At 39.9% G+C, this 72,089-nt stretch overlaps 3 protein-coding genes across 3 annotated transcripts; 1 reads left to right on the forward strand and 2 right to left on the reverse strand.

Moving 5' to 3' along the window:
• The first annotated feature begins 987 nt into the window (after positions 1 to 987).
• On the forward strand, positions 988 to 20,224 carry mfsd4aa (major facilitator superfamily domain containing 4Aa). Its single transcript, XM_022219933.2, has 10 exons — positions 988 to 1,286; positions 11,259 to 11,457; positions 12,112 to 12,360; positions 13,092 to 13,221; positions 13,300 to 13,415; positions 14,440 to 14,613; positions 17,504 to 17,651; positions 17,993 to 18,063; positions 18,274 to 18,394; positions 19,970 to 20,224. Exons 1-10 carry the CDS (start codon positions 1,054 to 1,056, stop codon positions 20,020 to 20,022), a joined length of 1,494 nt encoding a protein of 497 aa, XP_022075625.2. The 5' UTR covers positions 988 to 1,053; the 3' UTR covers positions 20,023 to 20,224.
• A 41-nt stretch (positions 20,225 to 20,265) lies between these two features.
• On the reverse strand, positions 20,266 to 43,269 carry elk4 (ETS transcription factor ELK4). The gene is made up of 6 exons (XM_022219934.2): positions 43,044 to 43,269; positions 34,682 to 34,896; positions 31,292 to 32,065; positions 30,211 to 30,450; positions 25,641 to 25,760; positions 20,266 to 25,536 (listed from the first exon to the last, which is right to left on the reverse strand). Exons 2-6 carry the CDS (start codon positions 34,886 to 34,888, stop codon positions 25,438 to 25,440), a joined length of 1,440 nt encoding a protein of 479 aa, XP_022075626.1. The 5' UTR covers positions 34,889 to 34,896; positions 43,044 to 43,269; the 3' UTR covers positions 20,266 to 25,437.
• An 8,071-nt stretch (positions 43,270 to 51,340) lies between these two features.
• On the reverse strand, positions 51,341 to 62,047 carry si:ch211-117k10.3 (Krueppel-like factor 15). The gene is made up of 3 exons (XM_022219935.2): positions 61,894 to 62,047; positions 56,441 to 57,603; positions 51,341 to 53,816 (listed from the first exon to the last, which is right to left on the reverse strand). Exons 2-3 carry the CDS (start codon positions 57,535 to 57,537, stop codon positions 53,648 to 53,650), a joined length of 1,266 nt encoding a protein of 421 aa, XP_022075627.1. The 5' UTR covers positions 57,538 to 57,603; positions 61,894 to 62,047; the 3' UTR covers positions 51,341 to 53,647.
• Positions 62,048 to 72,089: the final 10,042 nt, after the last annotated feature.

Raw genomic sequence — 72,089 nt, forward strand, 5'->3', positions numbered from 1 at the left:
ACCTTTTGTCGTTTCTGTCCATCCATCCATCCATTCTCTATACACCGCTGTATCCTCACTAGGGTCGCGGGGGGTGCTGGAGCCTATCCCAGCTGACTCAGGTGAAGGCAGGGGACACCCTGGACAGGTCGCCAGTCTGTCACAGGGCTACATATACAGACAAACAATCAAACTCACATTCACACCTACGGGCAATTTAGAATAATCAATTAACCTCAGCATGTTTTTGGACTGTGGGAGAAAGCCGGAGTAAACGGAGAAAACCCACACATGCACAGGGAGAACATGCAAACTCCATGCAGAAAGATCCCATTTGAACCGGGGATCTTCTTGCTGCAAGGCAATAGTGCTAACCACTACCTCACTGTGCAGCCCTCATTTCTGTCTCTTACTGATTTTATTTTTTGTTATTCTAAATATAAAATGAAAATAAAATCATTTTTAAAATTTCGTATATCCCCTTTTGATCATGAAAAGGAAAAACGCCTTCTATTTCAATTTAAATTTTGCATTTTAAAACGAAAATCAAATAACCACTCGTTTTTTGTTTTTCAATACCTGTTTCAGAACGGAAAATCCAATTGCCAAAATATACACGGACTGTAAAAAACTGTAGCTACATGTGGACAATGTAAACCTCTTTTACTAACTTTAAATAATCAATGTTGACAAACTAGCAGTTAATAATTTAATAAGATGTGCAGGACCTTATTTTCGGCTTTGTATAGCTTAAGGACTTAGTTTGTTTTTATATAACAGATAAAAAGTCTCCTCTAATCTATTCTCTAAATGTACATTATTAATCTAAATGCTTCATCACAATGCCAGAGGAGGATACAGGCAGCTTATGTTCTCTCAGCTGTGAGAGAAAAACTAAAAGAGGGCGGTACAGTCAGACATCAGCCAATCAGCTTCCAGCCAGTCAATAAGATAACTGGCTCTAAAGTGGAGCAGTCAGGCTCAGGGACTTTTGGACACTATTTACTTTCTGTGCTCAGCTGAGGGTGACAGAAATGAGCAGCTGGCAGCTGTGAGGCCTCTCAGGACTTAGACATGAAACTGCTGGATGAGCGGATCTGGTCACTGTTTCAGCGCCACTGGCAGCAGACTCTCACCTACTGGAGTGTGTTCTTCAGCTTCGGCCTGTGCATCGCCTTCCTGGGACCCACCATCCTGGACTTGAGGTGTCAGACCCAGTCCACTCTGCAGCAGATCACCTGGGTCTTCTTCTCCCAGCAGTTCTTCCTGCTGGTGGGCAGCAGCTTGGGAGGCCTCTTCAAGAAAACGTGAGTGTGGTTAGTGACAATTATTGTTGCGCTGTGTTAATGTAGCTGACAGGGTGTGGGAGGTGTGTTGTCATATCTTAAGGTATTTACATAATGTTCCTGCAATATTTACATAAAGACTAACTGCAGCTGTAGTAATGGGAACTTTATAGTTACAGCAGTCTACTGTATGTATATATACACCACGGAATATTACTAAACATCATTATTCAATCTAATATCCTGACTTTCTAGTGCATTGGGTATATTGTTTGATCAGTTTGATACTTTATCATTTTACCAAATTAAATATGTTTATATATTACAGCTTGGAAACATGTGGAACAGCAGAGGTTACTTAATTTATTCTGTGCAGCTTCAAACATGTCACATTCACATTCTGTGAAGATTTAGAAAAAATAGTGAAAGCAATGCCCCTTAAATCTGAAATAATTATAATGGGTGATTACAACATGGATTGGTTCGACATAAAGAAAAAGAAAAAATTAAAAAATGTGATGATTAAATACGATTTTACACAAGTAGTAAAAGGAGCAACAAGAATCGCTAAGACAAGTAAAACACAAATTGATTTAATTTTCACAAATAAAGAGGAGCGCATTCAAAATCATACAACTTCCTAACAGGATTGTCTGACCATAACATGACTCTTATAGTAAGAAAATTATCCAAGAAACGCTTTGCTAAATTTGAGAAATCTAAAGTTAGCGCAATAATTATTCCCAAAAAGGATATCCCAAAATTAGATAATGAGTTACAAAAAATAAATTGGGAAAGCCTAGTGTGGGACGATGTGGATAGTAGCTGCAGGCAAATTATGAATAAAACAGAAAGTGTTGTAGGTAGGTTTCTAAAGAAGTGCAAAAATGGTAAACAGAAAATACTACCCTGGATTAGTGAATCTGTTAAAAAATTAATGAAACAAAGAGACCAAGCCTTAAAAAAGGCAATCAAAAGTAAACTCTATACTGACAGGATTATATACAAAAGTCTCAGAAATCGTGTGCTTAAAGACATGAGAGTCGCCAAAAGTAATTTTTATGTCTCCACAATCACGCAGGCTCGAGGAAATCCATCCATGATGTGGAGAACAATAAATAATATTGTCAAACCAAAAGGAAAGCAAGTGAATATGTATGAACTTAAAATTGGAGATGAGCTTGTAAATAATAGTACACAGATAGCACAGGTATTTAATAATTATTTTGTTTCATCCGTTGAGGAATTGGCTAACTCCCATGACTTGAGGGTAGACTATCAGCAATTAAAAAATGAAAATAGTAATAGGTTTTTACTTGAAGAAGTAACTGAATCAGAGGTGCTGAGAGTGATAGAAACAATTAATAATAGCCATGCTAAAGATCTTTTTAATATTGAGGCTTCACTTCTTAAGAGGAATAAAGAAATATTGGTAAAACCCCTAACTCATTTGGTTAATCTTTCCTTTAAAAAAGGAGAATTTCCAAATGACTGGAAACGATCAAGGGTTATACCCATATTTAAATCTGGAAAAGCAAATGAAGTTTCTAACTATAGACCAATTAGCATTTTGCCGATCTTCTCTAAAGTGTTGGAGAAGATCGTAGCAAACCAATTAATGTCCTTTTTACAGTGCAACAACACACTGCATCCTCTGCAGTTTGGATTCCGGCCTCGACATTCAACCGAAACTGCCAATTGCTATTTTATTGAACAACTTCAATTAGCAATTGACAAAAGAGAAGCAGTCGGAGCAGTCTTTTTGGATTTAAAAAAGGCCTTCGATCTGTTAAATCACAATGTACTTCTACAGAAATTATCTAGGTTAAACTTTGATGAAATAACATTGCAATGGTTTAAATCATATTTGCAGCAAAGACAACAATGTGTAATAATAAATAATGAAAAATCATCTTATTTAGCTCTAAATACAGGAGTCTCACAGGGATCTATACTTGGTCCACTTCTCTTCTCACTGTATATAAATGATTTACCAAATATCTGTCCCGGTGCTGGTTTCCAGATGTATGCAGACGATGCAGTTGTTTATGTGAGCAGTAAAAATGTTGAAGCCATAACTGCCCAGCTGCAGAGTCATTTAGATGCTGTGTCAGTTTGGTTTCAAAATTCAGGGCTCACCTTAAATGTCAATAAAACAGTGTCAGTTTGCTTTTCCTCAAGATGTCGTCCATATGAGGAACTGCACCTGACAATTAATGGTCAAGTCATTGAACAAGTAAAGGAAGTAAAATATCTGGGTCTGATTTTAGACTCCCATTTAACATTTGAAAGTCATATTAAAAAGATAATAAGAACAGCCAAGGCAAATCTGTACACCTTTCAACACATAAGGGACTGTTTATCATTTCAAGCAGCAAATGTGTTTATGCATGCTATGATTTTTTCCCATCTCAGTTATTGTATAACCTCCTGGTCACAGGCAACGATCACAGCAATTAGTCCAGTAAGAATGATCTGTAATAGAGCCTTGAAAATACTGGCTAGAAAATCTGTTAGAACCCACCATTGTGAAGTTTTGCAGAGGTTGCACTTTCTTAGTATTGAAAATTTTATAAACTTCTGTAATTTAAAACTAATGTATAAATGTCTGTACAATCAAGCCCCTGAGGTTCTTGGACAGTTCATTGTTCCACTTAGAGCAACAGGCTCAAGAACACGCGGAGCCTTTAATGGGAATGTGAAAGAGCCTAGGAGAGACACTGTGTTTGGAAGATCTGCTTTTTCTGTTAAGGTTGCTAAACTGTGGAACTCTCTGTCACGCGAACTGAAACAAGACCTAGATCTAGGGGCTTTTAAAAATGAACTGAAGCGGGTTTTAAAAGGGGATCAGGTCTGCAACCATTTTTAGATTGATCAAAATGTATTTGTTTTTGTATTAATGTTGTTGTTGTTGTTTTGTTTGTTTTTCTCTTTCTCTCTTCTGTAAAAGCCCTTCTAGGGACGGACTTTGCAAATTAGCTCTGGCTATAAATGTCATAGTGTTATACATGTTTATTGTATACACTGGTCCCTATTAAATAAACAATAAATAAATAAATAAATTCACAAAGCCCACTCTGGACTGATACCACTAAGAATTTTAACATTCTACACCAGGGGTGTCAAACTCATTTTGGTCCAGGGGCCACATACGACCAAATTTGATCTCAAAGGGGCCAGACCAGTAAACTTATAGCATAATTACCGAGAAGTAACAATAAGTCTAAGTTTTTCCAGTGTTTTAGTGCAAAGGAGAACAAGTATATTAGAAAAATCTTTATACGTAATGAACTGTCCTTTTAAAAATTATATTAGAAACAACCAGAGATTAAAGTTAGTGCAATTTCAACAACACTATGACTCAGTTTAACATTTATTTGTGTGCATTGTGCATTACAACTGATCACAGTGATTGTACAATGACACAACATATTTAGTCACAGGTAACTTAAAAACGTAGTCCTGGAATTTAAAAAAAAATATCAAGCTTATCAAGACAGAAATTTTTTGAAGTCTGTTTTCCACATCTGGAAAGTAATTGTGAACACCTAAATTAACTTTGCACACCTTTAAATCTTAAGTAGCAGCTATTTTATACAGACAGTTAAGAAAGTAAAGTTGTCACCTGCCTTGTTTATGTATAAAATGTATATATAAAATATACATAAAAAACTACATACATAACATGGATTCATCCATTAGAAATAATTTTCCACTGAACCAAACACTTCTGTAGTGAATCTGAAGACCAACACTGAATTTCACAGTATTTACTGCAGCAAGTTTTCGTTTAGCAGATGTTTTTTTTCCTAGGGCAACAATGTTTAAAGCAGCATTTTACAGGATTTATTCTTGCTTCGTATTTGCTCCTGAAATTTGACATCTTTTAGCCTGCAAAAGTGCATCAGTATCAGGCATCATGTCCTGAGCAGCAGCCAGCTTCAGCATGTCAGTTAAGTGCTTATGTGTGAGCTTTGTGTGCAGTTTTATTAATTCTTCATTACTGAGAAAACTTGCTCACAAAGATAGGTCGTCCCAAACGTGCACAACATTTTTGCAGCCAGTGCTGTTAATTTAGGGTAGCCTGGAAGGAGATGCTGATCAAATGTTTCCAAGCCCACAGAGGCAAATCTGTCCTTCAGTTCTACATCACACTGCAAATCCATTATTTCAAGTTGCATGTCAGAGGGCACATCAGAAGCTTCGACTGTGAATGGTGAGCGGAAAACTGCCAATTCTGTCTCAAGTTCGCTAAAGACCTGAAATCGTTTCTCAAACTCTCACAGCAATCCCGTAATCTTGTCTTTGTACTGGCTCATGTCAGCATTGACGCTGGCTGCGCATACAGTGCCTATCATAAGTATTCACCCCCTTTGATGGTTTACCCTTTTATTGCTTTCATAGATCAATCATGGTCAATAAAATTTGGCTCTCAACACAAAAAAATTATTGGAAAAAACTCTTTAATGTCAAAATGAAAACAGATTTCTATAAAGTAATGTTAATGAAAGAAAATTATATAAATGAAAATAATTGTTTGCATAATTATTCACTCCCTTGTTAATTTAATGGTCTAATTCAATAGAGGTCCATCAAATTGTTACCAATAGTCTCACAATTAGTGAAATGAAGATCACCTGAGTGGTGTGGGTGTGTTTCAAGTGACTGAGTTGTAAAACAGAGAGTGGTTGATCAGTATTCCTGGCTACCATTACACCATGAAGACAAAAAAATTCCAAGGCACTGAACATCCCCGGAGTTCAGTGAAATCAATTATCAAGAAATGGAAGGAATATGGCACTTGGGTGAATCTGCCTAGATCAGGCCGCCCTCGTAAACTGAGTGACCGTGCAAGTAGGAGACTAGTGAGAGAAGCCACCAAGACCCCTACAACTACTCTGAAGGAGTTACAAGCTTCAGCTGCTGAGATGGGAGAGACTGTGCATGTAGCAACTGCTGCCCGGGTTCTTCACCGGTCAAAGCTTTATGGGAGAGTGGCAATGAGAAAGCCACTGTTGAAGAAAAGTCATATTAGATCTCGACTAGAGTTTGCCAAAAAGCACGTGGAAGACTCCATGGTCAAGTGGAAGAAGATTCTTTGGTCTGATGAGACCAAAATTGAGCTTTTTGGCCATCAGACAAGACGCCATGTTTGGTGGAAACCAAACACTGCACATCACCAAAAACACACCATTCCCACTGTGAAGCATGGTGGTGGCAGCATCATGCTGTGGGGATGTTTCTCAGCAACTGGACCTGGAAGGCTTGTAAAGATAGAGGGCAGAATGAATGCTGCAAAATACACTGAAATCCTGGGGGACAATCTTTTTCAGTCTGCAAGAGAACTACGTCTTGGGAGAAGATTTATTTTCCAGCAAGACAATGATCCTAAACATACTGCAAAAGCTACACAGGAATGGTTAAAAAAGAACCAGGTAAATGTTCTGGAGTGGCCGAGTCAAATCCCAGACCTCAATCCTATAGAGAATTTGTGGCTTGACTTGAAAAGGGCTGTTCATGCCCGATACCCGCGCAACCTGACAGAGCTTGAGCAGTTTTGCAAAGAAGAATGGAGCAAAATTGCAGTGGGCAGATGTGCAAGACTGACTGAGACCTATCCACACAGACTCACTGCTGTGATTGCAGCCAAAGGTGCATCTACTAAATACTGACTTGAAGGGGGAGACTAATTATGCAAACAATTATTTTCATTTATATAATTTTCTTTCATTAACATTACTTTATAGAAATCTGTTTTCACTTTGACATTAAAGAGTTTTTTCCAATAAATGTTTTTTGTTAGGTGGATTGCAACAAACTGCAGACCCATTAGTGTCGTCGAGGACACAGGCTTTACTAAAGTTTTACAAGTTGCCTCTCAAGACTCATTGTACAGTGCTCCGTCAAGAAGCACAATAATGACAAAAATTCGTGGGCTCTATGAAACTGAAAAAGAAAAAAAGCACGAGCTTAACCTTTTCTCGCTGCGTCAAAGGCCTGTGGGCTGCCTGAAGTTAGCCCAAATGATCAGTAAATCACGGGGGCGGGACATGACACCTGTCAATCACTTACAAGAACAAAATGAATGAAAGCCACTGCTGTGTTAACTCGGTGCTATTGGTCAAAAGTCAGTGGCCTGTGGGCTGCCTGAAGTTAGCCCAAATGATCAGTAAATCATGGAGGGGGGACATGACACCTGTCAATCACTTACAAGAACGAAATGAATGAAAGCGGACTGTATCTGCTGGGGCTGTAAAAAATAAGCCCATTTAGAGATATTCTATGTTTTTCTTTTGACTGATTGGTTGCTACCTTTGTTTTCACCTAAACTTAAAACAATCTGTTGTAAGTTATTTGAAAAATAATTATTGTTCTGTAAAGTTGGTACAGTGTCTTAATTAGCAAAACTTCAGTGTGAACTAGATTAGAGTAAAATCTTGACCCTCCAGTAAAACGTGCTTATGCGATCACATGAATTCCCGCATTAATCACCAAATTGCCGCTGAGGAGAGTCAATTATTTCCCAAAAGGCCGCATAATCCCCGCAAAACAGCGCATAATTCCCGCAAGAATCTCACATTTCCATGAAAAAAAAGAGAAATATGCGGGTCCCGCTTGATTTCACAATTTCTGCATAAAATGAAAAAACTATAACCAATATAAATGGAGTTGTGAGTGAGTTTTTATGTGACGCCCGGCCTGACATCATCAGTTCGTGCATTCACACACACAGTAGAAGCACGAGCTGATGCAGAGCGCGGCGCTCAAAGACAAAAAACAACAATGGCGAATGCTCAAAGATCACATTTACCTACTAATATTTCAGCCAGAGACCAGTGTTATGAGAGTGTGTGGCTCCGTTATGAGACAGCGAAAGAGAGAACAGCGTGTGTGTGTGTGTGTGTGTGTGTGTGTGTGTGTGTGTGTGTGTGTGTGTGTGTGTGTACTTGTACTTGCTACATTGTGAGTACCATTTTCTGCATTTAACTATCAAAGTGAGGACATTTTTACAAAGTGAGGACATTTTGGCCGGTCCTCACTTTGAAACAGCCATGTTTGAGGGTGAAGACTTGTTTTTAGAGAACAGGTATGAATTGAGGTTTGGTTAGCCTAGTAACAGGATGTAGGAGAAGAATCACCTTTTTTTCCCAGTTCTTACATATTTCGCATCTTTTTGCATATTTCGCAACTTTTCACATACTTTGCAACTTTCCGCAATTTCCCCGCATAAAATGCCATAAAAACCCCGCATATTTATTCACATAATCAAGGATTTTTGCCCGCGTTTTTCTGGAGGGTGTAAAAATCTACAGGAGATCTATACAGTAGCTGCTATTGTTGACATTGAGGACATGTAACATCTCTGGCAACTTCACAACAATTTTTTAGACCAAAACATAAAATGAAATAAAATATTTATATACAAATAAATAGTATACTGTATTCTCTGCCCAAACTTTGCACATGGCAGCATAAATACAGCTTCATAAAAATATTTAGGTCATGTATTTAGTCAATGAAATGTAACTAAGGAGTTACATTATAAAAGAAAGATGGAATTTTTGTTCAGGATTTGACAGAAATTTTGTTTGTTATTGAGTAGTGCTGGAGGAATCTGAACATTTGATGTCAGTATTAATTATTATGTGACTGATCAAAAATATGGATTTAAAATAAGAATTTACTGACCACAGCGACACCTTTGACGGTTGGACTGAATTCTAAATTTGGCAGGTAAATCAACAGCATTCAAACAACGATGGATTGTTTCAGGTCTGTGTCGGAAATAACTGAACATACATGAGTGTAAAGTGGTTCCTGCAACAGCAAAATAACCCTATTTTGAGACAAAGTCAAATTTTTCCTATATTCCTCTGGGCCTGATATGTGATATGTGGCTCCAAACCTTTCCAGCTTGGTCCTATCACTCTGTAAAACAAACTCAGAGAACTCTTCGGGGCAACATTTTCCACATTTTCTTTCTATGCTCAAGAGAACTTCAAAGTGTTTTTGGTCAAGATTCTTCCGATAGGCTGCTCTGATCCTTTGGCTCATTTTCCTTTCCTTTGCTTTTTCTCAAATTTAGGTCTTTCCTGAACACTCTTGTGTGTCTTTGAACATGAAGAGCCTCAGATTTATGCCTGTATCCCATCTGAAACTAATTCAGTGTCATTTTCAAACACTTCAATGTGTTTTTCAATAGTTTGCCTCACGTACCACTAAGTGATAAAAAAACAACAACACAACACTACATACAGGTTAAATCAATCTCCAATAAATGCCATTGATACAGATTCAGGATGACTAAAAGACATCTGATGTGTAAGCTGTTCTAATCTCAGCAAGGCTGAACCATTTTGATTGTATTTACAGTTGGGTTTCACCCTCTGCTGACTATTGACAGGTGGCCAATCAGCTGAATGTTTTTCTACAGGTCCTTGGTGAATGTATCTTCATAGTTTATTAAGTATTAACTGGGACAAGGTTAAAACCACAGTGGAAAGTTGGCAGCAAATAAACGAATACAAGGTGACGGCAGCGTGGAAGTGTAATGAGGCTGTACGGCTGGAGGGCTGTGATAAAACTAATGGGTAAATAAAAGTTAGTGGAACACAGGAGCATCAAGGTGACTTTACTGAAACAAGAACAAGCTGGAAATCCCCCATTCTAGCTGACCTGGGTGTAGTTACAGAATTGTTGTAGTATTTAGCCTAATCATTGGCAACTATGGCTTCTCTAGGAATAGGGTGAGTGCAGGATAGCAGATGGAGAACAGGCAAAGAATATGTTAAAGAACAATAAACACTTTGGAGATTGGTGAGGCCAGCGACTGGAGATTAGAGACGTGTAGCTCTAGATCCAGAGATACCTACAGAGAGAACAAAACACTACAAAGAGAGAAAACATCAAGTTAGTGACAAGCAATGATGGTGTATAATTATGGAAGACAGAAAGACAAGAGTAGGGGAGAGGAGCCCAGTGCATCACGGGAGCCCACTGGCAGTCCAAATCTATAGTAGCATAGCTAAGGGACAGTTCAGGTGATCCTGGACAGCTCTAACTATAGGTTTTATCAGATAGGTAAGTTTTAAACCTAATCTTAAAAATAGAGAAGGTGTCTGCCTCCCAAACCCAAACTGGGAGCTGATTCCACACCAGAGGAGCTGATAATTGAAGGCTCTGCTTCCTATTCTACTTCTGGAAACTCCTGGAACCACAAGTGAAGCTGCAGTCTGAGAGCAAATGGGTCTGTTAGGATGATGTCTTACAATGAGGTCTTTTAGATACAATGGAGCTTAGTAGAGTGAAGCTAATATGGGAGAAATATGGTCTCTCTTATTGGTTCCTGTCAGAACTCTGACTGCAGCATTTTGTATCAGCTGGACGTCCTAAAGAGAATCATTGGGACATCCCCACAATAACAAATTACAATAGTCCAGCCTAGAAGTTACAGATACATGGACTAGAATTTCAGCATCACTTTGAGACAAGACGTTCTTTATTTTTATATTATTATGTAGCTGAAAGAAGGCCGTCTTAGAGACTTGTTTTATATGTGTGTTAAAGGACATACCTGGAACATAAATCACTTCAAAGTTTCCTTACTATAGAAGCAAGATAAAGCCAACTATTTGGGTAAATAGTATGTTTCTGAGGTGTTTAGGTCCTAAAACAACATTTTCAGTTTTGTCTAAATTTAGAAGAAGAAATTACAAGCTATCCAGATCTTTATGTCATTAAGACATGCCTGGAGTTTGACTAAATAATTAGTGTCATCTGGCTTCACAGATAAATATAACTTGGTGTCATCTGCATAACAATGGAATTTATGCAGTGATTCCTATTAGTATTGCCTAATGGGAGCATGCACAAAGTAAATTGTATCGGTCCTAACACAGAACCCTGCAGAACTCCATAACTAGGTGGAAGATTGCTTCAGTCTAAATATTCTGCATAATACTGATGTTGTTGCATTATTTCTGTCTTCTCCAGCCTCTTGTCCTCCCTGTCAGCCCTCTTCTCCTGCACGCTCCTCATCTCACTTGTGTTTTCCATCATACCGCTATGTCACAATGTGGTACTGCTGTCCGTTGCCATGGCGCTGGCTGGCATAGCCATGGGGGTGATCGACACTGTCGCCAACCTGCAGCTGGTGAAGCTGTACCAGAAGGACTCAGCTGTCTTCCTGCAGGTCAGAGAGATGTGACTGTTTGTGTGTGCTGTGTGTGACAAAACTTGTCAAACCTGTTGTAATAACATAGTGTAACAGTTTCAACATTTTCATTTGAACAGTGGGTCCTTTGTCCTTGGTAATGACGTTTATAAGATGATTATTTGTCATTTTGATTTACTGTATTGTCTGGTTTAATCTGGTGTCCTTTGCCTTTGTCTTGTGTCCAAACACGTCAGGATTTGCTTCAATATTAAGATCATGTTTGTCAAACGAGCGTGTGCTTTTGTTGGAAAGTACTGCAGTGATTAAAGCAGCTTTAAACTAAGTAAGAAGCTTTGTGAAGCAAGGGGGAGCTGCACATTTAAGCAATAATTCTCTGTAGGTTTGTCTTTATGAGTGATATAGTTGCATACATATCTGATTTGTCTTGCCTCTAAGATATTTTGGATCTTTTATCCCATAATAGATAACATGAATAAAGATATTCATTCTAGAATTACAGCGTTTCCCTTTTGTATAAGACAAATAACTAAATTATTAGAATTATTTGCTAAAATACACGTAAAAATCATACACTCAAGTTTGCACTTCTACCCAGCCCAATGATCTTTAACCTTTGTAAGGCCCTCAGGCCACCAGACTCCATAATCTACATCCATTGTCTGCCCCCAGGCTTTGCATTTCTTCATAGGTCTGGGAGCTCTGGTCAGCCCCCTGGTTGCTGATCCTTTCCTGTCAGATGATAACTGTGTCCTGGGAGCCAACTGGACGGCCAACTCATCCTCGGACCTGCAGCATCTCCGCAGCACTCTAGCCGGACATGGAGCTGCACTGCACAACATCTCCCAGTATCCCCTGAACACCGAGGGTGTCATCGTCACCTATGTGTCGTACGCATTCTGGATCATGGCTCTCATCAATGTGAGTCCATGTCTTTCCTAAATGTGCCATATTTGTTGATAACACTACAGTCTAGTGCCCTAAAAGCCAAAGCACAGTATTTATACTTTGCTTTCACAGCTTATACAGTTTTAGCTGAGTGTCTTTGCAATGCAGCTCATTTTTTCCACCTGTTTCATTGTAATTCCTGCTTTGTGGCTTTGTACGGCAGTAGAATAGTAATTTTTATATAGTCAAACAAATGTAACCTTTAAATTGTAGCACTTAAAAAGGCAAAGTGTGTAATTAAATGTGGCATTAATGCATAATGTGTAATTAGCTGGTGATGCTGAGGGCTTCTAGGACCTGCAGGCCAACAAGAAAAAAGCAAGACTTAGCAACAGTGATTCACCTTATTCAAGTAAATCTTTCTAGAAAAATAATTCTGCAAAAACGTTGATTAAGCTCATGTAATTTGTGTATCTAATGGCTGGAATTTCCATGCAGTGTTGAACGATTTTACATGAGAAATGAAGTTAAATGTCATAATGACATGCAGTTTACCCTTCTCAGAAGTGTTTGCATTTCTTCAGACAGCTACCAGTTGTCTCCACTTAGATAAAGCAATAAACTTCCAGAGCAGGATCTGTTTGACCTGATAAGACAGCCTGGACTCCACTTTTATGACATGAGGTTTCACAAACTGAATCAGCTGACAGGAAGTGTTGCCTGCTCGCTTGGCGGACAATAGTCTCTTTATGTGTGCTTGGCAGCTCCCTGTTCCAGCAGCAGTGCTGGCATTGATGTATCATGAGAGGTTGCTGCCTTGTTCCAACAACAGTCCACGCCTGCTCAACAAGGAGTCTCTGTCCAGTTCGAGCTCTGCTGAGGACGGTGACCAAGGTATTGCATGTTTCTGCTCGCTCATGACCTCTCTGTCGGAATGAAATGACAGAGCTTTGAGTTTCCTTGTCTCTGCAGAACACGGGAATGTGTTTAGCTGCTGTCACCCTTCCAAACTCCGGGGTCGCCCTGCTACTTTCTTCATCCTCCACACTCTGGGCGGAGCTATCCTCTTCATCACTGATGGAATTATAGTGAGCTTCCCACCCAACTTTACACTCACACACGCTATAGTACATGCCAAGGAGTCTCAAGAGGGGTAGGGGCCACTGTCAGCAATTTAATTACTGAAAATCCCATTATGACTGACTGAAAGCTGCATCAAAAATACCACTCATTCTCAGAGCCAAAAGTTGAGTCAAAACTAATTCAAATTTGCACCTTTTGCAAGATTTCACTGTGACTTTTTCTTCCTGAGCATGGGTGATGTCTATAAATAAAAATGCGTAATTCTCCTTAGAAATCATAGAAAAAAAATCTTGGACTCCCTTAAGAATCAACACATTTTCATGTTTTCCTCCATATCAGAGGATTCCAGTGATAGCTTTGTGTAAATTAATGTGCAATTCCACCTCAGTTCACCAAGTTTTAGAAAAAGTTCATGCCTGATCATTTTCAATTTTTCAGATTTTCTTGAACAAGTTGTGATTGTTAAATGAATTAAAACACATCTTGATAAAGAAATCTCTACCAAGTAAACAGACAAGTCATAAACATGGATGAAGTGGCTTATGGTTAGCCTAGCCATGCTAGATCCCATGTTTCTGACGGCACAAGGGTCTAGGGAAGCTTGACAGGGAGGGAGGCGGGCTAAAAGGTTGTCTATCAAATCCCTCTGCAGCAATTGGGTAGGTGTACAACCAATCAACGCAACGAATAGGCTGACGTAGTTCCGAGAGCATCGGCGGATTGTGGCTAAGTCCCATTAGCTTCCCAACCAGCGGAGCCGCAGAGCCAACTGGTCACTTGGTGATCTGAGGCAGAAAGAAACAAACAAGAACTGCACAAGCTGGTTCGACATGTGTATATTGCTACCAGCTTGTCAAAATGTAGGCAAATATAGGCTACAAAAAACGTTTGCCACAATACAATTCACTGAAGATATTTGCAACATTACTGTGTACTTAAGTTTTTGAAACCAGCAAAGCATTATCAAAAGTGATTATCAAACATCTAGGTCTCTGCTCTTGCTAAACGTCTGGGTTTCTCGTCCTGCAGGGCTCCTACGCTGGCTTCGTCTACACCTACGCCGTGTCGCCGCCTCTGCTGATGGGCCATAAGACGGCCGGTTGTCTGAATAGTGTTTTCTGGGCCTCCATCACAGTAGGAAGACTGGCTTCCATGTACCTCTCCTACAGATACACACCGCCCAGGCTGCTCACCTTCAGTCTGGTATGAATCCATATTTAAAAAGAAAAATCCACCCTAAAGAGAACACAGTAGTTGGCATCAAGAGTCGAGCTCAACAGGTGAACGTCAGGCTTTGTGTGTCGCACTGAGTAGCATTTTCTAGTGGAAGTAATAAAAGCTAATGCAAACCATTCAAACCAAATATTTGAACTGGGTGTGGATGCAAATGATGAGATTAGGTGGCACCACTAAGAGGAGGCTCATTGTCTAAGTACACAAACTTACATCTTTCAGCTAAATGCTGCCATGCTTACCATTTATTTAAGGCACTTTTAGAACCCATATTAGAGCACTGACATTTAACTGCTTTTCTGTTGTATGGACTCCATCTGTCTCTGTTACACACTCATTCAAATCACACAACAGGTAACTTGGAGATATGTAAACCCTGGCCTGGCTACTAAAGCTACAATCAATGTTTAGCTCAGTTTCACATTTTAATTACTCTCATTCACACCTACTTCACACCATTATCAGTCAGCTGTGGGTAGCTCTGTTTTATACATCTGTTACAATAGCTCATCTGGAAGCACAATAAATTAAAGATCTAAAGTTTCCTGCTTCAGTCCTGGGTTTCAACACTTGGATAATACTGTCTGGTGTGAATCTTAAGCAAGGCTTTCCAAAGCTGCATTTAGCTTTGCACTGTCTAGTAAGAGTTACCTTCTAAATCTGGCATTGCAACATCCCCTCCATGGTTCTTTTATAGATTATTAAGCTTTATATGCTAATCTGTTTTGTGTTTGTTGGCCACCATAAATTATATTGAAATTGTGATATGTCTTTTGAAAATGTTCCAGTTTCTTGCCCCTCTTGGCCTCTGTAGTCACGGCCCTTCAGTACAAGACACTGTAGCTCAGTTGGGAGAGCATTAATTAAGTAATTAAAGGACCAAGTTTTAATCCTGGCATTTGAGCATCTTGGGAAACAGGCTGGGATCACAAGGCCTTGGTAGCTTGTGGTTCAGTGCTGCTGTCTCAATAGCAAGCAGTTCCAAAGCCGATTGCGTTTTGTCTGTGCAATGGCAGTAGGAGCTTCATTTGAACTCAACTGGACTACTCTTTTAGGCTTTTGAAGATATTTCACCTTCATCCAAGAGGCTTCTTCAGTTCTAACTGATTAATGGGGGGTATCAGAATATATAGTCACTCCAGGTCACACGGCTAATGGCCCAATAACGTCACAGGACTCGCATGCCACTAGGTGTGATTGTTGTAAAATCAGGTGGTCCACCAACAAGGACAGCAATCATGGTGATGGGGCATACCAGTTTACACAATAAAGGATGTGAATCTGCCCAGTCAGGAGTGAAACGACATGATGGAAAAACTTTCTGGGGAGAGACCTAATCACTGCATTATAGGTGTTTGATAAATGGTGTCACAAACCCCTCCTCTATTTAAAGTAGGGCTGGTCCAAATAGCAATTTCTGGGGTCCAGATATTCAGGCCCAATTAAGGGCAAATATCCGAATATTTGTCTCGGCGGCCACCAAACTAGGGGTGGAGGGGGAAGTCTGACAGCACTAGCATAGCATTAGCATGGATATCTCCATCTTCAGCTTTTGTCTTCTGTTTAGGTTAGGCGAAGTGAAGCGTGACGTTTGGGTTAATAGGTTCGCGTGATGCAGCAGGAGGTGGAGGGCGGATCCGAGTATTTGAATCTCAAAATACCACCACAACTACCGAATATTCGGATATTCAGGCCCAGCCCCAATTTCAAGATGGCTGCTCCAAATTGACATAGATGGCTTCCTTCACTACTCTCTCCAACTATCTCTTCTCTGTACAAAATGTGGACACTGCTGTCCTCAAAGGAATGTCCTCTATCCTTCAGATGCAGGTGGACTGCTGAGCCTTGTCCTGAGGAGCTGGGTCTCCTGTGTTGAGCCTTGTGAAGCAGTTCTTTAGTCTCCTCTATGTTCAAGTCTGTGAACTCTTCGCTGCATTGGACCACATACACAACATTGCTCCACTTGTGTGTTGGTGTTTTATCCTTGGGGCGAACCAGTGTTTTTCGTAGAGTGTTGCTGGGTCTGAAATGCACCGGGATGTTCTGTTTGGAGAAAATTCTCCTGAGCTTCTCAGATGCTCCAGCTAGGTATGGAATAACAATGTTGTTCCTCCTGTTTTCTTCACCGTTTGTTGTGGTATTGTGCTTCCTAGATCTTTTTGTGGATTTAATGAAGGCCCAGTTGGGGTAGCAACAGATCCTCACTGCTTTCCTGATGTGAGAATGCTCCTTCCCCTTTCCCTCTGTGTTGGAAGGAACATTCTCAGCCCGGTGCTTTAGGTTCTGATGACCCCCAGTTTATGTTTCACTGGATGGTGGGAATCAAACGGTAATTTGATCAGTAAAAATCAATGGTAGTGTCATTTAGACAGCCCATTCTGTAATATGTCTCACAATCATCCTGTTATAGGGTATAAAAAAAAAACACTGACTTATTTGTCTTAAACCAAACAACTGTCTTGGCTGAGCAGAGCATGAAGCTTTGGCGATCTCTCAAAATTGGTGGAATCTGCATGCAGGGAGATGAGCACTGTGATTAAAATGGACAAACCATTGAAAAAAAAAAACCTAGCAGGACAGGCAAACTGGAGCCAAAACCTTTCAGTGTTGCAGGTTGCTGACCCAGAGGAAGCTGCTTCCCATAATGGATAGGATATTCAAACAAGCAACATGTAGATAGCAGAAGGAGAAGAAAAAGTGGTCGAATGGCAGGATTACACCTGCAGTCTACATCCGATCACTCAGACTAGTCGCACAAAGGTCGAACTTGTATTCTACTGCTGTTACTTTTGGGTTAACAAAATAAATGGATGCTTTTGTTCAAGTTCAGTTTTGTGCTCTGTGTGTGCTTTTCTCTCAGGTGGGGGTCATAGTGGTCCAGTGTCTGCTGTTGATTTTCTACACCAGCTCTGTGTTCCTGTTCATCAGTACCTGTGTTTTGGGTCTGTGCATCAGCAGCGTGTTTCCCTCCATGCTGGCCTTCACAGAGGACATATTAGAATATAAAGGTAAAGTAACACACACATTCCTACATTTGGAAGGCAAATACTGCACATGGAGGTTTAAAAAAATGACTTACATACATTTATAAATAAAATAAATGTTAAATAAAAAGCAAAAAGGTGAAATTGAAATGAATAAACAAAAGTGCATCATTAATCCACGAGTAAAATCAATATTAATCAGAGAAATAAACAAAATATATGTATTTCTACATTTTGTCTTTGTCTGTTTTGAGCTTTACAGTACAGTTAATTTATTGTGTTTGAAATATGCATATATATTTCTGTTTGAATTTTAGCATTTATCTAGTTGTAGATTATTTTTGTCCGTCTGTTGTGTGTTTAAGGTTGTGCGACAACAGTGCTGGTGACCAGTGCCAGCACAGGAGAGATGCTGCTGCAGCTGCTTGTCGGATCAGTAAGTAAATGTTTACTGGAGCTTCCTGAGTTACCTTTTAATCACATTCATGATTCACTTAAACACAGTGCTTCCACATTCAGTGTTTTACATTGGTTTTTCAGGCTTATTTCTACACATTTCTTACATCTTTTGAAATAATTGTATTTGCCTCACAGGATGGTATAACTTGCTGTCTCATTATTGTGGATTGTGTGTCCGTCTGTGCAGGTGATTCACAGTCAGGGCAGTTACTCCTTCCTGCTGTGTTGCACAATAGCATCATTCATTGGCTTCTGCCTGTTCCTGCTGCTCCTGTACGTCCAGCGCATCCACGGAAACCATCAGACAGGTGAGCACCAGTGTTTCAAATAGCAAAACACTTTGTGTCAAATAACGGAAAAAAAGAAGCAAACAAGTACCTCTGGTCCAGACTGTCTTCATGCTTCCTTTTGAGTCTCTGCATTAATGTTGTCTACATGCACAAGCAGTAGATAGACAGTAGAAGGGGTGGCCTCCCCTTCTCTGCCACTACTTCCTGATTTAGTCCATCTTAAGGTTATTGCTGCTCAAGTGTCTGCACATGCATGTGCGGACAGTCGGTCATCACAAACCATTGCAAAGCATGGTGGTGGCAGCATCAGGATGTAGGTATGCTTCTCTGCAGCAGACCCTAGAAGAACTGTGAAGGTGGGCAAAATAATTGCAGCAAAGTATAGAAAAATAATGAAGGACAACCTGATGCAGTTTGCAAGAAGTCAGACTATCTGAAGGTTGTTGCTGCTCAGGTGTTTGTAGATTCATGTGTGCTCTGGTCAGCAGAGAACTACTGCCTCTAACTGATCGATCCACAGAGGCCTTTAAACCCCTCCAAGTATAGCTGTCTCAGTCACAGTTTCAAAGGGAAGCGAGTTCTGTGTGTTTAAGCTGTCTGTGGTACCATCTGCAATTTTTGGGTCAGATGAACATGCACTGCTTCAGCAAAGCCCTGGACACCCATTGGTGTGTTTGGGAAATGCTAGGCAGATACCCCATCAGGGTTCAGTAGTTTCAAGGGTCATTAAAATGCAGTTCAGTTTGGAAAAACTAGATGCAGTCAACAAAAAGGAAAGGGTCTCCCAAGAAGGGCTCTTTGGTGTGATTAGACCAAAATCATCACAGATACACCATGAAGCATGGTGGTGGCAGCATCATGAAGTATGGAGGCTTCTCAGCAGCAGGTCCCGAAAGAATTGTAAAGAGAAAGGGCAAAGTACATAAAATCATGGTAGACAGCCTGATGCGGTCTGCAAAAGCACTGCAACTTGGGAGATTTGTTGTCCAGTAAGACAATGAGCCAAAGCAAACGGCCAAAGATACACAGAAACAGTTTGAAGACAACCAGGTGATTGTTCTAGATTGGCCAAGCAAATGTGCATCCCGCAAAAAACAACAAACAACTTAGCGTGTACTCTTGTAGGCAACTTAAAGCTAATCAAATCCAATCAGATCACCTCTTTGACCACATTTCCAAAGGACACCAGTTGCAAAAAAAATGCAAAAAGTCAGTGAAACTGTATGGATTTTCATCTTTGCTCCCTGGCTGCAGCATTTCTCAGGCCACACTGACATGCTAACAATTGCTCTTTGTAGCTCAGAGCATCTGAACGCAGAAATAGTGTGGAGCACATTTGGGGCTTGAATGTGACATTTTAGTTATCTTGATTTTCCAGGAAGTCTCTGCACACGGGCAGCAGGACAACATTTAAACTGTCTTTTTAAAATAGCAGAACAATAGCTGTTAACAAATATGTTGTAAATATAAGATGTCAAATGTGAAGAAAAAAGCTACAGAACACAAGCTCTGTAAATGTTTTACTTACAGTTGAATGTCAGTCTTCTGGATGCCAATTCTCTTGTGTTCGTCTCCTCACTCTTTACCTCTCAGATTCTTCAAAAAACATGGACATGACAGAAAACCCCAAGACAGGAGGTTCATGATATTTACACCCCCAAGAGACCCGAGTACCACAGCAAAGGGACAACAAAAAACTTGTCTCCTTGTGTGAAGGTTTCTTGTGTACTGTGGAAATCACACACACGGACATTTACGACCCGCTTGCAAGCCTGATGATCAACAAGCAGCTCAATGGACGACCAGTAATTCATTTCTTTTGCACAATTAAACTCTGCTGTAGCTGTGTTTGCAGTTGATTTCTTGAAAGACATGAAAGATACATAAAGTAAGATGTAGTTAGAGATCTTTTATTATTGGTCTCATCTAGTTTTTTTGTAATAAACACTTCCTCTACACCTCTCGCACATCAATACGCCACTTAAGACAAGCAGCTTGTAAACATTTGAAAAAGCATCAACAAATCGAGAACTGGACAGAACAAAACAAGAACAGTGTCATTTCTTGTAAAACCAGATTGTACATTTTAAGGTAAGGTGGAGGAAAAACATCATCAGAAGATACAAACGAAGAAATACTTAAATGATGAGTCCAAGGGGACGTAATGGAGGAAACTTTAAATGGGCTTTGGGGGTCTTTTCCAGCTATTTTATAGTTTGCTAAATAAAGTTACTGCAAAAAATGCAGTATAAGCTACCAATTACATTGGGTTTCTACTATATCTTCTCACAAATATATATTATGTGATAGTGCCTAATTACAAATTACTGTAAATTATTTGATAAACACAGTAAAAGATTAGATTTTACTCTGTTATGCTTTAGAAAATATAAGTGCATAACTGTATCCTCTCTTTGGGAAAATATACATTTTTCAGTAAGCAAACAACACTTCATCAAAGAGCAAATCCGAGTCGTAGAAAAGTGACAGAATCCAATACTACAGGAACCCCAAAAATTGAAGTGCAAACGTTTCATTACAACATCTGCATTTACAATATCAACACTATATCAAAACATTTAACATAGAAAACATAGATTTCATTTCTCCCAGTAAGGCCTTGATTCCCCCCCACCCGACCCACCCCCAACAAAAAAAATGCTAAACAGGTTTTCTATATATATATATTTAGATACTTTCTGAGTAAATCTGTTATCACAAACATTTAAGAAGCAGGTGGGAAAGAGACACCAAATTTAAACCTGGCCTGATTTTTACATGCTGTGCTCATCAACACATGTTGCTGTCTGTATGTACAGTAATGCATCCAGAAAAAAAAAACAACAACGCTGCGACGTATTTGAACTGCTAAAATATCCCTGTGAAGTTTTACTTCATACTTCTGGGTTTTGGTCTACACAAAGATATGACATAAAAACAAAAAACGGAGCGCTGTCACACATATGTATATAACCTTTTCAATGATAGAACTCCATCCACATCTAGGAGAGAACCTTGGGCTTGGCTGGGGTAAGGCACCGTATATCTCTGTGACGGACTGCAGGCTGAGGGGGCAGATGTCTGGTAGCGGAGTAAAAATGAGCGTCCCTCCCCTACAGAATTCGCTGGTCATCCATCCCTGGGTTAGAAAGTGACACTTTGGCAAACACTTGGGTGTGTTCTATCCAAGCATCGTGTAAACAAGTGCGATGTACAATTTCCACGTTTGATAGCATAGAAAGGTGGGATCTACGTCTGGAGTCTGCGTCTCAGACTTATGGCTTTAAAATTACTTACAAAGCGAATGTGAAACTCATCTGTCAGAGAGGTCTGAGGAGATGGGAAAGTGTCACCAAATATTTGTCTTCTGCAGGATGTAAACTTAATGTACACCGACGAGCCAAGACATTCGGACCACAGATGAAATTAGAAATGCTGATTATCTCGTAACAATGACACGTGTCAAGATGTGGGATATGTTAGTAAGTGAACAGCTGGTTCTCCAAATCAACAAATGGGATGTAGGAGAAATGGGCAGCTAGATAACTTTAGTAAGGGCCAAATTATTCAGTCGGATTATTCATCTGTTAAACACAAAGGCATGTGGGGTGTCTTCTACCAGCAGCGACGACCAACCAACCACAAACTGGTTAACGTCTTGGTGCCTGAGCTGTATCAGCTGCAAGTGAAACTTCAACAGCCTATTAGACGGGCGGTCATAATGTTTTTAGCTCAAATCAGAGGGTTAAGTCAAGGAGAAGCTAAAGGTTACAATGACAAGAGTCTAGTTAATGACATTTGAGGATTAAATCTGAGTTGAGTGAACAGCACTGCACTACAAGCAACAAGTCACTAAAGCCAAGACAATCACAAAAGTTGTGCGATATTTGATTTATCTGGAAAAAATCCATCTGTGTCTGCTTCCATTTAGACTTTAAGTAATACAGGAGGTCCTCGGTGTACGACGTCCTTGACCCGTGTCGTTTCGCCGTTATGTCGTAATAGATTAGGGGCCGGTCCTCGGTTTAACGTATGGCGTTTCATCATTATGTTGGAATTGGTTCAATGGAACTAGTTGGCGAGTGGAGGAATACGTCGTCACACGGTAAGCAGAGCGGATGTACTGTAGTACAGCAGTACTGTATGTACAGTACTCACGCAATGCTATAAGACGGTTTTGTTTACATTTGATGCCACATTGCATTATGCTATATTCACCAACTTCATTATGGCTCCCAATTATAAGTCAGACTTAACAATTCATATTTTCGCCAGTATATTCCTACCGAGTCGTGTTTCACTGTGAGATAATGACTGTTTGTCGTTACTGTAGTTGTACAAGTAAATCGATTGATATCGTGATGCAAGTAATGGCTTTGTTTACCATTTCACCGGAGTTCCAACTTATGGCGAAAATCGACTAACGTCACACTGTAGGAACTCCGACATAAATCAAGGACCCCCTGTAGTTTTACATGTATTTGCTTTCTTGCCAAAATTTATGTCATGTCTGTAAAATGAGATTTTAGCTGGAGCCAGTGAAAAGTCAGACTGAAAACAGAAGGAAGCAGCTGGACTGGATCCGTCACAGAGCAACAAAAATAAAATTTATAGCATGTGGAGCCATCACTTTTTTTCCTGCGTATTAGTAACACCTCTACACACTTGTAATAACATTTTACTTCCATGTTTTTTCAGTTCTTTGAAGGTTATTTTTTCCTCTTTTCCATTCAGGGCATCATGCCTCTGTCATACTGCACAAAGAACATTTCTAAGGTCTCTCGAGGTCGAGCCATTGCTGTGCCATTTACATGGACGTCGCTTTGCAGTGAAAAATTAGCCGAGTAGAAATGAAGCCTTCGTTTAGCCAGACCTGTCGTACATACTGACTGCTACACTATCTCCCTGCTATAAGGGGGGAAAAAAAAAACCACACCATTTTAAAATGGATAATCCACTTCAAAAAACTAGCAGCCTGCCTTACTACACAACCCAAATTATCAGCAAAAACTGGAAATTTCCAGTGTGGTAGGTTTCTCTTTGGAGGTGGCTGTTCTTTCTTATCGTGAAGAAAACACACTGATGGTAAAATGAAGGACAAAGCTGACTGAAAGGAGCGGTGGCTTATGCCTGCATCCTACATCTGTTGAGTCACACAAGTAAAGATGTGACAGAAGCCAAGAAAAGACAGAACCTGCTTGAGGTTCAAAAGATTCCTCGGAGACACGTAGAAAATGTCTGACACATGAGTCTGTCATAAATGGTAAACTTGCTTTTCATTTGGATTGAACACAACAGATACTGCGTGCTAAACATTAAGTTTATGAGGTGCTAGTAGGTGAATGAATTTTAAACCAGAATAGCTGTTTATCTCTGTTTCCAGTCTTAGCGCCAAGTTAATTATCTTCTAGCTCCAGTTTTATACTCCTATCAGTCACAACGTTGTATCAACGTGCCAGATATCGTGCAGGTCTTCCTCGTGCCACCAAAACAAAACCGACCTGTTAGGATGTTGGGACACGTGACGTTTGGGAGTGTTTTGTAGGGAGGCCTCTGTGAACCTGGCTTGTAATCCTGTAGAGGCTCCATCATTTTGGGATCTGGGGAGTTTGGAGGTTAACACCATAGACTCTCTATCATGTTCCTTGAGCAGTTCCTGAGCAGTTTTCACAGTGTGGCATTGTCCTGCTGGAGACCACTGCTGTCTGGGAGTGTCATTGCTATGTGAAAGGTGGAACAATGTTTAGGTGGGTACTACGTGTCAAAGCAACACCCGCATGAACCCCAGTATAGAAGGTTTCCCAGCAGAACATTGCATTGTAACAAGATTATTGATGTTCACCTGTCAGTGGTTTTAATGCTGTGACTGATCGGCGTATGTCCAATCTTGTCCAATGGCAACAAAACATACGAGTATTTTGAAAACTATTCCTTTGATGCTGATTGTTTCGTTGAAGTATTTCTTTGAAGCACTTTAAAGAAATGTCTCCAGAATGATGCCTTAAATGTGGTTGCTTTCAACATTGCAGTATTAGGTTATAAATGGCAAAATGAAGGTAATCAGGGCAGGATTCATGCACTGTGGCTTACAGAGTCAATGCACAGAAGCAGTTATGGCTTTGCTTTCTTTCATTCCCACGTGAAAGTTTACCAACAGGAGGCACACGTGGCCACACTGGCTTTCAGTGCTATTCTACTGAATCTACTGTACATTAGAAGAGATATACAGAGGGACGATTTCAAGGTTCAGCTCAGATTATGGCAACATTATTATGATAAGACAAGTTAAGGTAAAAGTCTCGTTGGATATGGCCAGCATTTCACAGCAGCTGAGGCAAGGCTTGGCATTTAAGTTCAGGTTGAGAACTGGCTAAAACATAAAAGAGCTGCAGGTAAACATGCAGGTTATCAGGTTAAAGCACTACCTTTAAAACAAGAGCAAAAGGTAAGATTGGAGCACAAAATGAAAAAAGAATCACAGTCAACTGAGGAGAAAACAGGTCAGGAACGGATAGCATAAAACCTGTCTTGTTTGGCAATCACGCTGCTGCACAAGATAAGAAGGAAATTCTATAAAAAGCACTGATTCAGATATCTGTAATCCCCCTGATCTGTGTGTTCGAGTATGAAGCAGCTTGTGGCTGCTGAGGGTCCAACCGGCAAGCAACGCACTGTTGCCATGGAAATTCGTCCCTCCTGTGTTGTGACTCAGGGTCCCAAAAAAAGCCAGACAAAAAGAATCAGAGAGTGCATTAGCATGACGGTGGTGGTGATGATGATGATGATGATGAGTGAGTACAGAAAAGCATCCTGAGGGTGTGAATGCCAGGAAATAAACCAAACGTGTTACCCTCATTCATCAAACCTGGACTGCCAACATTTGTCCACACCCTCCCTCCCTCCACACACCTGACTGTAGTGTGAGTTTCTGTGGCAGCGGACTTCAAAGCACCAACGTGAGAGAAAGAACTCCCACATCATTGTCCTCAGTGTGGGAGCAGGAGATGCAGAAGAAGTGAAGGGTTGCCTGGCTTTCTGAGGGTGGGAGGAGGGGGCTGAGTCTATGTTTTCTGAGGGTCTGGTGAAATTGGGCCCGGTGTGTTGGTCCCATCCATGCTGTGTACTGGGATCTGGAACTGAGGGGTGAGAACTGACGGGAACTGGAAACAGAACATAAGGGAGTGGGACAGTGAGCTTTAATTACATTTACAGTTAAACACAGAGAGATTTAGTGATACTAGATGAGCTACTCTTGGGTACTGACTTGGAAAAGGTGGCCTCCCTGGCGTCGTGTTGCTGGACTGAGCGGAGCGACTGGACTGAGCGTGCTCCAGAAGTGAATGTTGGACAGCAGCGGACTTGGAGTCAACAGAAGAGTTGGAGTCTGTCGAGGTAGACAAACAAGGACCAATGGATAAATCTGACTAGTCCAAAGTGGTGTTTACGTAATAACACATAGCTGTACAGAAACACAAATGACATACTGACCTGGGATAGAAATCATTGTTCAATCTCAATTTACAAGTCCAACATAGATGGGAGAATCTACAGTATATTTTGCCAACTTAAATGACAATTGGCGTACGTTTGTCCTTCTGTCAATCTGTCTGTGAGCAACATTACTTAAAAATGGACTAACGGATTTGGATGAAATTTTCAGGGAAGGTCAGAAATGACAAAAGGACCAAATGTTTAGATTTTGGCAGCGATGTAGCTTATAGTTTAAATCAATGGATTTGTTAAAGATTTCTATATTATTGTGAGACAGCAGCATAGCATCATTGTAACTATGACAAGTGAACATTACGTCAGCTACCTGCAGATGATCACATGATCCTACTACGACTGCTTATTGGGACTTATCCATAGGAAATCATGCAACAATTGAACAGCCTTGGAGAGTACTGTGTTCTCTGAGTGCTTTTCTTGTTGATTTTTATGGCTGATGTGTCTCTTTATGCTAAATTTGAACTCTGCACCCCTGTTGTACAAATTCAGGGAAACCAGAAACAGTGCATATCAGTTTTGTGTCTTTAAGTTACACAGAAATAAGCTGTGTGGTACAACCATTTTGCTCCCTGCATCAGTAATGTTAATCTCATCTCATCGTCAGGGGCTGTTCTAGAAAGCAGGTTAAACAAACTCTGACTTCGACTCTAAACTCTGAAAAACTTTCTTCAAACAACTCTGAATATGTTCACTCTGAGCCAAGCTTGCATGATTACTAGAACAAACCACCATCAATAAGCTCTGATGTTACAACTGACCTGGCAACCAAGAAAAGGCCAGGCCTCAAGGATTCAACACTTATAATAATGTGTGCTGCATCCCACATGGCTTGCTCTGGGGTTCAGGCATATGGGTTCTGTAAAGCATCTTGAGACAATTTGACTTGTAGTTGGCGCTAAATAAATAAAATTGATTTGAACTGAATGACCTATATAGTGCAACGGCTGAGAGATATTAGTTGCAGTATACTGTGAAGCATAGTGTGTTACTGTAAGACACAAGTCTTTGTATAAATGCTGTGGAAATTCAGAATATAACTGAAACTATCATCATTAACTTTAATCAACATTTGTCTCCTGCAATCTTGTAGAATTTCTCTTTGGCGGTCCTGAGACGTTTGTGGTCAGCAGGTGTTGGAGGTGCAAGAGCCACTTTCTTGAATTTTCTACAAACAGCTGCTTTCCTAATATATTCCGTTTTGTCAACTTTAGCGTAAAGGGAGAAACCTGGTGGCACGAACTTGGCAGAATAGGACAGCATGTTCTTGTTGTGTAGTGACCATGAAAGTGAACCCAGAGAATGCTCTTCAAAAAAGTAGGAAATAATCCAAAGGAAACCTTGGATTTGTTGAGATTCTCTGTACAATTTTGTCAGTCATTCGCCTTACTTTGAGAAGCACCTTGAGATGATCTACGCTATGAATTAACACCATACAGATAAAGAATTTCTTTCACCTCCTTTCACATTTAAATAACCTGTTTTCTGGAATACACCCATATGTGTGAACTACTAGAAACTAGCAGCAGATTAACCCGTGGACCCTTATGAGGACGACTACAAGTAAAAGTCAGACAAATATAACCGAACCAAAGCCTGCAGCTACAAACTAAATCTAATGGATGACCAGGATGGAAACAGAGACAGAAAGTCAACAGAAGCTCCTAAAACCCACTGAACAACTGGTGGCTTTAATCAGTTTTGTAGCCCTGCTGTTTCATCTCCTTAAAAACAGCAATACAGGCAGGATCAAACAGCTTTCCATACAACCAGAAGAAGCTGTTTAAACAAGAAAAAGGTCATTTTATGTTCTGGACATCTTGTTTGGTGCAACCTGTTCAGCATGAAGATACATTAAACAAACTCGTGTGCGTGGATACACAGCGTAAAAGGGACGATTAGGTCAGTCAGCAAGTTTTCCATGATGGAGCAGTGAGCTAAACAGTTGCTCTAGGCAGTTAAATTGTGTTTATTTTCAAACAAACACGATGGCTGACTACTTCAGAAGCTTGTTTAATACATGTTGGGCCTTTAAATAAACAACGTGTTACCTAGCACAGCTAAGTGGCTTATAAAGAAAACTATTAATACAACTGATTGCTCTTAATAACGGCCATAAAAATACATAAATGAACAGATGATAGGGTGGGTAGTGGAAAAACACACAGACACTTTATCATCCATGAGACACAGACAGGCTGCTTCTAAACCTGTCTGTGCTTTAGTTTGCTTCCAGTGTTGACAGATACAATGTATGAAGTAGTCTTTGACAAAACCTGAGACTGGCATGGATAGAGCTAATGTTGCAAGCAGCTGTAAGAACAACTAATAATTAAAAAAACAGTAACATGAAGCTGGGTTATAGTGGAAGTTTTACAGTCTCAAGGTTCAACAAAAACACATGAAGAATTTTAAGTACTAATTTTCAAAAAACTTGGTTCAATACATTTTCTGTTTTCTCAATCAAGAAAACAGAAAGAGGAACTCCATGATATGGGAGCTGACTGAGCTCCTAACCACACTTGAAATGACCTGCTGAATGAAGCACAGAATAAAAACAGCATTGTCTGAACCAGCAGATCTAATAGACTCTGATTTCTATCCTGTCATGTGATCTGCATCACCGGGAACAATTAACCACAAAAACAAGGCCAAGGAAATATTTAGTACACGTTGCTGCACTAGTGCTGCCACCTGCTGGTCAGAATCAGTGCATGCTGGAGGATTTGTTGTTTTTTTGTTTTTGTACAAGGCAAATTTAGGGTTCTGTCCAGCTAAGAGGTCTTCTGATTTCGTTAAAGCAATAAGGGGAAATAAAAATGTACAACTTAGCTCTTTTACACTGGACAGGAAATGAATGAAGGAAGGAGATAAATCTGGCCTGCATGTGTACTGAGAAAAAAAACTCACAAAGGCAGCCTGGGGAAGAACAGTGAGAGCAGTGACAGTTAAAGAAAGGGCAGAAATTTGGAATTTTAATGCAATTTCTGGACATCGTGTTGAACACACAAAATTAGACAACAGATTTTCTTCCAAGAACTGGCTGGATACACTGGAATTTCCTGGACAATAATAATATTATGTGGGTTGAATTTAGCTAGATCTAATTAGTGAGACTGAAGTGCTGGGTGCGTTTTCATTTAATTTAGTGCATTTTTGTAGTGAGAGTGGAGAGATATCTGGGTCATCCCCCTGACTTCTGACAGGTTGAGTGTTTACTGTCCCTGTCTGGTGCCCAACTCCTTTCTAAATATTAGATTTACCTACACTACAGAAATGGAGTATAACGCGGAGCGTTGTGCTCCCAAATTCAGATTTTTCATCATTTCTGCAACTACGTCCACTTTTTCATTTACATCCGTTACAAGACATGGATGTTTGAAACATGTGGTACTAAAGGATGAGTGGATGCATGTTCATGCTGCTCTGCCCTGTGGCAGTTTCAGTTTACTTCATTGATAAAAAGACATTTTTTCCTATCACTGATTTACAAAGTTATTAATTTAGTTACATATTATCTACTTCTTGATATTTACTTGAAAAACACATTATGGATTATGCAATTACTGCCATTAATTTGATAGTATCTAACAATTTACAGACACTACCTTAACTCTAGTTTCATATCAACAAACAGCGCTGAGCTTTGCACCACCAACACAATGATAAACCTGAAACAAACACACCTACTACTGGTAAATTACTAGTATAATAAAGCAACACAACTACTTAAAGTGAAATAACCTTGCAACTATACTCAGCACACACTCATCTTCCCTCCAGCTCTCTGCAGTTTATGAGGCGTGACTCGATCTATGACACACTGATTGTAAAATGGATCTATTTCTTGGAAGCCTGGAGCATATTTTACAACAATAGCAGCACTTTAAAGTATTATTATGCAACTTTATCTATGCAAGCTTACCAATGACACATCAAAACAATCTGTTACAAGCTCACTGTTAGCTCATATACAGTAGCTGTGGGTTTTCACGAACTGCTGACACTTCACACTGATTGCAACGCCTCTCTCCTAGCGTCTCTAACCCACATTGTGAGAGGAGTTATGACAGGAACAACGGATGCCAAAGAATCTAGAGAAGAAGTAGATAAGCCAATTAAGAAAGATAGTGTCGGCAGTGTGTGGTTAGATGCTATAAATAAACGAGGGGGAGATATCCTGATAAATGTATCTGCTTATTGCAAACGAAGAGATTAGCTTTCCTGTTGTTTCTTAAAGACAAACCAACCTGGTCTAGACCAGAGAGACAGCTGGCAGAACAAGACGTAATAACAGAGGGCTAACAAAGATAAGGCCAGACTCTTACCTGTAGCATTGCTGGTGTGAGAGAGGCGGTAGGTAGCGAGGGGCTGCAGAGGTTCATGGGGGAGAAGTCAGAGGCGGTGACCAGCAGAGTTGGAGGGCTGATCTGCAGGACTTTGGGTGGCTTGCGTGTCTTCCCCATACTCTGCGTGCTGACTGTTGTGCTGCTGCTCACTGAAGATGAACTGGTTTCTGCATCCACCAGACTGGTTTCATCTCCTGACAAACCGATGGCACTGTCCACCTGGTGGACGCAAACGGTTGTCTTTTTTTTTTACATGAGACAAACTCTGGAATATTTGGTTCAATAAAGCCGGTAAGTCACAGTGCAAAAAGATATGTGTGTGCTTTTAGGTTTGAAAACATCAGGGAAAAAACAGCAATCCATAGTGAATTAGATTAATAATATAGAATATTTAGCATACACAATAATTATGCAATGGCAGTGCTACAGTCCAACGTAAAGTGTATCAAATCAGAACAAACACAGCTTTTAGAACTGAATTCAATAAAGACAACTCAGTGTATTTGTTGTTCATCATGAGTCAAATCAAAAGTGTGCTGGAAACACTGCTTGAAAAATATAATAATGTGTGCAGTAAATGTGTCCGTGGGGGTTCTAAAGAGGAATCAAAGTATAAGGTTTAAACAGGAAACAGTAAGATATGAAATGTAAAGACACGTAGCGAGTCGGAGATAAGATAAACTTCATTTTACTCGTTTTCAGACATTATTTTAGGTTTTGGAATTGGCTTGATTGTTTTTTTGTGTTTTGTTTTTCATTTTGCATGTTTTGTTTTGGTTTTTCTCTTTATGATACTATGTCTGAAATGAACCAAATAAAAAACAGAAATGAATAAAAATACAATTGTAAAGGGTGGTGCTACAAAATAAACAGCCTATTTTAGCAATTATTTATACATAAAAACGTATATATATATATATATATATATATATATATATATATATATAACAAGTCACAAAAAAGTATTACCAATTCTCTGCATTTCTGCAAAGTTTTATCATTACACCCAAAGTTAATCTTAAACTAGTAATGTGTGAGGTGTGTTTGTATGTATACTAGCCTTGTCCTGTGCCTGAGTGTCTGTGGACTCCAGTGCTGGAACATCTGTGGGCTGAGAAGACCTGGACTCGATGTCGCTGTCGATCACCAGCTCCTGGGAGGAGTCGAGCACTATGCTGGGAGACGGACTGGCTGAGGTCAGGGCTGGTGTGAACGTTGGTTCTGATGGGCGGATGTGTTCGAATGAGTAAACAGAATGGGGCGGCAGCGAGGAGTGTGTGCTGATGTCCTCAACCATCTGGGGTGGATTCTGGAGTAGATCCAACTGGTTGGGCATCAGGGTCGTCTCTATGGCAACCTGAGGAGGCGGTGCAAGTGCTGGTTTCGGAGGGGTGTTTCCAAACTTGATGACTGACGGCAAAGCGGTTGGTTGTTGCTGCTGAGAAACTGTCTCCAGGCTCTGTGAGGTGGCAGTGACGCCCCGCTTGTCAGCCATCTTCTCGGCTGGATTCTCTATTTTGATGGACTTAAAGAGCTGGCGTCCATTTTGCAGAGAGTTGAGGGTAAAGGAGGTGTACAAGCCAGAGTGGATGTAGTCGTTGCGGTTCGACTGCTTGGTGCTGGAGCCCAGAGCTGCTGTAGTACCCCCCACCTTGGCTCTATCACCTGAATCACCCTCCTGTCCACTGCTGTCTTCCCTTCTCAACAGGGGAGGAACGCCCCCGGCGCCAACGTCTCCGCTCTCTGCTCGGGTGCCAACATCTCCTTTCAGGATGTCGGGATAGGACACAAAACGATACACAAACTTCTGCCCGTTCACCTTCTTTATGATGTTCTAAAAAGAAAAACAGAAAAAGGCAAACATCACATTCATGTTGGCAGAAAACACACAGTGAGAGCAGAAACAAGACGGCCTGGTGTAGTATCCTCTACCAAAGACAGAGTAATACAAGAGCCGACCACAGAAAAGCCTTGTGCGTGGGACAGCTCTGTCCTTCCTGTCTGTACTAAACTAGTAGCCACAAATGCTACAGCCAAACATACCATCGCAGCCCTGCCCTGAACACCCACACGGTCAGGCTGTGACTCTACCAAACCACAAGCAGAGTGGGAGACTGACAGCACTCTGCTTCTCTTCAGCAGTGGACTTCAAAGACACCCTTCACTCAAAAATGTCACTTGCTTGTAGTAGACTTATTTGAAAATTTGGCCTTCATTGATCAGAATGATGTTTGGTACTTGAAAAAAGAAAGATTATTGTACTTATTAAAAACCTGAGTTTGAGACATGCATATGTGCAAAACAATTTTGTGACATCACAACGAATTTGAAGTAAATGGTGGTACCAGCTGCAACACACACAGGATGCATACACTGACAGTAGTGACAATGAAGAAGCAGACATTAAACTCCTACAGATAAATATAATAGTATACTGATGCAATCCGGACAGTTTAATGAGGGAGTAGAACTAGCTGATTTTACATCTTTATGGGTTGGATGTATCTGAGCTATTGTCTTCCACTGTCTTGCAATGTGTACACTTTGGTGAAAGTCTGGAGAAAATGATTTGGTCTGGGTTTCTAGCTGCTGCTTCAAAACACTTAAGCATCATGTATTTGGTTTATTATTGACAGTTATACACTTTTACATCTTTTAAAAAGTTTGGGGTGACCCAGGCAATTTCATGTTTTCCATGAAAACCCTCACATTTATCCATGTGCTAACATAATTGTACAGGGGTTTTCTAATTGGGGCGGCTGTGGATCAGGTGGTAGAGCGGGTCGTCCAATGATCAAAGGGTCGGCGGTTCGATTCCCACTCTGACCTAGTCATGTGCTGTTGTGTCCTTGGAGAAGACACTTTACCCGCCTTGCCTCCAGTGCTGCTCTGTGTGTGAATGCTGGTGGTGGTCGGAGGGGCCGTAGGCGCGGATTGGCAGCCACGCTTCCGTCAGTCTGCCCCAGGGCAGCTGTGGCTACAAATGTAGCTTACCACCACCTGTGTGAGTGAATGAATAATGGATCCATTGTGAAGCGCTTTGAGTGCCTTGAAAAGCGCCATATAAATCTAATCCACTATTATTATTAATCATCAGTGAGCCTTTCACCACCATTAGCTAACACAATGTAGTATTAGAACACAGGAGTGATGGTTGCTGTTCCTCTGTACCTCTATGGAGATATTCCATTAAAAATCAGCTGTTTCCAGCTGGAATAATCATTTACCACATTAACAATGTCTACACTGGATTCCGGATTAATTTAATGTCATCTTCATTGAAAAAAATGTTTTTCTTTTAAAAATAAGGACATTACTAAGTGGCTCCAAACTTTTGAACGGTAGTGTATGGCAGATTTTGCACATATAAAATGATGTAATTTGATCAAATTCATATTAACCTTTATGGCAACCCTGGAGGAGTGGAAATATATACATTTTATGAAGACTGTAGTGACATTATTGTCATTATGATTATTATTATTTTATCTTCATCCAAGAGGGACGGAAACTAGCTATTTAAGTATTTTTTTGGATGTATAACTTTACTTCCTTTTGCATTTTTTGACAAATCATATAAATCAAAAAGCACAACCTGAACTAGAACTACTGCATCAGTTGTTTTAAGCCCCTTTTAGACAGCGAACATGGCTTCATCAATCCTTTATTATTTGCAGGATTCTAGTTTAGTCTTGCAAATCTTCCTGGTTGAATTCATAGCTATAGGGATTTCATTAAAGTCTCGGTGCAAATACGTGCAGCTATCGCTTTTTGGAAACACACATGGATCCTACTGCAGTCTGATTTTGCAGGTATTCAAAGAACTCAGAGGAAATACTTCTAAACATCTGGAAGAAACAAACTTCAGCTCCTCGTAATGTTTTGTGGGGTAAAATTCTGATCATATTCATTATTGGTGAGTATCGTTAATCTTTTACCAGTTAGTATCTGTTCTTAATTGCAGTTAAGTTTTGCATTTATGTACACTTCCTTTTGTATCCTGATAGGTGCGGAATTGAGGAGAGCGCATATCTGAAAAAGCTTTAGGGTGACACTAGAACATTGTAGAAATAATCAGGACCATTTGAGATGATACAGATGTAGATTTTTTTTCCAAAAACAGACAATTTCAGGTGAAAATCTTTGATGTTTATCATAACATCTCAAATGCAACGTACTACCGTCTTTCGCCGCTTGTCTTTTATGTCAGTTACAGCCAATAGAAACATATCGGTCAAATAAATAAATCACTATTAATCAAAATTTGGAACTGAAGGCCACAACAAAATAAAATAGACAACGTAGAGCACAAGCAGTAGTTGTGCAGCTGGATGGACCATTATTGGACTTGTTACATTACACAGGACCTGAAGACCAAAAGACTGAGCTTGAAATACAGGACAGCTTCTTCGCTGTATATCCTATAATAGATAAAGAAATGGGTATTTACCTTGTCGTAGTAGTATCTGAGTGCCCTACTGAGCTTGTCATAGTTCATGTTGGGCTTGTTTTTGCGGGCTCCCCACAGCCGGGCCACCTCCTCCGCCTGCAATAGTTTGAACTCCCCTTCCTCATTGGTCCAGCAGATGAGCTGGTCATTATTAGAATCCAACAGGAGCTGAAGAAGGAACTGCCACAGGGTGACAGAGTTGTCCATGTCTCTCACTGGAAAAAAACAAAGGAGAAGAGAAAAATCATTATCAATCACTAAAGTGCTGCTCAAAGCTATATTGGCCTTAGACACACCACTGAATGCTGGTTCAGTGAGTTCAGCTTATTCACAGTTATTTGGATAAAATCTTTCCTCCTTCGATCAGTCAAACAAAGACATGCCAGCATTTAGTGTGTGCATGAATAGCAGCAAACACATGGGAAAACAAACGCTTTATACACCAATCAGCCACAACATTAAAACCACACTGACAAGTGAAGCGAATTCATTATCTCATTACAATGGCACCTGTCAGTGGGTGGGATATATGAGGCAGCAAGTAAACTGGCAGTTCTTGAAGTTGATGTGCTGGAAGCAGGAAAAATGGGCAGAGTCAGAATCTGAGTGACTCTGACAAGCATCAAGCTGTGATGACGTGACAACTGCATCTCCAGAACAGCAGGTCTTGTGGGGTGTTTTTGGGTATGCAGCCGTTAGTACCTAATAAAAGTGGTCAAAGGAAGAACGGTTGGAGTATCAGTGATTGGTTTATGGGCACACAAGACTCTGCTGACGCATGTGGTCTGAACAAACAGAAGAATTACAGTAGCAAACTGCTGAAAACGTCATGGTTTGAAATATGTCAGAACACACAAAGCATCGTAGCTTGCAACGTATAGGGCAACGTCAGCAAAGAGCAATGGAAGACGGTGGTCTAGTCTGATGAATTACATTTTCTTTTACATCATGTGCTGGCATTTACCTGGAGATGAAAAAAGCAGTCTTTCTTTCTCACAAATACATTTCAGCACTGGGAAATTCTGTTTATGCATATCCCATCTGGAATCAGAGTGTAGGGTACGCCATGATAAGGAGCAGGTAGGGTTAGGGGCCTCGCTCAAGGGTGCAACAATGACAGTGTGGTAGAACTGAGGTTTGAACCTTCTGATCAGTAGACCAGATATGGCAGTAGAATGCATCATGGTAAAAAGAATAGCATGGCAATGTTATCTCCTTATTGTAATGGCCTTCTTTTAGCAGGTTAATGCTGGTTGTCACACTGCAGAAAATGTTCAGGTTGAAGTTTTGACTTGGCCTCCAATTTCCCCAAATCTGAGTTCAATCAAGAATCTGTGGGACATGTGAAATAAACTAGTTCAATCCATGGAGGTCCCGCCTCACAACTGCTTGAAATCAAAGGATCTGCTGCTAGCATATTGATGTCTGATACTGCAGCACAGCACTGTATGTAAGTGTGTTGGATACCTAAAAGTATGGACAGAAATCTGGCGTAATTGACGTATTTTATTATGTTTAACAGCCAAGGAATAAGAGGTGATTTTACAGGGCCAGGTGCACCGTCTGCTACAGGCGCTTTTCCTTCATGTGGTTCTTACATTCCAGCCTGGTTATTCCAACACATACCCTGTGAAATAAATTCAACAGTGGTTTCTTCAACAGCTGGGTTAAGTCACACACCTTCAATGCCACTCTCTTTATGGAAATTTCTGGCACCCAGAATGAAAAGTCCATTTACATTTACTCATCTTCTTGCTGTGTATGGAAAATCTGGAGGTCTGAATGCACATTTTTGGGACCGTCTAGGTTGCTAGTTGGTAAATAGACTCCCATTACTTGTTAGGACCATGATCCACTAATATTGACATATATCTATATGGGATGTCTTGTTGTTCACTTTAAGCCAATTACTCAGAAATATTAGGATTACACATATAAATATCCAGTTTTTATCAGGTGCAGAACACATTAAATGTGATCCAGCACTGTGATGTGGCTACTGACTAGGCCAAACATCTTGCTCACATCTGGGTTCCCTGCTGGGACCGATATGTCTCGTGCTGTCTTTATCTTAGATGCATGGTGTGAAACATCATCAAGCAAACCACAGTTACGTGCAGCTGTAAATATGCTTTCATTGCAGTAAGGCAACAGATTAACCAGTCGGGTAAACTGCGGTTTGTAGACAATAATGAAGCAAGAAATATAATCAGCCTAACTGTAACACATGCTTTTGTTCTGTTGTATTGCTTTCTGAGCTAGGGTGCAACTTTCATTTGAGAATTTCTTTGTGACTGTCTGACATAATATCATAATATGCTCCGATTACACCCCATAAACATCGGTACTACACCCACACAGGTGGTTTTACTTTAGCTAATTTAGACTTCCTGTCAGGGCTGTGTGGGCGTGTACATAAAGTTTGTGACTGACTTACATATTTGTGAGCACCAGGTAGAGTGGGACGACTTTTCAGTTGCTTTAGTTACATGATGCTTTGGAGCCTCACCAAAGGCTCTTTTAATTGTTAACTGATGGACCCCAATAACAATTTGCATTGGAACTGATTGACCAAGAACACAGGCAACCGGTGCATCCTACTTTAAACTGACTAAATCAACCTATTTTTTAGCATTAAGTAAGCCAGTCTCGGGCATTCATTCCTTTCCATTAACCTGAGCATATTGGCTTCAAGTCTGAGTGAGCACTGGGGTCAGATTTCTGCAAAAGTCATGACAACAGCCTTACTAAATAAGAATATTTCAACATCACTTTAAACACATCTAAACGGATAAGCACCTACTTGTAATGCATTTCGGCTTGTGTGGAGCAACTTGAAGAATGCTTTTTCCACATTGAAGCACCAATATTGGTTCAAAAACACCAGAGATTTTCCTGCCAAATCACCAAACATATTACTGATCACTGACATGCACACTGTGGTTCCACATAGTCTCAGTCTAATTATTAAATAGCCACACAAAATACATTTTGGAATGACCAAGACTTTAATCTGTCATGTTTCACAAATTCATGCCACCTGCTTTGGATGGTGCAGTAAAGCTCCATCCCATTTTTAAATCTATAACACGGAAGCAAATATCAAACTGAAACATTATATTACAAAACGATATTCCTAATAAAGTCAGAATGTCTATAACAAAAACGGTGCAACTAGATGTGTTCTTCAAAATTTTCAGCACTAGTCTGAACTAAAAGGTTTCACGAAATTTGGTTGGCATAATACTGCTTTTAGACAAAGGCTCTTCCAAGGAAAAACTCCAGAGCTGCAGTGACAAGAATCCAAGCAGTTGTGTGTTCACATGGACAGACATGATACTACAAGCAGCTGACAGTGACAGTAACCGATCTGATAAATGACGTGATCCATTAATCCAAAGCTGTGATTCTAACTTTGAAAAAAAGACAACAGGAGCTGAAGTTTAGTTTGTTACTTCCAGCTATTTACAGGAGTTTTCCCCCTGAGTTTATAAAACACCTGCAGCATCAGACAGCAGCAGGGTCCATATTAGCATCTCCAAAGTGAGCAAAAACTTCACTACTTACATCCAATTCTAAACTACCTCCGACGTTCAGACGGGATCACTCAGGATATATTGGTCACAGAGTCATAGTTTATACACTGCAGTTAAATCATTTGTTATGCAGCGGCGATCCTCAGGTGAGTCCTGAGCTTGGGATATTTGTATTGGACTGCTTGTAAAAGTCTGATTCATTATCTAATGTCATAAATGGTTTTCTGTCACGTCAAGTTTTTCTACTACTAAGAAGCAGGATATTTGTAAAAGAATCAATATTGTGTGATTGGATGTTTCCCACAATTGATAGAAAATGTGACCTGAATCATTGACGCAACTACAGGTAGATGGGTAACAATAAATAAATAAAAACGTGCAATTTTCAGTGTTCAAAAGATCATAAATAAACTAGGCTATCAGTAGTTTGGACAGTTTGGGAAGCTTGATATCAGATTTAGTCACTTGATGTACTGTCCAATCTGGCATGTCCGGCAAGTATCTCAAGCATGCTGTAACTCTCTCCATCACTGTGGTGAGTCTGTCCAAATGAAGCCACAAACAAAATACAACGTAAAGGTGACCCATGTATGAATGCTGTTACTTTAATAGATCGATGAAGGCAGCAGAGTTATACACTCCATGTCTAAGAAGGGCTTTATAATCATTCCTTTGTGTCACCTCTGCTGGGTGCAACTCTTAAGGGTCACATAATCATAGGGTGTGAACAGAAAAATGAGCAGTTGATCCTCTGTGCAGACAAAAGGTTTCTCTGCAGATAGAAAGCAGACGATAGATGGTTGGGTTCATGCTGTGAGGGACACGCAGAGCAAGCCCAAAAAGTGAGGACAGGGGAGGAATAATTGTACATGCTGTGTGTGGCTGCTGCACAGGACTATGGCCACCCGTCGTCCTCAGAACAGCCTCAGTGTTCCTCGTCCTGCTGTCTCTCTACACGCCGCAGACTATTCTACTCGTCTGAGACATGAAAGAGAAGGAAACGCACTTCCCAGAAAGGTTGAGTGGTTTTAAAAATCTGATGGTCGAGGAGGCCTCGGCCTAAATCTGATAAATTCTGCTTTTCAAGATACCTCTGTTTAACCGTCTTTTCCAGTGTAGAAATATTACAATGGAATCTCATACCTTCATGCTACGCGGTGCTATGCCAAAATTCTACTGCATCTGCTGCACTGAGAAATTTCTAGTCTAAACTCCAGTGCTTCCATTTTTTTAACTGCCTATTAAGATAAACAGACCTGCAAACAAGTTTTTGGGCTTTTGGCTTTAGGTGTAGCTTTACGTCAGCTGAATACATTTTAAGTTAAAAAAAAAAAAAACAAAGAATTTTTGCAGATTATTGTGTTTATTCTGAAAGAAAACTATATTTTTGTATGCAGTTTATCCATGTTTTATAAAAAATGTTTCAAAATAATAATAATAATAACTTTCATTTATATAGAATTTTCAAGTCAAAGTGCTTTACTGGGCAATAGGTAAATTACAATAAAATGATAACTGATAAAAACAATGGCTGAGAAGACACAACAACAGTAAAACTGACAGAAATGACATCTAAGAAGGCACAGTACCTCACAAGTTATGATTCATATATAGCAGAGAACAAGTGGGTCTTTAGCTTAGCTTTGAAAACCTCTACTGAGCAAGCTTGCCTAATGTCAGACGGAAGAGCGTTCCATAAAGACGATGCATGGGAATAAAAAGCCTGCACACCAACTGTCTGCATGAACACTTTTCATGCAGTATTTAACCTGTTTGTATGATTTTAGTTTCTCAAAAATCTGTGAGGTACTTGTTGCATATGAAATTTTAAGTAGTTAGGCATTCCAGGCAAACCTGTAGTGTTTCAGAATTCTGGGAAACTGTCATAATATTACTAAAAGTACAAAAACAATGGTTTTTTCCCCCCTCTACATTAACATACATTAAAATCTGGTACAAAACTGTTCATTTAACAAATTATGCCGATCATGTCATGTTTAAATTTGTTAAAAAAGTTAATTATTTCTATTTTTAATCAAACTACCAACTGTTTTTGTGATTAGTCTATTGAAATTATTAAATATCCGTAACTTGTCAAAAAATAGTATAATTCCCTCTATTCTAAGGTAAAGTCTTCAAAAGGGCTGTTTTAATCAAACAGTTCAACACTCAAAGACACTACTGTAGTGCACTACAAAACATCAAATACTCAAAAAGTCGTAACTTTTTTGGGATTGTTACTCAAAAAAGAAAAAAGCAATATTTGAAATAGATACCACTGACATTCACTAATTACGTGTAGCAGCTCTACGGTTGTTCTGATGGACTGACATAAAATACTACTGTAACTGTCCAAAATTGACAAAACAGTTTAGAAATCAGGATGCAGCAGCATGACAGTGCTGCAGTTAGTACTGTTGTCTGTACAGCTGCTGGTTAGATGGAGTCTTTCTATGAGGGGTTTGAGTTTTCTCTCTGTGCCTGTGAGAGGCTTCTGCAGGTTGAGCTGCTCAGCTTCCTCCCACAGTCCACAGACATGCATGGTAGGTTAACTAGAGTTTCTAAATTGACTGGAGATGTGACAGTGAGTGTCCATGGCTGTCTGTTGTGTTCGTGACAGACTGGTATCCAGTATGTACCGTGTCTTTTACCTTGTATCAGCTGGAATAGGCTCCAGCACTCCTTCCTTCTTTCTTCTTCCCTGCCTCTCTCAATCTGTCACTGCCTAAGGTGTCAAAAAATTCATTTTGTCATTACCATGTTCCATAGATGAAACTATCTAGAACGGATTAATTTAAAAAAAACTACATGTGGAGCGAGAGAAGTCGACTTTGACACATCTGATGATCAAAATGCGGGTAGAAAGATCTCGACAGAGGCAGCTGAAAAGAAATAGAAGCCCATTACATTCACTTACAGTGAATGTAGTGCTAGAGCTGAAAAATAGTTGAATGAGTTATTTCATCCTTTACCAGCTAATTTCTGGTCGCTAATTTCTGGTCTCACACTTGTCTGAGTAAACTATGGCCGCTTTACTAGCATGTAGCCTGCATGTCAGGCGTTTAGTGTAAATCTGTAAATATTAGCATCTATTAATAAGCATGTGTCCAGAAAGTGAGGAGTTTAACCAAATCAATTTATAGATGGTGACAGAATGAATACATTTTCAGATTGAAATATTTTGCAAATAATATCAAGCAAAAAGTTTTGTCAAGACAACCATTCCTCTGCATGCAAGGTGGATTAATGGTTGTGGCGATGCTGTACCAAAATAAGAGTGTGGGAGGTGGATGGGGGGCGACCAAACTATGTGCTGCTGTGACTAACTGAGAATGCTGGTAGCACCAGAGCTACTAATTAAAAAGTTACTCTGGAGCCCTGCGAGATGTTCAGAAGAACACAGCAATAAACGACAACGACTGACAGAGTGCACATGTAAATTGCTCTGCGACACATCCAATATTGTTAAGTTAGCACGAAGGTACTGGTGCAAACACATTACACTGAATCTGCAGCAATCTCTGCTTCTATTTCACACCAATCACATAAATGAGATAGGTGATAATCACTCCTCAGTCATCAACAGACAACTTCTGTTGATGAAGTTGGCTTCTGAGCCAACTGTAAACACCTCTGGGGAATTTACACAAAATACTTTCGTCAGTTGCGGGAAAGAGTGCGGCACAGCAGCTCAAGGATTACTTATTATAACCGAAGCCAACCAGCAGCACCCATGTTTGATTGTGACGGGTGGCCTACCACATGCATGACAGATGTTCTGATTATATATGTTACGCACACTTGGTAATACTGAAAAGATTCTATTTGTTGCCAATATGTTAACTTTTTAACTTTTCTTCCCACCTGTGATCATGCTTTTATCGAGATATTCTCAGAAATCCATTGCAGTGCAGCTGTGGGAATGGAGTTGTATGTGCAAATGTCAAGAAGGATCTTTCTTTCTTTCTGTAATATATAATGCTTAGTTTTTGGTTTTAAAGGAGAAACCTGATTCAGGTTCGTGCACAACATTCCTACAATTCACAACCCGATTACTCACACTAGCTTGAGGAGCCACAGAAATGTGTTATCACCGAGTTGACACAAGCTGCTGTGTGGCACCCATCCTAATAAGACTGATACGTGCTGGTGGCTTTTCATGAGATGTTTTTCTGCTCTTTTGTCCACTTGGAATATGACCTGTGATTTCCCTGTCAGTGTCTGTCTGTCTGCCGGCGTGCGTGTGCGTGTAAGCTTCTTATGTGAACGAATAAATCTGCCCTGACTCATCCAGACCTGCTGGGATGGAGACACACAAACACACACACAATCTGTCCCTCAACTGTCATGTTAAAACCAATGATATCAGGGCACCAAAAAATAGGACAGTGTTCAAAACTGCTGCCAGGGGAAAAAAGATTACAAGTGAGCGTTATGTAACGTGTGGCATTAGCTGCAAACGTTGTCACCGGGAGATAACGTCAGCTTCATCAAATCAGGCACATAAAATGGGTTACTTATGCGCTATTAACAATCAAGACTGGAGCGACTGGTTTCTACTGTCAGACAGCCAAAGCACCCACACAGTGCAAAATAAAAGACCACTTGTTGATGCATAACGTCAGGTTAGTTTCGTTACCGTCAAACACAGTCTGGCAGTCATTTCCCGGTTAGTTAACGACACAGCCCTGGGTGGTTTTGAGTCGTGTTTACCGTGTGTGTGATCCCCCGAGGAGACACAAAAACAACAAGGCAGCGACGTTATTTTCTGCTAACTGTAAGTTAGCTGTTAGCTAGCTTGGCGTTAGCTCGCCTGCTAACATTACCTCTCTCGAAGAGCCCGCGGATTTTCTCAGTCGTCCAGCAGCGACCAAATAATCCCAAAACATCTCCGGAAAGCTTTCTATGGTTCCATCGCTCGGGAAACAAGTTTCAAACACAGTGTCAAACAAATGCCGGAACAGAAAATACATTAAACTGCAGCTGGCTTCCACTGACGGTATATCCTTTGCTTTGAACAGGAAATAATGCTGCATTCAGGTCCCTCGTACTTTTCAATGTCCGGAACTGGCGGTGTCCGTGGGCAGGTGGGTGCTGCTACAACATTTTTGTAATGTAGAAATTGAGCAGTAAATAGTTTAACTTGCAAAGTTAAGATGAGAAAATATAATTTAGTGACGTTCTAGCATTGTGAGGATTATTTTTCACTCACTGTTTAAAATCTGCTAAAAACTTACGCACTATACGTGATTTCTCTCAGTTCATGCAGCTTTCAAGTTCTGCAGGTTTAAACAAGGCACGTCAGCGAACCATGTAAAAACTCATTTGTCTTGTTTGTTTTGCTGCTCTGTGTATTCCAAAATTCCCACGCTACCAAAAGCACAAAAATGTGTCATATAACCCCTGCTGAGATCACTTCCTCTCTTGTTATGTTTATTATGTTGTTGTTGCTTTACATCACAGTTAAACATTTAGTTCACACACACAAACAGCAGTGTGTGGTGTCTGTAACGTTCTGTTTTCTTGACCCCAGTGCAGACTGCAGTTTACAGTGTTATTATAGACAGACACCTCAGAACTTTTACTAAAATAGAGCCTACGAATTCCATCCATCCATCCATCCATTCTCTATACACCACTTTATCCTCACGAGGGTCGCGGGGAGGGGGGGGGGTGGGGTGGGGTGCTGGAGCCTATCCCAGCTGACTTGGGCGAAGGCAGGGGACACCCTGGACAGGTCGCCTGTCTGTCACAGGGCTACATATACAGACAAACAATCACACTCACATTCACACCTACGGGCAATTTAGAGTAACCAATTAACCTCAGCATATTTTTGGACTGTGGGAGGAAGCCACATACACAGGGAGAACATGCAAACTCCATGCAGAATGATCCCAGGCCCAAGCCGGGATTTCAACCAGGGATCTTCTTGCTGCAAGGCAAAAGTGCTAACTACTACTCCACTGTGCAGCCCAAACCTACGAGTTTTAATTTATAATGCCAGTAGGACCAAAGATGACCAAAATGCAACCACCTTAGTAACATTCTATTCTGTGTGTGATAGTAAGTAATGTTTACTCTGTCAATGAACGCGGTGGAGATATATATATATATATATATATATATATATATATATATATATATATATATATATATATATATAGATAGATAGATAGATAGATAGATAGATAGATAGATAGATAGATGTGTGTGTGTGTGTGTGTGTGTGTGTGTGTGTGTGTGTGTGTGTGTGTGTGTGTGTGTGTGTGTGGTGTGTATAGTGTGTATAGTGTATATATATGTATATATATATATATATATATATATATATTTAATGTTACTAACCTGCCTTTTTATTATTTATGTTGTTGTATGCAAGCTGCTGAATTTCCCTCAGGATTAATAAAGTATCTATCTATCTGTCTGTCTGTCTGTCTGTCTGTCTGTCTGTCTGTCTGTCTATCTATCTATCTATCTATCTAGAGTTATTTTGGACTCTGATCTAAGACCAAACATCTAAAAAAGAAAAAAAAGAAGTTTTGTTTCTAGGATGACTTGGTTATTTTCTAACTTGTGTCTATGATCACAGGTGGATTCACTTTGGTCCCTTAAATTTCTACTTTGGATCCTGTATTCTCAATGTAGTATTTTTATATATATATATTTTTTTTAAGATGAAATATTTCATTTACCAGCTTACAACTAAGGTAGTTAATGAATTATTCTGTAAAATAACTTTACTGTGAAATAACATATATATCTTTGCAGACATACAGTTTCTACAAACTGTATGTTTTCAGATTAACCACAAAGTGGCAGCACATAACAGCAGTGGCACATTATCATCAACCAATCATCAGCAGTCTTGTTTAACTAATTATATATAGTAATTTGCTGCTGTCTGGTGATCACAGACTAAACATACAGCTAAACTGTGCCTTACCACATTTATAAAGCCTGAGGTTCAGTAATAAATTGAATGCATACAACTCAAATGGTAATTTTGCATGTGTGTTTATGCAGCATATAAAATACTGACAAACACACCTTTAAATTAAACCTGGAACACATTTAAGTGTGTCTTTGCTTTTTCAGGCAATATAATTCTACGAGGGAGAAATCTGCTTTTTATGAAGTCCCCTGGTTAACTTTCTGCAGGTCAAGAATGCATTTACATTTCAGATAAATACTGTGTTATAATGGAAGCCAACACTTCAGTAACTGCAAGTTTGAGATATTGCAGCAAAATATTGTTAGTGAGAATTTCAAGAAAAAAATTGCAGTCCTGGTCACAATATTTCAGGCAGACCTAGATTTTAGAAGTGAAATTTCTATGTTGCTGGGCACTTTTTCATGATAGAGTCCAATTCGGCATAAAAGTAACCAGCAAGAAAAAAACAACAATCTGTTAGTCTTGTGAAAAGTATGAATGCAGGTTCAAAGCACTTCCTTGTCGGTTTCATATTTGAGAACCAAAGAGCTACACCCATCTTTTATATAGATAGTTCTGTAAACAAAACACTGACATTTAACCACCTGTTTTCGTATGACTAATATGCTGGCAAACATTTCACCTATTCACACATCCAGCACACAGGGCAACATTCATTTAGATTTGTGTGTGTTGGTCCACCACCAGCAGAGGGAAATGTCTGGCCCTTTAGCTGCTAAAGGCTAATTCTGTTCAGCTGCTAGTCACCAGCTTTGTGTGGCTGCAATTTGTCAGTCAGAGGGCAGCACACAGCAGGTTCAACATATTTTTTTTCTTTTCTTTTTTACTGCTGCCACTGAAAACCAGAGGTTTGTTCAATAAAGTGAGTGTACCTCATAAACAAAGCTTGGATTTGCTAGGCATTGTCTAAGTGCAACACCCAGCTGCATCCAACACCCAACTTTTTCGCTGATGATTTTAGGTTTTCCTGAAGAATGTGGAGGTAATAGTCGCCCTTCATCATTCCATTTAGTTTATGTAAAGAATTAGTTCCACTGGCAGAAAAACAGCCCCAGAGCATAATACTGCCACCGCCATGCTTGGTGTTCCTGTGGTAAAAGGCCTCACCTTCTCTCCTCCAAATGTATTTCTTGTCATTGTGGGCAAATAGCTAAATTTTTGTGACATCTGACTACAGAACTTTTCTTTGTTCATGTGATCAGCAGCAAACTTTACTTGAGCCTTGAAATGCCATTTCTATGGAAGGCCTTTCTTTTTACATCGCAGCCTTTCAGCTCATGGTGATGTAAAACACACCTGACTGTGGACACTAACACCTGTGTTCCAGGTGCTCTAATAAATTTCGGATCTCCTTTTGGTGATTCCTGGTCAACTATTGACCATCCTGACCAACTGTCTCTCAGCTACATGTATAGCTTGTTTTTTTGTGACAGTGATGAATATGTGCCGTGTACTTTATACTTACAAATAATTGTTTCCACATATGATTTTGGAATCTGAAGCAATTTTGAAATGGCTCCAAGAGACTTTCTTGACTAGTTCAAGTCAATAATTTACTTCTTTCTGCACTGAGCTCCTCAGACTGTCTTACTGAAATGTTTGTATCTGAATCTATTGATGTATCAAATGGGCCCTATAGCTTAGAAGAGTCACCAGCTGTAGTCAATCATAATCACTGACAAGAAGGTAAAAGGCCTTATTACTATGAAAATTTAATTAACAGAGCTTTCTACATCACCAAAACTATTAATTTAAGTGGCTGTGTGTGTATTTTTGACACAGCAGATTTTCTCCAGATCTCTGGAATACCTATAATAAATCTTTAAAAGAACCAAAATGCAAGAATGATTGTTTTTGCAACAAAAATGCACGAGTAATGATTCCAACATAGAAAATGAAGACTTATCAGAGTCACTGGAAACTGGAAATTACCATGATATACATGGTCTTTACAGGGGTATGTAAATCTTTGTTTTTACCTGTAATTCAGTGTACTTGTGTTGGGTATTTAGATATGTTTCAGAATTGTTTATCATTGTTCCAGTCAGGCACTGGATTTAAATCCTCCCTTTTCTCAGCTTTGTGGAACAAGCCCCAGATCAACTGAACCGAAACAGCAACATCATGGAGTCCAAATCCAAAACAATGAATTTAAAGACACTAAAATCAGTTGCTGAGCTAAAGGCAGCAATGTAATGTGATAATTCTGAGTGAGTTTGTCATAACAAACCTAACCTTTCACATTGACAGTAGTCATGGGTTCTGTTATTGTTGTGAAAACATTTTTAATGGACTTAATGTGAGCGTGCCCTCTGAGAATGTGGTGCAACAAGTTAGTTAGCTATCTTAATTCTACACGATAAATCTTTTAAATACATATAACCACTTTTTGCAGTTTTGATAATATACTTTTAACAGTATCTTGCATTGTGTGTACAGTACTGAAACTTTTATTGCCTTGTATTGTGTATTTATTTGTATTTTTCCAGACATGATTTCTCAAAATCAAACACTCATCTGATTTATTAGAAGTATTAAAATTAGTCTTCAGTGCAGCTTTAAGCTTTTCTCAAACTGCCCTTTTGAACTGTAGATGAATTTAGTTTCCAGGAGACATGGCCAGAATATAGTAAAAGTTGAAGGATAAATGATCTCATAAATACTCAACAAAAGGTTTTTGTTAACAAGCCGTGTATTGAAATAGAATACAAAACTTTTTTCTCTGGTCTTTAGCTTTAGGAGAGAAATGTTCTCGTCAAACATGCTGATCCCAGTAAATCTTGAGCTTTTTAAAGGCCGTACGGTTCCTCTTTAACACACAGTACAGTGTTCTGTCCTATAGTAACCTCTGGTCAAGACTGTTGTCAACCACTCTTGTTACATTACAGCTTGTGGCCACGTTTCATTTCTACCAGGAAACTCCTTTCGTCCATCTGTCTTACTGTTGGGGCCTACTTTTCTTTTCAGAAGCCCGCCTTCAGTTCATGAACCAGAATGGCTCAACAGGAATCAGATGAGCAGCTTTTTTTCTGGTTGCATCGCGCCACATTAGCGACAGCATGAAAGAGCTGAGCAGGAAAGGAGGCGACTCAGATGTTTAGCTTTGAAGCTGGTCCCAGTTTCCTCTGCGAGCTCCCTCCCAGCCAAACACAACTGGAAAGCACCGACAGGCAGAAATTCCAGTATGATATGCGTGCAGATATAGCTGCAGCTTCCTCTCTGCTTAACAGAGCACCGAAATAAGAGATACTGCACCACACTGCAGCAGTCAGATCAGTGCTGGAAAGTGAACACAGGATTGAAACCTGCCTGCAGCTTTGCTTTCTTTTCTTTTTTTTTCATCCACAGGATTGCTGGAGTGGCCTTGATGTGGTTATCCTGCCACCCACCCTGTGCTGTAATCCCTGCTGTCATTCAGAGCTGCAGAAAATTCAGATCCGTGTCATTTCAATGAGACAGACTCTGGTATTAGCAGAGAGCAGGTGATTAAAGAAGCAGTGAGTAGGGAACAGGCTGCTGAATTTGTCCGCCATGACAGCAGTGCTAGCAGATGTGTAGTTTGATAGACTTCCTGGCTCATGGCTCTGTATATCTGTTACTACATTTCTCAATTGGTATTTTGTGCATGTGGCTGCAGGCAGCATTGTGATGTTGTTGCGGATGGATAATTCATGTACTTCATTATATTAGTTTATATAGTCGATAGTCAGTCATTTTTAGTACTCTTTTTTACTGAAAATACCAGTGATTTTGCCATGTTTTTTATATGTCAACAATTTGCATCTTTACTGTAAATGTTGGTAATTTTGGTACCGTGCTCACTGGTTTCCTTATCTTTCTTGAATGTATGAATCTATCTTATACAGTATTTTTTTGTTAACTGTTCTATTCATCATTTTTTAAAAATATACATCAGTGTTATAATGCCATTTAGCCTCTTTTAGCTCCTTGTTTTGATTTGAGAATTTACTGTTTCGGTCCATAAATGAATTTATACAAAAAAAATTAAATAAAAATGCTGATAAAGCCACAGCAGCTGACACGGTTAGCCACTAGCTAGTGAAAAGTAGCACATTTAGACTAGCAGCTAATAAAACAAAAATGAAGCCCGATAGCAGTAGTAGTGACTAAAGCACCTTCCTTCAGTGTTATACAGCCCTTCAGCCTCTTCTAGCTCATTGTTTTGATTTGGGGAACTTACTGCTTTGGTCAATAAATTAAACTGTAAACCAAAAAAAAAAAAAAGTTAATAAAGCTACTGCAGTACACATCAGTTAGCCACTAGCTAGTGGAAAGTAGCACGTCTAGGCTAGCAGCTAAGACCAGAGAGCTAACAGAGCTAAAAGGAATATTAAAGTTAGACTTGTGTTTGTCAAGACATCTAAACCATGGCTCCAAATAAATGCTAATGTTGTTTTGTCCACTATATGTGTAAATAGATCATGCTAATTTGGAAAAGTGGGGCAATGTCCCAATTCGGTGACTGAAAAACTGATTACAGCAGCTACCTACAAAGTAACAGCTAAAGATACCAAATAAATATAGAACATGCAGCATATTTATCTGTGGCAGAAAAACATATTAAAGCAAAGTTTATCAGAACTGTAACTTTGCTGTAAATATTTAAAACACCATTATCATTATTATTTGCTAAGACGAACATGCTGGCAAACAGTATTTTCGCATCCAGTGAACACAAAGATAGCATTAATTTGAAGTTTTACTTTTGACCCGCTATTTTTTTGTTGACTTTGGTCTCCACCAATGTCCAACAACATGTCTATGACAAACTATTTGACATTTATTAACCGAGTTTGACAGTCGAGAATTATAAATGTTAACTTCATTTTTGCTTGTCACACTTTAACTGTAACTAGTCAGGATCTTTTTTTGCAAATAGTTAAATGTTATTCCTACTAGTCAAAATAAAATTTATAGATATACAGATTTCTAAGTGACCCCAAACTTTTGAATAGTATTGTATGCAATTCAGTTTGGACTACGCCATACAGCAGTTGCAGATATTTCAAACGTCCCTTTGACTAGGATATGCTTGGATATTAGTGCAGCAGAGCATTTGAACAGCATCAGCAGATATAATGGTGGCTGCTGTGTTGATAAGATCGTTAGGAAATGCCTTGAAATGGAAAAAAGCTCATTGGTGAGGAGTTTGTGGAGAACAAGAGCTTTGTTCATTGGAGACTCGTGGTTCAAATTTAGTAGAAATCTGACCTAAGGCGCTCTGACGTGGCGATAAAATGGCTTTTCATATGCTGTTGGTGCCTCCCACTTGCCGTAGTTCCTGGAGTATCTACAGATTATCATTTCGCCAAGTGAAAACTCATTTTGACAAGAGAGAACTCCAGTCTGACACATCTACACAATCATTCCGACTTATTCAAACTTAAGATGTCTTAAAAGGGCAATGTAGATAGCTTGTATTAAGAATTAAAGATTAAAGAGAATTAAAGCTGTGGCTCAGGTGGTAGAGCAGGTTGTGTGCTAATTGCGAGATTACTGGTTCAATCCCTGTCCACGTGCCAAAGTGTCCTTGGGCAAGACACTAAATCTGGAGTTGCTCCCGATGCCAGCTCTGCCACAACTGGTGAACTTAGCTAAGGGAAAAAAGAGCAATTGAGGTTGTGGATATCTGCAGCTCAGCTCTGGAGATCCTCAATGTGAAACCCCATACACATAAACAGTTAAAGTGATGCCATTTGTCCTGGAAAAACAATATCTGAAATGTTCTTTTTGATTAGAAAAAGTCCGATTACATTGATATCTTACATTGATCTGATTGATATCTTCAGGATGCATCCAGTCTGGCTATTAAATACTAAAACAGCTTGTCATTTATGCCAGATACCCTACTTTTAAATTTGGAACTGGTGAGTGTAAAAGCAAATTTAAGTGTTTTTTTCCCCTTCTTCTCGCTGACAGGAACTGCCTGCTGCAGTTTATAGAGACATGATGAGAACGAAAACAGTGAAACTGCAGTTTGTAGAATCTGTTCTCAACTATTTCACACAGTGAAATCCCACTGTAGTAAGTTTTAGAAACTACTTTCACACGCTTTCTGTAATCCCACACACATTCCCACTATGCGTTAAAATCTCATTACAGCTGCTCATGCTGCTGTGTCTGCATCACAAATAAAAGAATTCAGCATTTTTCTTTTTTTCCCTTTTTATTTTTGCAAATAGGAAAATAGCATTTCTGGTATTCAAAAAAAAAACTAAAATAAAAAAACACCACCTGTGTTTATCCAGATACACAAGCATGAGGGAAAGAGAGCGAGGGAGAGACGACTGGATGCTGATTAGGGAATACAGGTCTGGATGTAGGTCAGTAGAAGCAGCCCGGGGAGGCTCAGACACAAAGACAGCGCTGGTTCAGACAGATAAACACGTCTGCCCGTCTGGCTGCTTTGAACGGGTTTCTACGTTACAGAGTGTGGTTTGTTTTTGAAAGAAAACTACTGTATCCAAAATGCTAACAGACAAAGATACAAGGATGATTGCTGTGTAAATGACTGTGCACTGCTACATGCAGAAGTGCTCTACGTTTGAGCTTATCCAAAAGCACCAATGTTGCTCGAGCTAAGGTTAAGATTGCCAGTAGCCTACGGTTTGTAATAGTAAGAGTCTGCTGGTTCAACAGAGACAATCCAGTTATGTGAAGCTTTTATGCTTTCAGTTATACAGTCTCGTCTTGTGGAGCACTGGTAGGTTAACGAAGCACCAAAGTGTAAAGATCAGAGAGCAAAATGACAACAGCGACTGAGCGGCACAGTTTAACCTTCCATAGAAAATACTTTTTTTTCTTCTTTTTTTGGCATTTTATGGTTCCGTTACATTTTATGGAACTGCCATAAGAGCACAATAACTCACTTTCCACTAACACAAGTGCACTTGAGACCAGCAGACTTAGCTTAATGTTTTGTGAATGGATAGAGTGGGACTCCAAATCCCAGACTGTAATCAGTCTGACATTCCAGATTGATCACGCTACAATCAGACTCACGTAACAGACCAAAAACCTCTTCAGAAACACGACTGAATAGCTTAATGCACTGATTGAAATTCCTCTTTGATTTAAAAAAAAAAACTATATAAAGGCTACAAGCTGTACACGTTATCTTTGTCCTTTATATTCAGTACACGTTATATTGAGTATGCTAATACAGATGATTGAATAGATGTTAGCTGCCTTTCCAGCTGTTTAAACTAGTAGCTTTTCTTGCTGCTATAAAACAACAGAAAATGTTTACAGGAACGGCTACTGTAAATAATAAAGAGCAGTGTTTCACGTCACTTTTGCACCACTGAGCCAAAGTGTAACGTGTAGGCCGAGCAGTTTCCTAGGCCACATAAGTCGGCTGAACAATGATATTCAGAGAACAAGGAGCTTATAAACCGTCACACACCAAGGGTGTCGTTTTCACTCTATCACAGGGCCAGAACTGGGATTTCTGGTTTGGCAAACCCCTGTTCAGAATCACAGTTAGATAAGAGCAGTCATACGATAACAGTACAACAGTGGGATCAAGAGAGGTTTTGTGATATGGACAAAAGGCATCGATAAAGAGATTGGGACATACGGGGGCTGAGAAAAGGCAAACGGGTCCGAACGAGGTGGATCACTGATTCGATGAATGCAACAAAAAGGCCAGAGTTGGATGCATAAGACATTGAGTTTAAGAGTTTTTCTCAGCTGGGCCGAATTGTAAGCAAAGCCACAAGCTCAGTGTGACCAGATTAGCGTCTCCGCTATAAAGAGTCAAAAAATATATTCAGAGTAGACAGGGACTCTGAAAATCAAAGAGCTTTGAGGAGACGTTTTTTTTTCTTTAATCAGAATTTCACCCTAAAGAGACGGCTGCCGTGCTCCGTCACGTGAATGAGGTCCATCTTAGCCTTATGATTGGAACACGTGACATCAATGGGACACTAAAAAGAGCAAAACGCTTGGAAGCTTCAAGTGCATGTGAACCCTGAAGTTTGGCTTTGAAGAAGAGGGACGAATTGCAAAAGTAGAAAAGAGATAATAGATTTGCAGATGCTCCCATCAACCGGGCTCCACCCTACTTCCACCAGCACCTTGTAGCTTGGCAACAGGAGCAGCAGAGCAAGCAGAAGTTGCAATAGGGGCCTCTGTACGACTTTGCATTTTGCCGTATGTGGGTGTGTAAAGGCCAGGAAATCCACTTTCAGCAGAGTTTTTCCTGAGGTGGCTGTTAGCTCGTTATGAGAAGAGCTGCTCAGAAGGAACACTGCAGGGGGGTGGAAGAGAAAGGAAGGAAACCGTGACTGTGAAACAGCAGCCCAGCTCTGAAGCTTTTCTTAAAGTTCTGCTCATAAAGCACCAAAAGTCCTGAGGGAGACCTGGACCTGCCCCCCCTCCCCACCGCCTAAATAAGAGCGGGGCCGGGCAGGCGGGGCAGGCGGGGCAGGTGTTGTAGGCCAGCTGAAGGTGTCACACTGTGGCTCTGATGATCCTGCTGGGCCTGGAGCTTCGGTGGACCTTTGTGTGTTTGGATAAGTGGTCGCTGCGGGCGAACTTCTTCTCACACAGCGAGCACTCGTACGGCTTGATGCCCGAGTGGGAGCGGCGGTGACGGGACAGTTCGTCGGATCGGGAGAACCTGGAAACACAACAGTAGATGTGTGGGGTTACAGATGCAGAATCTGAAGGAAATACCAAGGTTTTCAGTCACAATAGGACACATCATGGATATTGGGCTACATTTTTCACTCTGCCATATCTTGGCATTACTTTAATTTCAAAAAGCTCCTCATTTATCTGTTCGTGGTGCCTGATGCAGCCCCGCCCCAGTTCTGCTCCTGTCTCTTTAAGGACCTTCTCCTGTGTTCCGATTGTCCAGTTCCCCAAAGCCACTATAAAAATAAACTACAGTACTCAGACTTTACTTCTTTTTCTTGTTCTTTTGTCAAAATGTGAACTTCCTCTTCTTGTAAATACTTTTGTACATGTTTAAGCTCAAATCTGTTCCAAAATACATGTGTAGTCAACAACAACTCAACACAAGCAGTTAACCCCTATGTAGATATTCTATTAAAAGTCAGCCGTTTCCAGCTAGAAAAGTCATTTCCCACATTGACAATGATCTAGACTGTATTTCAGATTAATTTAATGTTATCGTCTTTGAAAAAAAAACATTTCTTTCAAAAAGAACATTTCAAAGTGACTCCAAACTTTTGAACGGTGGTGTATCTTTGTGCAATAACACACAATGAATTGCACTAAACACTTACACTTTATTTACATTGAACAATGCACATATTACACCAACATATTTTCAACTTATATTGCTATTTTTAGTACTTATTGTTTTACTTATGTTTATATATTTTTAGTGCTGTTTATATTTCTAAGACTAAGAAGATAAGCAATTTCCCCTCGGGGATCGATAAAGTATTTTTGATTTTTACGACAATTTTAGCAACAAATGTATTGCAATGCCAGAATAAAACTACAGACCCTTGTTCATGCATTCATCTCAAGTTTCCATCCTTGGACCATGTATAACATAGACTTCTGACATCATAGCAACACATAAATGACAGAAAAATCTGATCTACAAGGATGCTAGCCTAGCCACGCTAGACAACCCACGGCAACGAATTTAATTCTCTGCCAGGGTGGGTCTAGTTACCCTCCATAAGCCTCGAGGTTGGATGCTACTAAAACTGGCCGGACGAATCACCATGAAGCGTAGAGTCAGAAGGCGGGCGTAACTAAGTGACGACAGAGGCGCGATGATTCTGACAGAAACAACCTGAAACAACTAGCCTAGCCACGCTAGACAACCCACCGCAACAAATTTAATCCTCTGCCAGGGTCGACAACAAAAACGACAACAGTCGTTGAGCTCCATTAGCACCGACTCTGAATAATCTTTCTGTTAACATGTCTGTAATATACTTGAGCTTCACCCATTGACTGTATAAATAAGGCTTCACCGAACTACCGCATCCTCTGATTTCCGGCGCTCTAGGAACTACGTCAGCCTATTCGTTGTGCTGATTGGTTGTATACCTATCCAATTGCTGCAGAGTGATTTGAAAGACAACCTTTTAGCCCGCCTCCCTCCCTGTCAAGCGTGCCTAGACCCTTGCGTCTTCAGAGCATGGGTCTAGCGCGGCTAGGCTACAAGGATGTAGCTGTAGGCTCTAGAACCCACTAAAATACTATTGTTCTGGGCCTCTGACTTCTTTCCAGATCCCTTTTGTCATTGCTATGCATCTTACTAGTAATGACTGCTGTCCATAATCACGCCCCATTTGATACTCTGGTTCTGCCATTGTTATTATTATCTGCTGTCAGACATCCAGAGATTAATAGAATCCATATTTAATCTGGGTCTAATTTGATGTCATTCTTGTTTGTCATGCTTCAAAACAACAATATAAGAAGGCTTTCCACTGCAGTAACTATTTACTGACCTTTGAAGCCTTTTTGTTTCCATTGTGGTGCAGGGTCTAACAGCTTCAACTGCTTTTATGATGGTTTATGTCAACTGATCTTTCAGAAACACTGTTACATTCCAGTCTTCATTCCGGTCTAACGTTTCACCAATTATGTCATCAACAGGCAATTAAAAAGGCAGTTTGGATAATCGATTAATTGGTGGGACAACAATAGCAAAATGGGAGTGACTCTTGGATTTCCTGTTTTAGGTATTTGTACACTTAATATCTTAATAGAGTTTTTAATTGTTATCAAGTCATGATGGGATTTGGAAAAAAAAAAGCTTTTTTAGATAATCTCAGCCATTTAATAGGCTATATACAGATTACTGAGAAATGAACAGTTAACATTGCAACTTTAATTTAAACTGGAACACTCAAACCAATGATCTATTAGTGCCACATTCAGAGGTTCAATACCCCCTACTTCATCAATTAAGGGAGATCACTCTGCTGGCATAGCAGGGCTTCAACATACAGAAAACAGTGGCAACACATGTTAGATAATCTGACCTAAATAGCTAAACCTGGTTCAACTACTGGTGCGGCTAAATTTGACATCCAGGAAGGAACTTGGCTGCAAAAACACATCCAATCTACATTCCACATAGATTACCATCATTAAGACAGGGGTTAAATGATTTGCGATGATAGGTTTACACAGTTATTTCCCCATACTAGCATTAACCGCAGTGAAGTAGATCTGCTAAACACTGGTAACTAAGGCTACCTGCCAGAGCAGTAACAGAATGAGCCTTAAAGTGAGTCTGTCACGTACCTCCAGCCACACTCGGGCCAGCTACATGTGTAGGGTTTCTCTCCCGTATGCCGCCGGAAGTGAGCTTTCAGATGGCTGCTTTTTGTGTACATCTTCCCACAGCCGGGGTGGGAGCACTTGTGGACCCTCTCTGTGGGCGGCACTCTGGTCATCCGGGGGGCCACCGCTTTCAACAGACCGCTGCCCTGGGCCCCGACGCCTGCCACGCCCGTGATCTCTAGAGTCCTCATGGTAATGGGCAGAGGGGCGATCTTCACATACTTCTGGTCAGCTGACTTGTTGTCCCCGTTGTTTAGCGACAACAAGGTGGTCTGGGTGGAGGGCACCTGGGGGGCCAACAGGGTGAGATTTTGCCCCACGCCACCCTGGAGCCCCATGACCAGATGAGTGAGCCAAATACCACTTTGGGCCCCGGGGGGAGAACCTGCTGGAGGCTGAGGCTGGGCCAGAGGAAGGGGCTGGAGCTGGAGAACCACCGGAGCACCCAGGAGCATCGGCGGAGTCACGGCGGATGGCGAGGGGCTAACGTGGGCAGAAGGGGAAGGGTCAGCTGGGTTGGAGTTGCTTGTCTCAGTTTGAGGGGTTTCTGGGCCGGAAGTGCTCGTCCCCAGGTCACTGACAGTCTCTGAGGAAGCAACCAGGGGTGCAGTGGAGGATGGAGAGTCAGCGGTGCTGCAGGGCAGAGGGGACGCCTCCTCTTTCGGGGCCAGAAGCCCCTCTTTGACCAGTTCCATCTTTTCCCTCAGGAACTCGTCTATGTCCTCCAGGGTCGGGGAGAATGGGGAGGAGGGTTGGAAAGAAAATTCTGGCAGCTTAGGCTCCTGACTGACAGGGTCTCCTTCTCCCACTGCTTCTAGAAAAATATGCAGACGTGCCCCTTCGTCTTCATCTTCTTCCTCGTCCTCGTCTTCCTCCTCTCCGAGGCTGGAGCTGTGCATCGCCCCCAGCTCTCCGGCCTCGGGGCTGTCACAAGAGGCCAAACTGCCCCCCTCGCTGCGAGCTCCTTCCCCCAGGCCGAGGGAGAACAGGCTGCTGCTGCTGCTGTCCCTGAACAGGTCATTCTCCAAACTCAGCGTTCTGCTGCTGAGAGACACCATTGATCCAGGCCGAACGCTGTAGAGGGGGACGAGGAAACTCTATCCAGAAGAGGAATCACAGAAAACCTGCAAAGGTAGCAGTGAGATCGACTTTTATTACTCAGCAGAAGGGAGAAGTGCAGAAGAGGCTGTCTAGCTCAAAACTCTGGTTATGAACTTTAAGGATACAAACCATGAAGAACATGTTTGCTGTTTACATTCTCTATGCTTTACTTCAATGGGACAATGACTATTCTCCACTTTGGTAGACATTAAGTTCTTTTCTATTCTGAACAATAAACTAGGGATGAGTGACACTGATTAATAAACTGTAATTCATGAATCAACAGAAAATTAATCTGCAATTATTGTTTGTCACTAATCACCAGATCAATCGAAAATAAAAATAAGTTTTAGTTGCAGCCCTACATTAGAAAATGGAAAACATGCAAAACCACATACAAATAAATCAAGTTCATTTTCTGTTGTTACCTCTTACAAAAAAAATGCCAAAAAAGAACATAACTCCAGCTTTATAGCTAAATTGTGATCAGAATTTTTCATTTACACAATAATATTTTATGGAAGGATGATACAGTATGTTCACATCATAATGATAATTTAAAGTGGATGAATGTTGATATTGACAGTTTCATCTTAACTCAGTTTTAGATATAATCCTTCACATTAGACTCAGTTGCCAGAAGCACAAATGGACCAACTTCTGATTCACTGTCAAGTTCAAGCATCCTCACCATGTAGAGACTGGAATAAGAGTTTGAGATTTAACCTTGGTCTGAATATCCCGTCTAGGAGGTGTACATTTGCTGTTAGGCCCCTTCTGATCCCTCCCCGCTGCCCTCTGTGCAGTTTTGTGAGCTCCCTTTCACTCCAGTAAAACAAATAATAATTTGTCTCAGGGAGTGCAACCTCAGCGTCAAAATGCAAGTGAAAGCAGCACTAGATGACTGTAGGAGCTTTATGTAGCAGCAGTCAGCTACGTGGCCGGTCCTCAAACATCACAGACGCAGTTTGTATACATTTAGTGGACGTGCACAGATCTAAAAACGTCAACAGGAGCTGGAGTTCAGTTTGTTACTTCCAGCTGTTTGTAGGAGTCTTTCCTCTGAGTTCAATAAATACCTGCAGCAGGACGCAACAGTTTCCAGTTTACACATGAGGAACTACAGCCTTAATTAATTAATAATAATTAAAAACAACCCCTGATATGGAGACAGACTTAATCAAGTTCCATGATGTACTTTTCTTCACTTCAGACAGGTGTGCTGTCACACGCGGAGTCATCAGCTGCTACTGTTGAAAAGTTTGAGGTCACCCAGACGATTTCATGTTCTCCATGAAAACTCACACTTGTATCCATGTGCTAACATAACTGTACAAAGGTTTTCCAATCATCAATGAGCCTTTCAATGCCATTAGCTAACACAATGTAGCATTAGAACACAGGAGTGATGTTTGCTGGAAATGTTCCTCTGTACCTCTATGTAGATATTCCATTAAAAATCAGCCGTTCAGATCAGTCATTTACCACACAGGCCAGGGGTGTCACACATGCATGCAGCCCGCGGGCCAAAACCGGCCCACACAGATGGTCCAGTTTGGCCCACAGGATGACTTTGCAAACTGTAAAAATTACAGAAAAGTATTAACTGTACATTGTAATTTTGTAAAACTGTCAAGTTTAAATAATTTCTAGACCTCGACAAGTTGTTTTGACCATAAAGTAAAACACTACATTGTTCAGCTCCAGATAGCTGTGACTAAATGTTTTGTGCTTTTGTAGATAAACTGTGATCTGCAGTTGCAATACACACGTGTAAATGAGGCCTCATGTTGCTGAAATTTAATTTAATTTTCTGAAGAAATTTCTGGATGATCAGTATGTTTTGTAAAAATATAACTCATTAAATCTACTTTTTTGAACTTAAACAAAGGGGAAAACTTGTCGTTATTTATAGGTTATTATGCTGTGATTCAGTGGAGCACTTGAGATCAGACTGGGCTTTATGTGGCCCCTGGACTAAAATTAGTTTGACACCCCTGGTCTAGACTGTATTTCTGATTAATTGAATGTTATCTTCATTGGAAAAAAAAACTGCCTTTCTTTCAAAAAAAAAAAAAGACATTTCTAGGTGGCCCCAAACTTTTGAACGGTAGTGTACAAATGATATTATTTTACTGCAAAAGTTTGGTCTGTTCATTTAGATTTAAATGTTTTTCTGTCAAATCAAGTCTGCTTTTTATCAGGGAAGATCCCCGCATATGTCCAGCTGCTAATTTAATGAAATACTCAGTTTAAAAAAAGTAACTGTGCTTCTCCAGCTTCTTTAATTCACACCTGAAGGAGCCTCTCAGATCAGATGTCAAACATCCAGCTGTGCTTTACTGCAGCACTTAAAATCACCTTGACTTATGGAGATGGTACAAAATGTGACCTCTCTAATCAATAAAGCTTTTTAAATACCAAAATTTGGCAGTGAGAAGCCCAGTAACACATTTTCTTGAGTCAGTTTACAAATATATGTTAAATCATCACGACGGATGGAGAATTTTTAACACTGAAATCATAATAATACAACAAACTACAGATGTCATGCCTAAAGATAAACATTTTCCCCTAAAATGTTCCACAGAATCTCTCCTGCACCTGCATCAGTCTATGCAAATCAGCATTGACACAGTTTTTAAGCAGCATATTTATGCTACAACAACAGCAGAGCAGAATTCATGAAATTTAGTTCTGGCTGCTGGTTTTCTGGTTAAAAGTGGTCAGTGGCTCCATCAGGTCACCAATATGAAAAATTACTGGAGGCCCCAGAGCCTTGGAGGATACTTAAATTACAGAAAATAGACTAATTTCATAGGGACACTTTGGAAAACCTGTTTTTACCCATAAGCCCAGGGAATAATAATGAAGATTTTGCAGCACTAGTCTGGTCTTCAGCTGTTATTTTTCACACACTTAGATCTAAACAATATCAACATTATTTACAGTACTACTTCTCAATGCAATATCAGTTTCTGTATCAGGTGTAGCTTTTAATTTCATGTGCAATACTTCATGTTCTCATTTCTTAGGTGCAGTTTTCACGCTTAATGTGCAATATTTCACTTTCATGTACAACATCGTCAACGTAATGGGCAATATATTTCATTTTAATCTCATTTTTTAGGTGCAATACTTCATTTTATTATGCCATTTTCATCTGCGACGCCTACATTATTACTAGTATTACCTACTAGCTCAGCTTAATTGCCAGCATTACTTTTTAACTGTCCTATTCCAGCCATATGTTTAGCTTATTAATTGCATTTCGGCGATTTACAGAAGTTATATCTCATTGCTTTTTACTTTTAAATGCTTTTTTGTAGCAATATCTGGCACAAGAGTTTTACCTTATGCTATCTTGTGGAACTGGAGTTTAATCATTTAACCCTCCTGTTATGTTGTGGGTCAAATCGACCCATTTTGCTTGGTTTAACAAGTGGAAACAACATGAAAAATATAAATGGTTCATTTCTCATACTCTGAGCAGAAAAGGTGTTTTTTTTAATCAACATCACTTCATGGAAAGAAAAAAATCTAAACGGAAAATAAAAATTTGTTAAAAAAATATCAATGTCATGTAAAACAGTTGTATTTTAGATGTAGGTATTTCCAATGTACATTAAAAAAAGTTTTAAGATGTATTTTTTTTATGAAAAACGAGTGAATTATCCTCATTGATCCATGATCTGTGAAAGGTAAAGAACACCACTACACTAAATATTCATAGAGTTATTAATGAGATAAACAATGTTTGGTTTCTGCCATTTTTAGACTATAATAATAATAAAACAGCCCAGGAGCATCATTGCTGACGAAGGGTTAAAAGGCTAAAATTCTTTGGGTTCAAGTTAAAAAGTTAAGCTCTAAATGAGTGCAGGATCTCCAGCAGTGCATCCAGGAGTCCAGAGGAGCACAGATGTGCAACTGGAGTCCCAACAGACCCGCTTACAGTTGCAGGATAATCCCCGTTAGCTTATGTAAAGGATGTTTGTTGCTGCTGTCAGACCGTCGGGCACATGTTGCAGCTGGGCCTCATACTTCACCCGGAGCACGAACACGGCTTGGCTGGCTGGTAAACACGGCCCGCACCGACGCGCCCACAACCGTATGGAAAGGAAAACTACAGCACCGAACGACAGATAAATAAATATAAAGTAAGCGAATAAAGGAGGGGGGGCTCGACAGCATGGAGCTGCGCCCGTAGCGGAATCCACGAGTCTCAAGTTCGCCTGGGTCAAAAAAACTGTTCTATTTATACTCCTCCGGACGAGCAGGAGAAGCCGCCAGGACGCTTTGGCTCGACATACCTTGTGCCGGCGGGAGGAGGCTCGGTGCAGGGAAGCGGCGCCGTCGACTTCTGAGAATATGCGTGTGTCTGGTGGCTGCCTCCGTCGTGTTATTGTCGGAGCACACTCACCGCCCGTCCTTCCACGGGTCCATGTTGGCATTCCTTTTCCCAGCGTCACGTGACCGCGGCGCTGCACAACTCCGGAGGCACGGGTCCTAATCCGCGCCTCCCATTGGTCGAGCGCCGCGGAGGCTCGCCCTAAAACGAGCGCTCCGATTGGCCGCCGCTCGATAAATTCTGACTGCCATATGTTGACGGAGGGACGGCTGCACCGCGACAATGTGGCCTATTGACGGTTGTACACAGAGAGGAGGGGGTGGACAGAATAACGGAAACACCGATCAGTGTGGTTGTTAGCCGGTGATAATCAGGGTCAGGACAGTCTGCAGTTACTCCTGCGTATAAGAACACAACAGCTCCTGTATGCAATAAGATCATGTTTACATTGCTCCATTGCTCTTAATAACGTTTTGACTTCAGTAAAAGAATTGTCTGCATTGCTTTTCTGTATTAAAGTGAAATTCAACACACCTTCAGTTGGGTGCATGATCCTTCATATCATATGTGTAAAGTCACATCTTTACATGGGCACTCATCGTGATGTCATATGTGCCCATATCCAACATTCATCGTGTCATATGTGTGCATATCTATATATATATGTAAATCACTTATGTCATATCTGTACATACTGTATCTGCATGTAAAGTCATCATGTCATATGTGTACATATTCAACATTAATCATCTCATATGTGTACATATCTACACACCGACATGTAAATTCATGTTATATCTGTACATACTGTACTTGTAAGTAAATTCATCATGTAATATGTGCACATATCCAACATTAATCATATGTGTATCTATCTATAGATAAATTAATGATGTTATATGTGTACCTTTTTATATGCAAATTAGTGATGTCATGCGCGTAGACTTCTATACACACGTGGACAAAATTGTTGGTACCCCTCAGTTAAAGAAGGAAAAACCCACAATTCTCACTGAAATCACTTGAAACTCACAAAAGTAACAATAAATAAAAATTTATTGAAAATTAAATAATCAAAATCAGCCATCACTTTTGAATTGTTGATTAACATAATTATTTAAAAAACAAACTAATGAAATAGGGCTGGACAAAAATGATGGTACCCATAACTTAATATTTTGTTGCACAACCTTTTGAGGCAATCACTGCAATTAAACGATTTCTGTATTTGTCAATGAGCGTTCTGCAGCTGTCAACAGGTATTTTGGCCCACTCCTCATGAGCAAACAGCTCCAGTTGTCTCAGGTTTGATGGATGTCTTCTCCAAATGGCATGTTTCAGCTCCTTCCACATATGTTCAATGGGATTCAGATCTGGGCTCATAGAAGGCCACTTTAGAATAGTCCAACGCTTTTCTCTCAGCCATTCTTGGGTGTTTTTGGCTGTGTGTTTTGGATGGTTGTCCTGTTGGAAGACCCATGACCTGCGACTGAGACCAAGCTTTCTGACACTAGGCAGCACATTTCTCTCCAGAATGCCTTGATAGTCTTCAGATTTCATCGTACCTTGCACACTTTCAAGACACCCTGTGCCAGATGCAGCAAAGCAGCCCCAAAACATTACTGAGCCTCCTCCATGTTTCACCGTAGGGACAGTGTTCTTTTCTTCGTATGCTTGGTTTTTGAGTCTATGAACATAGAGTTGATGTGCCTTACCAAAAAGCTCCAGTTTGGTCTCATCTGTCCAAAGGACATTCTCCCAGAAGCTTTGTGGCTTGTCAACATGCTTTTTTGCAAATTCCAGTCTGGCTTTTTTATGAGTTTTTTTCAGCAGTGGTGTCCTCCTTGGTCGTCTCCCATGAAGTCCACTTTGGCTCAAACAACGACGAATGGTGCGATCTGACACTGATGTACCTTGGCCTCGGAGTTCACCTTTAATTTCTTTGGAGGTTGCTCTGGGCTCTTTGGATACAATTCCAACGATCCGTCTCTTCAATTTGTCATCAATTTTCCTCTTGCGGCCACGTCCAGGGAGGTTGGCTACTGTCCCGTGGGTCTTGAACTTCTGAATAATATGAGCCACTGTTGTCACAGGAACTTCAAGCTGTTTAGAGATGGTCTTATAGCCTTTACCTTTAAGATGTTTGTCTATCATTTTTTTTCGGATGTCCTGGGACAATTCTCTCCTTCGCTTTCTGTTGTCCATGTTCAGTGTGGTACACACCTTTTCACCAAACAGCAGGGTGACTACTTGTCTCCCTTTAAATAGGCAGACTGACTGATTATGAGTTTGGAAACACCTGTGATGTCAATTAAATGACACACCTGAGTTAATCATGTCACTCTGGTCAAATAGTTTTCAATCTTTTATAGAGGTACCATCATTTTTGTCCAGGCCTGTTTCATTAGTTTGTTTTTTTAAATAATTATGTTAATCAACAATTCAAAAGTAATGGCTGTTTTTGATTATTTAATTTTCAATAAATTTTTATTTATTGTTACTTTTGTGAGTTTCAAGTGATTTCAGTGAGAATTGTGGGTTTTTCCTTCTTTAACTGAGGGGTACCAACAATTTTGTCCACGTGTGTACGTGAATAAATGATGTCATGTGTGTAGATATCTATATGTAAATTAATCACATCTTATGTGAACATACTTCACCATGTCATATCTTTCCTTGTGCATTCATCATGTCATATGTGTGCATATCTATATTTAAAGTTAACCATGTCATATATGTACACAATCGTATGTAAATTTACTGTCACATGTGCACAAATGCAAATTCATCATGCCTTAGTACGTTATCCATCATGCCATATTTGCATCTAAACTCACCCTAAATTCACCATAAATACCCATAAATGTAAATTCATCATGTCATATCTATACATATTCATACACACAATCTGATACTTAGCATAAAATAACATAACACATACACACAGACACACGCACATGACATTGTGACATTATTTTATTATTTATTGTTTATTTATTGAATTATTGAATTGTTCTTTTTGTTGTGTTTTATTGCCATTGTCCAGCCTTGAGAACAGCCGCTATGTATGTCACTGCACATACTGTATGAGCATGTGACAAATAAAAAGCCCTGCATCGATATATCCATATGTAAATTCACCATGCCATATGTGCACATGTAAATATGTAAATGTATCATGTCATATATATACATGTCCATGTATAAGTATACCATACTCATATGGAAATTTCTCCGTTACACCTCGAAATTGCAAATGTGGGGGCAAAGCACCATGATAACACCCTGCTGATCTTCTTCTTCTCTGAGTCATTCAGCAAAAGATCCCAGCATACAGTCAGTGATGTTCAAGGGCAGCAAGAAAACATGTTTTAGAAATCAGGATTCATGCATGCACTGAGAGTGTACAGTATGTTCATCAAGCAAATGTACAACTCTAAAACCTATGATGTCAATGATGTCAAACTCCCAAAGCCATTGTTAAAATGTCCCATTTAACACAAATCCAACAGCAAAAATCATGAGATGAGGCTAAATTTAGCTTTCTGTAACGAGGAATCCCTACAGCAGCTAATTTTCCTTTGAACAGTCCAGGTCATCCACTATACGATGATGCAACTGGATCATGCATCTACATGCTGCTACCAGAAAATCTCTGCAATCCATTTTACCTGGAAAGGACACGTTACTATCTCTGTTTTCCAGAGCATCTTATCTTGCAGCTGGATAGCTCAGTAGCTAACCCCTGACTTTGGCTCAGGAGATTTGGTGGTTCCAGTCCTGGTCAGGGTGCAGCTGTCCAGTGAGGATCCCTCAGCAAGTTCCTTAATGCTGCCCTGATTACCTACTTTGTGTTGTGTCTACTCTCAGATGTACGCTGCTCTGGGTTAAAATGTCTACCAAATGAAACTGTGATTGCAAAAGTATCTAGATACGGATCATCAGTGTGGTTTAGGGTTTGATTTAGCTGCTACTGGTGACATTTAAGTTGATCAAATTATATTTTATTCAATAATAAAACCAAACAAATCTCATGACTACTTTGGCAGGGCTAAGTTTTTCCAATCGTGCGTTCAACTTCCTGGTATCTCCAGGACTGTAGACAAAAATGAATGCAGCCACAGCGCCGTCAAACGTCAACAGGCCTGTGGGTTTCGTAGTGTTGATTTTTGCCTTCACCGTTTTAGGGTGTTGTTTTGGAGCAAGAAGTGACCATATTTTCACCAGATGGTGGAGCCGGGACTGCTGCTTTTATAATTGGAGTATTTATATGGTGGATTATTAAAGACATATGGTTTCCATCCAGGCTACAATCAAGGCTGGAATACAGTCAGACAAAGTGGGCAACTGCTCAGGGGCCAGAATATTATCATTTAATTAAAATATGACAGATCCTCCATCCTGCAGCTTGTGGTCTTGTCTTGTAGAGGGGCCCTGTGGCTTTAGTTTTAGTTTATAATGAGCTCATTGGTTGATTTTTACAACATTGAATCAATACATGTTATTATTATAGACATGAACAGCAACATTTTACATGGCGCATGGTGTATTTCTCACAATTTGAAAAAAACAATACAATTTTAGGTCATATTTAATAGAATATGACATTTCAATCTTTAAGAATGTTAAAAATTACATTAAAGCATTATTTAGTCTTTATTTAAACATGGAATATACTAAAGAATGGAGGAGTCATGTAGAGTTTAGCTGATTAAGAATATAACAGATGAAGGAACATACATAGGAAATGTGGCTGACAATAAAATATTAAAAAGCAAAGTTAGTGAAGTAATAGACAAATCAAATTTTATTTAATTAAATAGATTAAAAAATAAGAAAAATATTATTATTAGTAGTAGTATTAATGTAGTAGTAATAATAATAATAATAATGATAATAATAATAAATAAATAGAAATCCAAACTATGAAGCATTCGTAAAAGCCAATCTAAAGAGACGGGTTTTAAGTCTACATTTAAAAGTGTCAGTGTTTCTAACTCCTTTCAAACACCTCAAACAAGAACAGCTGGAAGCAAATTAAGAATTAGAACCCTAAAAAAAAAAAATGAATCCAGCTTGAGCTCTGCAGGTTATTCCAGGTTGCAGGTGACCCCTGAGCAGAGCTGGATTTTTCTGAGCTCACTAAAAACAGCCAACACCTGCAGTGTAATCCAATGATTGGAGTCTTTTTAGTAAGAACCCTCATTTAAAGATGAAGTCATGTAAGGGGATCCTAGCGGCGAGAACAATGGTAGAAAACCCACAGGCTGAATGTGCACCACCCAGAATATTTTTCTTTGATTGGAAAAGCTGAAGAGACTCGATGAAGTTGGTTGGATAGAACATGTGACAGGCAGATTCCTAAAACTCTCTGCTGGTGTCTTTTTGTTAAAGTCAGAAGTTGCAAAGGAAAACCATTCTTAATATCTCAAGGCAAGGCATTTTTATTTATGTAGCACATTTGATACACAGAAGTGTGCTTTACATAGAAACAAAAAAAAATCATAAGAATTAAAACATACAATTTAAAATGAAATAAAACCTGATTATGAATACATTAAAAATAAAGTAGGGGAAAATATGAATGCTGCACTAAAGAATAGTTGGCATTAAAATTATTTTCAGAAAAAACAGTGCAGATAGAAGATTAAAAGCAACTGTCATTTTGCACTACTGAGTTCATATATTCTTTTCTAGACGTGTAAAAATCTGTATACAGATTATTATTATTATTATCATTATTATTATTATTATTATTTTAGTTATTTTTCTCTTTTTCTTTCTATAGCTATTTTGTCACTCTCTTTCATTATTCTAAGGGTGACACCAACAGGCGAAATGTTGTGTACGTATTTGTCCATTAAAGCTGATTCTGATATTATTTTAGTACATTTTCTACACAAAACTGCCTTATATCATTCATTTGACATCCATAAATATCTTCCCATGTTCTGTTCTCTTGTGTATTCTCCAGTATTTACAGCATTAACTTCATAAAGTAAAGAATTGTTTCATTAAAGGATGCCTTGTTCTGCTGCTCGTCTGTTGGACTGAGGAGCCCTCTGGTGGCCCAGCAGAGACACAAACATTCTGTCTCCAAACTGTGAATCTTTCCTAAAGGAGCACAAAGAGAGGAATGTTACAGCTACCTGAAACTACATCAACTCTTTTCATTTCATGTCATACTCATTACCTTTAAACCCACCAAACTGAGGGTGTAAATGAGTAAATATCTGCTGCTTATTCAGTTTTTTCTTCTTCTCATTCAAATCTGTATTATGTGTCTTTTTTCCCTCCCTTTTAGCACCCACTGCAGTGTTATGTGTGCTTCTTTCACATTCATCACAACTTACTTGTAATTCAGAAGAAGAGTGATTTCACATTCTATCAGTCCGTCTCCGGTCGCTGATTAAACCCCCAAAAACTCATCTCTGTGAATCAAATGACACATTTATAAGTGTTTTACACATTAATACCTCCTTCCTGCTTTATTTTTAGCATGCAGAACTATACTTAAAAAAACACCATTGATGCTAGCAAAGTAAAATACTCAACTTTATAAACTTTGACATTAAAAAAAACAACTTTGCTGTCCATAAATGAGGGAAGTGTTTTAAGATGTTCTTATTTTTTGTAACTACTTGCATGCAACATCCTCCACTTTAACTTAATTTTTATTTTCTTTTAACAATGCAAATGCTCATACAAGGACATCCAAATAATCATCCAAGTTACGTGGAAACAAACAGAGAGAGAGAATATACACATATATTCACATACTTTCACTCCTGAAATAACAGGGCATTTACAGGGCTCCATCTCTTAATAAACAGTTCTCGTTGTACTCTCAATGAGAAGGTAATTTCCTCCATCCTATAAATTTCTTTAACTTTGTCAAGCCACATTGCATAGGTGGGTGGGTCCACTTTCAACCACATAATAGTGATGCACTTCAAAGCAGCAGTCAGTAGTATTCGCAGAAGATATTTCCTACTGTTTCCATTAAAGTCCTTTGGCATTACACCCAGGATTGCAAGATGAGGGTCCTTATTGAATGTCCGCTCAAAAACCTTGCCGACGGCGGTAAGAATACTGTCCCAAAACAATTCTAGATTTGGACATGCCCAGAATATGTGGGTATGAGTGCCCTTCTCAGTACTACAGCCTCGCCAGCAGGTGTCTGGATTTCCAAGATTATATTTGGCAGTCATTTCAGGGGTCCTGAAAAACCTACTGATAACTTTCCATTTGTAACATCCTCCACTTTGATTTAATTTTTGTCATAATATCTACATGTATTAATTCATATTCAAATAGACAAAAACAAAAAGAAATCTGATTGTCACACTTCATATCATGAACACTCAAATAGTTGCCTTCTTAAGACTGTTTTATTTTTGTGAGCCGTATAACACAGTGCTTCTGTTAGCGGTGTATAATTAGTATTTCAGGTTTATTTTTCTGATTATTTAGAGATCAATGGTGATAATAGTTTTGTTTGTGCATTTGCTTTTTTAAAATTGGACTTTTGATGAGTAACAATGTCTGTTTTCATTTGTTTAAGCAGGAAAGAACTCAGGCTTCCTTCATTTCATGCACTGGAATTACTGTTTCCTCTGCTGTATATAATGAGCATTTTCTATTATTGTAGAAAAACACGAAAATGACCTAAACGGTTTCAGAGCAAAAGCTGCAAGATAGCAGATTCCAATAACTATGAAATGCAGCGTTTATATATTGAGTGAATTTATGTGTGTATTTATCCTACATTGTGAAATAAACTGTTACATATTCAAATGCTCTACAGTCTCTGTGATGGGACATTTTCGTGCATCCAGCAGTTGTAATATGCTTTTACATTTTTTCTCTTTAGTGCAACTTTAACTGCTTTCACCCACTTTTTAAAATCATTCCCACTCCGTTGAGACTTGTTGTTCTGTGGCTGAGCGTAACGTCAGATCTAAATTGTAATTTTGAATTATGCTACTAGGGTTGACATTTATTAAATTAGAACAAACTACGCTTAATAAATTAAATTCCAAATGGCAGAGCAGAATATTATAACAAGGACTTCACAAGTGTCCTTCAGCTGCAACATTTCCATGGGTGTACTGTATCGCAGACGCCTACGCACTCACACTAGATAAGATAACCTGACTGATACATTATGATACTGAAAAGTCAACACTGTGCAGAGATGTTGACATATTCTAGCGCTAGATGTGGAACAATAGCAGGACAGGGTGTGGACAGATTTGAAACTGATAATTCAGCCACTGGACTACATCACGAGCAAGTACAGCTCCAGACAAGCGGGACACACCGACAGGAAGTGGAGTGTTTTTAAAGGTGATTCCTAATCACCGGGTTATTAGCTCACATGCTGCCTGTAACTGATCCTCCATAGCAGCCAAGCAGAGCATATGGATGAGAAGACTGCAGCATAATGCACCACACAAGGAGTGTCAAGACTCCAGTGTGGTTTCTTAGCAACAGTGCACGACGGGGAATCACTCCCAATCACTCCCTATACAAAAATATTTAAAAAAACAAAACTTCTGTGATACAGCGTGCAGCATGTTCTGCATTCTGTTTGAGTTTACTCACAATGAATGTGATGAAGGCACAGAATTCATCCACATTTCATCACTTATTACTCTAAGCAGATGCTAATGTTGACGTGCGTCTTGAACTGGCAGCACGATCCTTACGAGGCTGCGAGTCACGAAGACCAAACAGGCCCCTGAATCTGTGTAAACCCTTAAAGAATACACAATGTCCTCCCACCTACAATCACTCTGGGTGAGCAGCTATTCCAGCATCAGCGCTTGAAGGTTACACTTTCAGCCTGATGATGTTCTTGACAGAGACACAGTCGGCGGTGGAGGTTGGCAAAGTAGTGGACGACCTTTTGTCGCGCAGAGAAAAGCCAGTGAGCAGAAGCAGCAGGCGGAGGCCTTAAGGCTGCTGGCCGGCTGCACTACAGAGCGCCACAATGCCGGCAGCAGATAAGCAAAGAAAAGAACATTTTAAAATGCGTGATCAGGAGCTTCCAAGAAGATTTTTTAAAAATGTAATGTTATTGAGTGCCTTCCTGTATTTTTATGTTCTTGCGTTGTGCATAATAAGTTAATCCATTAGCTTTAAACGGTGCAGGTTTAGAGTAAAGGTTAGGAGCTGTATCTGGTCCAGATTTGGAATGGAGATGAGGTTGTAAATGCTCACAGGGTCTAAGAACCAGACCAATTTCTGGTTAGGTTTTCTGTGGTTCAGAAGAGGAAGAATATGGGTTGCTGATGAAATCACAGTGCGAGGGAAGTTTGGGACAGTTTGGTCAATATTTGTGTCATACTTCTGTCACTGAAATAGGAAATGCTCTTTTCAGATGCATTTTACACTGAAGTATTTGCACAAAGTCACTTTTTAATGTTGAGTACAATCTTTTAAATTTTCCCCTCATGGATATTGACAGAGGACTCATTGGCGAGTTTCTGTTCCTACCCACTGCTCCATCTGTGGATGAACATCAGGTTATGTACAGTAAAAGTTTGCTTCTCACATGATCTTGGTCATGTTTTACTGGTTTGACAATCAGACTGAATGTCTTCATCTTGTGAGGTTACCTTGTTACTCTGTGAGTTATGCAACAATGAGTGTTGGTTTATCTGGCTGTCTGTCTGTCTGTCTGTTAGCAACATTACTTAAAAACGGACTCACGGATTTCGATGAAATTTTTTGGGAAGGTCAGAAATGACACAAGGACCAAGTGATAAGATTTTGGCAGTGATGCAGCTTATAGTCTGGATCCATGGATTTGTTAAAGATTTCTGTATCATTGTGAGACAGCAGCATGGCGTCACTGTAACCATGACAACAACTGAACACGTCAGCTGCCTGCTGATGATCACATGATTACGATTCCACTATAAATCCACCGCTGCAGACTTATCAGGACTTATCTGTCGGAAATGATACAAGGAACAACTGTTTAAATTCTGTATCCGTTCATAACGTACACATGCATAACACACGCTTGTGCTCAGCGCAAGGTCATTTTGTTTGTGGATACATCTATGTTAAATGGTCACATTCCATGTTGCCGTGATTTCTGATCATCAATAACTAATAAACAAATACTATATTTATAAAAAATAAAAA

Source organism: Acanthochromis polyacanthus, chromosome 5 (genome assembly GCF_021347895.1).
Source record: "Acanthochromis polyacanthus isolate Apoly-LR-REF ecotype Palm Island chromosome 5, KAUST_Apoly_ChrSc, whole genome shotgun sequence".
In the NCBI taxonomy this organism is placed as follows: Eukaryota; Metazoa; Chordata; class Actinopteri; family Pomacentridae; genus Acanthochromis; species Acanthochromis polyacanthus.

Excerpts from the sequence above, each read along its gene's own strand:
- elk4 (XM_022219934.2), bottom strand. The coding sequence starts at position 34,888 with ATGGACAACTCTGTCACCCTGTGGCAGTTCCTTCTTCAGCTCCTGTTG. Across the intron at positions 32,066-34,681 it reads TCAGATACTACTACGACAAG|AACATCATAAAGAAGGTGAA; the intron begins GTAAATACCCAT and ends TTTTCTTTTTAG. Across the intron at positions 25,537-25,640 it reads AGGGAGGCCACCTTTTCCAA|TTCCCGTCAGTTCTCACCCC; the intron begins GTCAGTACCCAA and ends TTCTGTTTCCAG.
- si:ch211-117k10.3 (XM_022219935.2), bottom strand. The coding sequence starts at position 57,537 with ATGGTGTCTCTCAGCAGCAGAACGCTGAGTTTGGAGAATGACCTGTTC. Across the intron at positions 53,817-56,440 it reads TGGCCCGAGTGTGGCTGGAG|GTTCTCCCGATCCGACGAAC; the intron begins GTACGTGACAGA and ends TTGTGTTTCCAG.
- mfsd4aa (XM_022219933.2), top strand. The coding sequence starts at position 1,054 with ATGAAACTGCTGGATGAGCGGATCTGGTCACTGTTTCAGCGCCACTGG. Across the intron at positions 11,458-12,111 it reads ACTCAGCTGTCTTCCTGCAG|GCTTTGCATTTCTTCATAGG; the intron begins GTCAGAGAGATG and ends GTCTGCCCCCAG. Across the intron at positions 12,361-13,091 it reads GGATCATGGCTCTCATCAAT|CTCCCTGTTCCAGCAGCAGT; the intron begins GTGAGTCCATGT and ends TGTGCTTGGCAG.